At 36.0% G+C, this 72,089-nt stretch overlaps 1 protein-coding gene across 2 annotated transcripts; it reads left to right on the top strand.

Moving 5' to 3' along the window:
* The first annotated feature begins 12,951 nt into the window (after positions 1-12,951).
* NRIP1 (nuclear receptor interacting protein 1) lies at positions 12,952-58,678 on the top strand. Of its 2 annotated transcripts, XM_053667204.1 has the most exons (4): positions 12,952-13,040; positions 18,228-18,324; positions 51,499-51,693; positions 51,785-58,678. In XM_053667204.1, exon 4 carries the CDS (start codon positions 51,834-51,836, stop codon positions 55,278-55,280), a length of 3,447 nt encoding a protein of 1,148 aa, XP_053523179.1. In that variant the 5' UTR covers positions 12,952-13,040; positions 18,228-18,324; positions 51,499-51,693; positions 51,785-51,833; the 3' UTR covers positions 55,281-58,678. The 2 variants fall into 2 exon arrangements, with proteins under 2 accessions (XP_053523179.1, XP_036992295.2); XM_037136400.2 differs by lacking the exons at positions 12,952-13,040; positions 18,228-18,324 and adding an exon at positions 50,393-51,018 and having other exon boundaries at positions 51,499-58,678.
* The last annotated feature ends 13,411 nt before the right edge of the window (positions 58,679-72,089 follow it).

Raw genomic sequence — 72,089 nt, 5'->3', positions numbered from 1 at the left:
AAATTCATCTCCGGTTATGACCTCCTTGAGGAAATCTGGTTCATTGGTAGCTATCTGTATCAAGTATTAGCAACTGCAGCACGATGTTCCTTCAGCTCTGATAGCAGAGGCTGCAAAATAAATTTTGCCACAATGTTTCATGCCAAGATCCTGCATCAAAATCTAGAACACAGTATTTGGAATTGCCAGATCAGCTTCTAGTTCTCGCACTGTCCATTGCTGATCTTTGTTGATCAGCATTCAACATTCTCAGGTGTTCTGCTTGTGGCAGGCCTTCCAGAACATGGTTCACTTTCAACAGATTCTCAATTATCTCTGAAGCATTTGTGCCACACTTTTATTTGTGCTGCACTCATTGCATCATCTGCGAAAGCCTTCTGAATCATCCAAATAGTTTCTGTGAAAGAATATTCAAGCTTAATGCAGAATATGGTGCAGATTCATTGCTCTACTCGCTCAGTCATTTTGAATGTGACGGCCACACAGTACATGCAATACAATAATAACCCAGCTATCTACCAGTAGAATAAATAAATTTATACAGTGGAATACTACTCACAATGAAGTAGGTTAGCTATAACTACATATAATGATATAAATAAATGAAAAAACATTTATAAAGCAAGTCTCAGACTACTTACAGAATCTATAATTTTTGCAAACTTAAAATGTAAAATTAAACAGTATATTGCTTAAAGACACACATGATAAAATCTCAACAATCTGCTGCCCTCATTGACCAGTACAGAGAACACATATGCCTTCCAGTCCACTCTCCTTGGCTGCCAGGTTATATTGATGTCGCACAAACCATTCTTATTATATTAACAATGGCTGGACTTTTTCAAGACAAACCTTGACATAATGAGGATGAGTGGCTTTCCTCTTGAAAGGAATTAGTCCAAGGTACCTTTTAATCATATTATTGTACTTGTTTTCGTTTAACAAGAATACAACACATAGCTAAGATTTTCAGTGTGTAGATCACATAAAATGCTGGGAACACCTTATAAAGTACCTTTCATATTATAGGTACTCAGATATTTAGATTACAAATTTGATTTAGAACATCGTTAACATTTCTAACTTACTTTAGAATTTTTAAACTATTATCTCTCATGAAGTAGGTATTGCTTGATAATATGTGCCCTACTTATGCAAAGTTATTGAGGGAATTGAATTATAATTATCAGATAAAATAACTATTAAATATATGTAAAATTATTGGGCAAAGAAATTTTGCTTTTTAAAATGGATTAGGCTTTTCTCGTTACACTTTTGCAAGTCAGGGTAAATGTATGACTGATGGCCTATATCACCAATGATGGGTAACATTTTTATTTAGAGGAGAAATACTGTTTATTCAGAACATGAGTATATTGAGTCTCTTCAGTTTGCCTGTTTCTCGTGTTAAGTAATTTTTACAAAATGACCATCTCCCATGAGAGAGTTCTGTAAATTTGCAGTCATTAAGTAAGTATTCATGCTAGTTTTATTTGAGACCAGATTGATAGTAGATACGAATTAGCCTCGTTCTTTGATTGACCAAGCTGTAAGTCTTTATCTATAAGTCTGCTTCAGGTTCTTTGGGGTGTACTTCTCTGCTCCTTTGTTAGGAAAATCTGTTGCCTAGCAATTAGCATTTGTTCATGTGTGCAGATTACTCCTTAAACAATGTTATTGTCAAAGTAAAACTCTAGTTTTCTTCAATATAGCAGCTTATATTTTATTATATAAACAGGAATACATTTAAGTTATTGAAGCACAATGTTAAAATGATCTCCCAAGAACACACCAACCACCATGGAAGCAGAACTTTATGAAGACAGTGTGTGTGCCCTCCTTGCCTGTGCCTTTGCCCCTGCTGGCCCTCCCCGACCCCCTTACTCTTCAGTTTTGTGTTATTTACTTTCTTTTTAGTAATGCTAATCTTACCATGTGTGTCTTTAAATAATATACTGTTTAATTTTACATTTTAAGCTTGCAAAAGTTATAGATTCTGTAAGTAGTCTGAGACTTGCTCTTAAAAAATTTTTACATTTATTTATATCATATGTAATTGTAGTTAATCTATTTCACTGTGAGTAATATTCCACTGTATGAATGTATTTATTCTATTGGTAGCTGTATTATTATTGTATTGCTTGTTTTATTTCTTTTTGATATAGCTCTGTTGATGCATCAGTACAGAGATCTGTGTATGAGTGTGTGCATGTGTGTATAGCTACTTTATAACCAGGGTAGGACAAAAGTAACTAGGTGTGCAGTTGTTCACATGAAAAATAAAACAATAATTAACACACAAGAATACAAGACTAAACTCTGTGTTTCACATATTCACAACTATAAACCTACTTTTATCCCATTCTATAGTAAGCATTGCTAAGTTGGTGTCCTCTTATATGTGTCCTTTTACATGGTGCACGTGTGTAGGGCTCCAGGAAATATACCTGAGAGTGGAAGTGTAGAGAATGTTCAGTTGTATGAGATAATACCAAACTGTTTTCCAAAGTCATTATATACATTTATATTCTGCTAGTAATGTCTCAGAAGCTCACATTGAGCCATTATCATGGGTGAAACATGGAAGTGTCAGGCTTCGTAAGTTTTCTTGATATAGTTAGTGGCTACAAAATGATATCTTACAGTGGTTTTAATTTGCTTTTTCATGATAGTTAGTGAGGTTGAACATCTTTTCATGTGATTACTCACCAATGGTATTGTTCTTTCACAAAATACTTGTATTTGTCTGTTATGTGCCTAAAACTATGCATGAAATGAATTCATTTTTTATATTTTTAAGTTTTTAAATAATAGCACATAGAAAAGTTGCAAGCACAGTAAAGAGTAAGTTGCCCTTCAAAGATTTGATTTGATGCCCTATCACCCCTGAATAAACAAGTGTATATTTTCTGCAAACAAGGACATTGTCCTATAAACTACAATAAAAACATCAAAATAAGGAATTTAACATTGATGCATTACTACCATCTAATCTTCACACTCATTCAGTTTTCACGAGTCATCCCAGTAATGTTCTTTATAGAGAAAAGGTCCAGTTTAAAATCACCCCTTGCATTTACTTGCCAACATCTTTTCATTTGCCTTCTGTGTAGAACAGTTTTTCAGTCTTTGTTTGACTTTCAAGACATTGGCACTTTCAAGACTATGTAGGCCAATTATTTTGTAGAATGTCTCTTTCTTTTGGGGTGTCTGCTGTTTCCTAATGATTAAATGCAAGTTACAAATATTTATTTGGCACTAATATCACCAGTGTTGCAGTGTGCCTTCACTTCGTGTATTATCAGGTGGCACACAGTTTTCATTATGACACATTACTGTTTTCTGTTCACTTGGATTACTTGATTAAGATAATATCTGCCATGTTTCTCTACTGTGAAATTACTTATGTCTCTTCTGTGTTTTCTGTGGAGGTACTTTGAAATTATGTAAATATCCCTTTCCTGCTTAAACTGTCATTTCATGAATTTATTTGTACCAGTATGAGTTCATGATTCAGTATTTTACTCAGAGAACTGTAATCAGTTACTGTTGTTACTTGTTTTGATGCTCTTCTTCCCTTGGCTTAGCCACTGGGATTCCTTTCAAGTTGGCTTTTGTGTTCTTTTGACCTGTTATTCATCAATCAGATTGCTACCTCCATTTTCATTCCCACATTATAAAGTTAAATCACATTTTCTCCCTTTTTGTGGCTCTTCTCTAACTGTAGGGAACCAGGCCATCATTATCCTAATTGTTTATTTTATTTATTTGATTAGTCTCCCTGTATGTAATCAATCTGCCATCTCTATTATACCTCCTCCCCACCAAATTCTGTTGGAGCTTCAAAGACCCTTCATGTGGAAGCCCTCACCCTCGGATACCTACAGTGTACAGCATGGTGCATCTTTTTAGGGGCACCGTCTTCTCCCTGCTCAGGCTTTGACACCCGTTGTTGGACCACTGCTATGCACAGTTGTGCTCAACCCACCCACCCTTCCAGAGCTTGGACGGTGACTCCCACACCACACTGTTCCCTCCACTCCACCACACTCCCTGTCTCATTCTGCTTGGGTGCTAATGCCCCTTATCAGGGATAACCTCTGTCCATTTTACCCATTTTTACAGCATGGATGGAACTAGAAAGCATTATGCTAAACAAAATAAGCCAGGCGGTGAAAGACAAATACCATACCATTCATCTTTAATGGGAAGCTAAACAACAAAACAAACAAACAAGCAAAATAACCAAAGACACTGAAATAGAGAACAGGCTGACAGTGACCAGAGGGGAGAGGGAAGGGAATTTCAGGGGAAAAGGGGAAGGGTTTACAGGAACAAGTATAAAGGACACATGGACAACAACTAAGGGGGGTGGAAATGGGAGGGAAGTGGGGAGGGTTGGGGGGGTTGTCTGGGAAGGGAGTAAAAGACAGAAAACTGTACTTGAACAACAATAAAATAAAGTGAAATGAAATGAAATGAAAAAATATAAATGTTATAGGATACACACAAACAGCACACATTTCAGATACCAAATTTTTTTTGCTTTGTGATGTTACACTTCGTTTTTTCATTTTTCTTTGTTGTATTTGTTGATGAGTGGAAGTTTTTTATTAAAATATAATTGAATTTATTCATTGTATTTTTTATAGTTGGGCCTTCCCATGTGTTAAGAAAACTTTTTCTATTCTCAATTTACAACAGTACTCTGTTATATTTTACTTTAAAATTGTAAAGATTTACCTCTCTGCTTAAAACTTTAATCCCTTTGAAACTTATTTTATGTATTATACAATAGACATTGCATTTTTTGTCTTCAAATGAGTAACCAGTTGTTGCAGCACTGTAGGTCGACTCCTCCTTTTATTAGTGATCTGCAGTAAGCTATTGTCAGATACCACTTTTCATGTGTGTGAAGGTCTTTCTCTGGCCAGCAGTCTCTTTTTTTTTTTCAGGAGCACACCAACTTCGTTGGTGCAGCTTTGTAACAAGTCTCAGTCATTACAGGCCACGCTCCCTCATGTCTTCTGTTTTCTGGCTGCTTGATTTGTCTGCTAGGGGCTTTTTATTCCCTTATAACTTTTAGAATCAACTTATAAACCTTGTGGATTTTGACTGGCTTTGCATTAAGTACACTAGTTTAATTTGAGGAGAATTTTCATTTTATGGTATTCAGTCTTTCTGTCATGAACATAGTACGTCATCCCACTTATTTAGGTTGTACTTAGTGTCTTTCAGTATATCTTTTCTGTATAGAATTTGCAGTATTTGCAAGTTAGTTTTATTCTTTATGTATATTTTATTGGATAATTTTAAAATGTCATTTTCTGTTTGTTCCTGGTTTATAAAAATAGTTGCTTTTAAAGACATTGGGGGGATAAATGGTAAAGGAAAAAATACAATAAAAAATAAACTATTGAAAAAAAGAAATTGGAATTACATAGTGATTCTGTTACTAGTATAGAAAAAGATATCTGGATCAATAGAATACAGTCCAGACAAAGATAGCATTTTAGATTAGTAAAGAAAGAATGAGCCATTCAATAAAAGATATTAAAACAATTAAATCTTCATATAGGGGAAAAACAGTCAACCACATTTTTAAAAACAAGTTGAGTTTAAGTGATTTGTACTTAGCCACAATAATTGCATAAATATAAACCTATTCATATAAATGTGAGATATGCTCAAGAGCAGATAAATAAGATTAGAAGACCAGGTTTTTACCCTAAAATTACTTTGATGTTTTAATAAGTACAAGATAAAAAGTCATCTTTATTTTACAGCTTCATTCAGATAGAATTCACATACAATAAGATTCACCCATTTAAAAAGCATTATAGTCATGTAGGTATGCATCCATAACCATCTAATTTTGAACATTTTTTATGACCTAACAAAGAACTTCGTACCCATTAGCACTCAGTTCCCATCCCGTTCTTTCTGACTCATGGCCCTAGGCAGCCAACTTACTAAGTCTGCTTTCTGTCTCTGAACTCACCAGTTGTAGATATTTCACATATGGTAAATGGAATCATACAATACATGTGTTTGTGTGTGTGTGTGCAACTGGTTTCCTTCATTAAGCATAATAATTGTAAGGTTCATCTGAGTTGCAGCATGTATCAGTACTCATTCCTTTTTATGGCTAAATAATAATATTCCATTGTGTTGTATATGTCACATTTTGTTTATCCATTTACCAATGGGCACTTAGATTTTTGCAATTTTGGCCATTACGAGCATGCACCAGCATACATTTTCATGCGGATGTTAAGTTTCCATTTCCCTTCTCTTTATACCTAGGAGTAAGAATTTCTGGGTCAAATGGCAACTCAGCATTTAACTTTTTAAGGTACGGCCAAATTGTTTTCCTTAGTGGTTGTACCATTTTACATTTCCACCAGCAGCGTACGACAGGTGAATAGTCATCTTAAGTCTATTTTTGCATTCTCCAAAAATAATTGTTATGCAACTGGTTTATCTTAAATTATGATTATTTTAAATAGTGAGAGAAATGACAACTTATTTCACATCAGATTCATTTTAAAACAATTTATGATTCTCCATTGAGCATTTTTTATTCTTCACAGTCTTGTTGAGGTATAATTTATATACTGTACAAGTCACCCATTTTAAGTACTCAGCATGATGATTTTGATTCAGCTTATTCAGATGGGCAACCATCACCACAGTCCAGTGTTAGAACGTTTTCATCTTTCTAAAGAATTCTTTTATGCTCTTTGCACTCAGTTTCTGTTCCCTTCTCCTGTCCTTGGAGATGATCTGCTTTCCTTCCCTGCAATGTTGGCTTTTCTGGACATTTTATGTATAAATGGAATCAGACAAATAGAGTATTTGTGTCTAGCTCTGTCACTAAGATTCATTCTTTTTTCATGCATTTTTAGTTCATTACTTTTTTCTTAACCACGTTATGTTTATCCCTTTACCAACACTGATGGATATTTGGGTTGCTTCTGGTCTTTGGCTATTATGGTTGATGCCACTATTTGATCATTTGTTTTCATTTCTCTTGGTCAGGTACCCAGGAGTGGAATTGCTAGGTTATACAGCTAAGTGTACGTTTAACATGTTAAGAAACTGCCATACTGTTTTCCAAAGTGGAAAATATATGAGAGTTTCAGTTTCTCCCTGTCTTCCCCAACCTTTGAATTGTTTAATCTTTTAAAAAATGTTTACCTGTTTTAATGGTAGTGTAGTGAAATCTCATTGTGGTTTTATTTGTATTTCTGTTAGCAGGTAATGGCATCTTGTTATATGTTTGCTAAGCATTTACAAATCTTTGGTGAAATGTCTTAAAATCTTTTGCCCACTTTTAATAATTGTTTTTTTTTTTTCGAGTTCTAAATTTTTAGTATCCTGGGTACCTTTTCTTTATCATGTATGTGATTTGCAAGTCTTCCCTCTCATTTTTGGGCTTATCTTATTATTTAAATAATGTCTTTTGAAGAAGTCAATGAAGTCAAAAATTTTAAAATAATAAACTGCATTTTATTGATTTTATATTTAAGAAATATTTCCCAAACCTAAGGTCACAAGGTTTTGTTTTCTTTTCCTGTGCCTTCTTCTAGAAGTTTTGTAGTTTTACTTCTTACAACTCAAACCATTTTTAGTTCTTATTTTTCTGTACTGTGATAGAATGGTTTACATTTATTTATCTATTTACCTATTGATTTATTTTTTATGTGAATATACAATTATTCCAGGACTACTCACTGAAAACACTGTTCTTTAACCCACTGAATTGTCATGACATATTTGTCAAAAATCAAATAACCATGAATGTGAGGGTTTATTCTGGGTTCTCTGTGATGTTTCATTATCTATATGCCAGTATCATACTCTGTTAGTTATTATAGCTTTGTAGTAAGTTTTGGAATTAGGTAGTTTAAGTCCTGTAACTTTAATCTTCTTTTTCAAAACTGTTTTGGGTATTCCAAGGCTTTATACTTTTACATGTATCTTAGTTTTAGTTTCTACCCCCCCAAAAAAGCACAATGAAATTTTGATAGATCAGTATGGGAAGAATTGCTACCTTTATGATATCGAATCTTCTAGGCCATGAACATGGAATGTATCTTTATTTAGATCTTCTTTAATTTCTTTTAACAGCATTTTATAGATTTCAGTGTGGGTTTTACACTTTCCTTAAATTTAGTCTTAAGTCTTCTATTTTTTGTTACTATTATGAGTAAATTCTTTTAATTTTTATTTTTGCACTATTTTTAGTATATAGAAATTGTTAATTTTTATATATGGATTTTGTATTCTTCAATTCTTCTAAATTTTCTTTTTAATTTTTGTAGCTTTTTTGTAGATTCCTTAGAATTACCTACATTCAAGATAATATTGCCTACAAATAAAAACAGTTACACCTTCTTTTTTTATCACATTTATTTGGGGTGACATTTGTTTAATAAGATAATATAAGTTTCAAATGTACATTTCTATGATGCATGATCTGTATATTGCATTGTATGCCCACCACCTAAAGTCATATCATTTTCCATGACAATATATTTGGCCCCTTTACCCTTTACTAACCCTAGGAACCCACCTTCTCTCTGCTAACCAACAGACTGTTGTCTGTGTGTGAGTTTTTGTTTTTCTTGTTTGTTCATTTGTTGCTTTCAGTTTCATAGCACACATATGAGTGAAATCACATGGTTCTTTTTGTTTGATTTATTTCACTTAGCATGATATTCTCAGGGTCCACCCATGTTGTCACAAATGCATATTTTATCTTATGGCTGAATAGTATTGCATTATATGTATGTACCACATATTTTTTATCCAGTCATTTGTTGAAGGACACCAGTTGTTGCCATGTCTTGGCCACCGTGAATAATGCTGCAGTGAACGTGGAGGGCATATGTCTTTATGAATAAATGTTTTTAAATTTTTTGAAGTATATACCCAGAAGTACAGTGGGCCATATGCTAACTCTCTATTCATAATATTTTGAGGATCCTCCGTACTGTTTTCCATAGTGGCTGCACCAGTTTACATTCCCACCAGCAGTAGCAAATGAGGGTTTCTTTTTCTCCACAACCTCGCCAACACTTACTATTTGTATTGTTGATAACAGACATTCTAACAGGTGTGAAGTGGTATCTCATTGTGGTTCTGATTTGCATTTCGCTAATAGCTAGTGATGGTGAGCATCTTTTCATATATCTGTTGGCTGTTTGTTCAGGTCCTCTGCCCATTTTTTTATTGGATTGTTTGGTTTTGAGTTATATGAGTTCTTCATATACTTTGGATATTAACCTCTTGTGAGATTTGCTGTTTGCAAATATCTTCTCCCATAACTTATTTTCCAATATATATGTCTTTATATTTTTTGACTGACTGTGGCGAGTAGACTCTCTGGTACCGTGCTTTAATAGTACTACAGCTGGAGTAGACATCCTTGCTTTTTTTCCAGTGTTGGAAGGGAGACATTCAGTCTTTCACCATTAAGTATGGTGTTAGTCATAAGCACTTATCTCAGAAACGAAAAGTTCTTTCACACTGAAACAATCAATTAATGTAATATACCTTATTAATGAATAAAGAATAAGAACCACATGAGTATGTCAGTAGATGCAGATAAAGATATCAAGGACATAGAAGATGAACAAAATTAAGATGTAGAGAGGAATCTGCTTTACATAAAATGATGAGGAAAAGCATCTCTCAGGAAATGGCATTTAAGCTGACAACCGTGAGGCCTAGTCATTCAGCACTTGGGATTGTACTTTGCAATTCCAGCTTGCAAAGTTGGAATTCTGTTTACTTTGCAATTCCAACATCTAGCACAGTGCACAATCCCTAAAATTTGTTTAACAAGTGGATGGTTTAGTATCTTGCTTTTATTAACATAATTTTACCGTGTTTGTCATTATATAATATTTGAAAATTTATATTTTAATGATTGCCTAATATTCCACAGTGTAATTATATCAGAGTTATTAAAACATTCTCTTATTCATAGACATGCTTCTTTATTCATGATTCAAAACATATGACATATTCAATATCATTGACTTGGATTTAAGGCTAGTTTACTTATTAATATAAGACTTTGTAAATATTAATCTATGAGATTGTTTTATATTATCTTTTGCTAATTTTTATTTAAATTTTTATTTTTCATGTGATCATACATTATGTTCAAAAGCGTTAAAACTGCTTTAATGGACACCAATGATTAAAACAATTCTAGAATATGGCAAAAATAAGACACAAATTGTGGGCTCTGGGTATTTTTAACTCTTCACATGGAAAATGTAAGCTCAAACTTTATGAACCATTGCTAAGTGTTTTGCACTACCTGAACTGATAACTGTAGGTGGATAGAACTTGAAAAAAATCAGGGTTTGTGTTCCAGAGGACTGCCAAGGCCCCACCTTTATTTCCAGGAATATATGCCAGAATTTGAATTCTACTTTAAGCTCATACTAGTGTGATTTGGGATAACCAGAACTTGGTTTTCTCATCTATAAAATGGGGATGTAATAGCAGACATCCGACAGGGTTGTTTTAAATGTCGTGTACGTGAAGAAGGCCTTGGCAGAGTACCTGACAATGTGGCTAGTCTCTCGAAGTCCTGGCAGTGTTGGGGAGAGTGGTAGCTGTTAGTGTTCTTTATGCTTCACCGTCTCATCAGCAAATACTGACCAGTTCGATAATGATGTTCTTATGAAGCTGTTTACTTCTACTCTTGTCAAAAGTTGCTCATTTTCTTCACTGACTATAGCTTATTTGGATACTGAAAAGATTCAGCCCAGAAGGTAGTATTTTAAAGTGGTTACATTAGAGCTTTTGACATCAACTTGTAGGTCACTATTTTTTTCAGCATTCATAAATATAGTTATGGGTACTTTCTTTTCCCAGCTTTAAAGTAAAAGGTAATATCTTTATTTTTCCATTGCAATAGAATAAATGAACAATCAAATTCTACTTGAATTTCACTGGTTTAGTAGGTAATGTCAAGAGGCCAGATGGAGTTGCCTTCAGTATAACTTCTGAGATTGGGTACTGGGGGTTTAGAAAATTCCCTGTGTCCCTGGCACATTCTAATAGGAATGTTAATGCAAATATGGTTATTTGTAAGTTCACAGGTAAAGCACTGCCTTATAAATTATCAGGAAAAGTGACTGCTCCCCACTCCTCTTAGAATTCCTATCAGAATTTATAGTCAAGGCCTAAGTTGAGTCCAAGATCTATCAGTTGGGGCCATGACACTTAACTGGCCCTGCTCATTACCAGTTTCCCTTCCAGAAAATGGGGTAATGTGTTCTCTGCTCATTGCACTGAGTTATGAAGATCAAATTAGGTCATGTCCATGAAAGCACTTTGTAACTGGTCAAGCATGTAGCTTAGTAATTATTACTTCAGTTCACCCTGTCATACCTGCTCTGTTCTCACTACCGTGTGGTAGGCTGTTGATGTGGGGTGACGTGGTGGCCCCGAACTCTGATATTTACCACCTCTTAGGGGTGCTTCTTTTATACATACGTGCACTAAGGTATGAACAGTTGATAGACTATTGCTAATTTCATCCTTTATTTTGTTACATGTTTATTGTAAAGATACTAGAAAATAGAAGTCAGTAAAAAGGAAAAAGTAAAATTACCATTAAATGTAGAAATAATTGCTATAAATTCAGTTCTACTTGACATAATGTTCTTTTCCTGTTTTTATCACTTAATATGTAGTAAGTTAGATAGAATTATATACTATAATTATATATTTTAGTGGCCACATTAATATCCCACTATAATTTAGTTAACTAGTTCTAAACTTGTTATTTTGCCATTTAATGGCTGTTTTGAATTTTTTACATTAGAAATAATGTATATGATGATGTTCTTATGGCTAAGTATTTATACATATCCTCATTTTTTTCACTAGGATAAATCCCACTTTTGAAAATGCTACATAAAGGGGCATATAACATTTTAAGAAATGTGATTTTTTTAAAGCTTCATTGAGGTGTCATTGATATGTAATAAACTGCACTTATTTACGGGTTGATAAGTTTTGACACACGTATATGCACCTCTGAACCATCATAATTAAGATAATGCCCTTTCGTCCCCAACTCCCTTCCCTTCCCTTCTCACTTCTCCATCCTCGAACAACCTCTGTTCTGGTTTCTCTACCTGTAGATTGATTTGCATTTTCTAAATTTTATGCAAGTAGAGTCACTATTGTGTTTCTTTTTGTCTGGCTTCGTGCATTCAGGATAATTGCTTTTGAAATTCATCCATGTTGTTTATATCAATAGTGTATCCCTTTTTGTTTCTGAGTAGTAAATATTCCATTGTATGGACATACCATTATTGATTCACCTAGTGATAGTCATTTGAATTGTTTTTAATTTTTGGCAGTTAAAAATAAGGCTCCTTTGGACACTGTATATAAGTCTTTCTGTGGACATAAGGCATTTGATGTACATTATAAATTTTGTGCTGAAAAAGTTACATAAGTAGTATTTTCAAACAGAAAAAGCTTGATAGGAAAGAAACTTCAATTATTGCTTTTTCTCTTGTTTTTTGAATTATATTTTAGGGAGGATTTAGAATTTTTAGATTTAATTTAATTAATTTGACAGAAATTTGAAATTAACAAAGGTTAGTAAGTATAGTATATGTTAGCAACTATAAACCTTTTTTGTAATTTGTTTTATTGAACACCCATTGTTGTCAGGTTAATGTATTGGCTAGAAAGCAAAGATCTCTTCCTTTTAATGAACAGTTTATACTTCATAAACACTCTGTATTTTTCTGTCAAATGACTACTTCAAAAATGGCCTTGATCAACAAAAGGTACCAGGACTACTTTACAAAACATATTCCAGAATCTGGTTTGGAATAGATAACAAACTATCTTTTCTCCTCTTAAGATGTGCCCTAGACTGGAGGAGGAGCAGGAGTCTGAAGACCCCAGATGACATCAGAGTTACTGTTCAACAGTTGTCTCAGTTTGCTTTCTCTGAAAGCAGAGACTCAAACCTTGGGAGACAGACGGTGAGAATATTTTTCCTGAGTTCTTAAGGCTTAATCACTGTGATTTTAATATATTTTAGGCATTCTTAGAAAAGATTAGAAAGTTATAAATTAGTTTATACTCACCAGTTTTGTGTTTTCTGTTTTATCTGTGCAAATTGAGTGAGATATAATTCTATAGTTAAGGAGCTTACAAGGCAAGGATAAGTGTGGATAAATAAATTTAATAAAACAGTAGAAAGAGGTTAAATGCTAAAAATATTCTTGAGAATTCAAAGGCATATATTACTTTTGGAGAGAAGGGTTGGGAATCTTGAAATAAATAGTATTTGTGTTTGTGACTCTTAATTTGTTTTTACCAAAAACCAGAGAATAGTTAATGCAAAACCTGAAATAGCAATTTGATTTCAGATAAAAAGTTAATTATTGTTTTGAAGAAAAATACAATCATGTTTGGTTATTGTTGGTTTATTATAGTCTTAAGTCAATGATTACTTTTCGAATTATATAAAATGGTTACTTTCTTATAAGGCAAATAATATATTAGCATTGCTGAGAAATTTTTAAATAATCTGATTAACACAAGTAGGTGGGCAATGAATACAACACAGGACTGAGCGGTTAATTCTATTTGGATTAATACTCTTGTTTTCTAGTATAGCTACAGCCTACAATGCATTTGTCATATCTTAAGCTCTTGAACCTCAGGCTGCTTTTGGCAGGGCAGAAGCAATCCAAATACACTGGGAAAAGATGCAGTGATTGATTATTGTACTTACCATTAGTCGTGAAGAGTTTAATTTGGTAACTGAAAACTCTGGTCAGAAGAGAGATAGATAGCAGATAGAATCTCCTAAACTTCACAGTGTTTTAATGGACCATGATGTTTCAAAAGGAGAGTTGGTAGGTGGGGTTTTGTTTTGGTTTTTGTTTGTTTTTTACTGTAGCCACGTATGGTTGGCACAGTGGTAATACTTCTTTTTCTGTACTATTTTGATTGTATTCAATGCAAGTAGAATCCACCTAGCGGTAAAGTTTTTATTGTAATCATTATTCTTCTTTTAATATTTTAATCATTCTGATTATCCTTTCTTATAGTTTAGGCAAGAACATCTTTAAAAACATAATTATTAAATAAAGACAAACTTTGATTTTTTAATTATAAAATTACTTGGTTTCTAGTTATTCTTCATATATTCATATATTTATTTTCTAAATTGAGATTTTAAAATTAGTCATTTTATTTGCATATATTAATTATTCTTTCATTAATAGTTATGTGTTTATGACTGTTTGATAGACCCAAATCTGCTCTTATATTTGATGAAACAATTGATATTGAACCCGTTTTCAGCTTTTAATTTTGTTGAAATGAAAATTATAACCACACATACTTTTGTTACCTGCACAAATAATTAGTTTGTTGTGTTCTTAATTTGTCAATGCCTTTGTTTTACCAAGTAACTAATGACCATTTATGACAGTTGGATAAATAAATTACAGATAGCCAGCTGGTAAATATACATAGCATTAAGTTGTCCTTGAAAAATGAACAAATTTAGATCTTTCTACCAGATGGAAAAAAAGATAGAATATTGAGAATGTATAGTGAACAACTTTGAAAGCATGTAAAAATGAATTTTTAGTGATTATATTATTTACATATGTTTAAAGATATTTTAAGATTTTTAAAAGTGTATGTTTTCTAAAAATGCGTTTGGTTAAACAGTTTTTCCCCTTTGAATGAGGAACCCATGGTCACACAAGTTTGGAGAAGTTGAATCATGTAGTATAGCCTTCATTAGGCCTTTCATCAGCCAGGAGACCATCAGTCTCCAAAGAAATCTTGTCTGTGTATCTCAGGAGGCTACTATTCAATAGAATATGGTTCAAGACTCTAAACTAATGTATTTCATGAGGTTTTACTCTAGTTTGTCTGTCATACAACTAAGTACACTCCGAAAGTAGTCACATTATATATTTAAATACAGTCATGTTTATCTGAATGAGAGGCCAAAGAGGATGAGTAGGAAAAAAGGCAAGATTTAATGAAATGAATATTGCAAACCTAGAAAGCATGAAGTATCTGTAAAGCTTCTTAGAGTCTTCGGTCAGATTTTCCTTACTCACTTGTTAGCTCCCCCTTTTGAAGGAATAGTCATCCCTTGTAACTCACAAAATAAAATCGCTGTTCATTGTATTTTATAGGACCCCACGTACTTTCTGCATGTTTATCTCAGAGGGTGCATTCATTAGCTAATTTGGATAAATATTGATAATACAAAAACTGGTGAATAACTCAGGTGGAATTAGATAACTGACTGTAAATCAATTTAGCTTAAATACTTGAGTATACTAATTTTCTTACTAAGTGGAGTTTTTATTGTTCTAGCTCATGGTTTCTCACTGCAAAGAGTTCTTTTATTGTATATTTTTTCTAGTTCAATTAAATTGTTATGACTATTTCAACAGCTGTCTTAAGTGTGAAAACTTTTATGTCAGATATAGAAGTACATATATGAAAGACAAAACTGGCAGTGACTCAGCCGGTTCTAACAAATGGGTTTAGCAGGTTGGTGGAGGGAGGCTGTCTACATAGAATGCCTTTCCCAAACTTTATAAACATTCCTCAAAGTAATGTTTTTAATTTAAGAAATAAAACTTTGAAAACGTGTTTAAACAACACAGTTTTCAGTGAGAACCTTATGGTACTAAGTGAAACAGTCCAGTTCTATGAGAATCTTGGTAAATCTTTTTAGTTAGAGTTAATTGTTATGAAGTAACTTGTCTATTTCATTGATGTTCCTGGTTTCCTGGACAACATGGGCAAGAAACTTTGAATGCTTGGCTCAAATCATTGTTAATTTCTAGCATTGTTCCCAAGCACTCTTTAATTCTATGCCCCATAAGTGGCATCTTGGTTCAGCATTCGTTTCTAATCTGGAGTGTTTGTGCTGCTAAACCTCTTTACCGTGTCCTCACCCCACTCTCTCAGAGACACCAGATTTTCCTAAAACTCCAACTTGCTAGTATTACTTTTCTGATGAGAATAACTCAGCAATCTCAATAGCATAATGACCATCAAAAAGCAATAGGCCTTCCTTAATCAATCCTAATTTACTGTTATAGTGGGAAACATTAATGTAATTAACATTATTCTAAATTTGGTGTTTTTAAATAATTGATTTTTTTATAAGTCTTTTAATTAATACCTTAATCGATATAACTAATAGCATTTTGGTGGGAGAAGGGGAGAATTCCCCACTATATAAGCCTCCATATCAGATCAGGTATTTTCTCTCCATGAAAGGATTCAAATAAAATAATTCAAATAATTTAAAAATGTGTTGATGAAAGTGTCAGTTCACTTTCTCTTCTTACATAGACCCTTGTCTTTTTTAACTTAACGGTGCTACTTTGATATTCTCTTTGATAATCTGCTGCATTTGCCCTTCATGTGGCCTGTGGTTTGCTCAACAATTAGTGTGAACCTAACAGTAGAGCTTATTATGCATTTTATTTAAATAATTAGAATTTCCCTATTCTGGATTAGAGATATGCTAGTAAGTTTCAAATACCATTTATTTATTTATTTCTGCGTCCACATGTAGAAACATTGTTGATAATACAGTCTATACAAGCTTCTAGCTTAGAGCTTTTATCTCCTGCTGTTGCCACTCCTCCACCCCACCTTCTTGCTGCTGGTTCCCTGAGCTTCTCAAAGTATCAGTCATGAAGGACCAGTTTTTGTTTTTTTCATTTTATTTTTTAAATAAATTACTTTTATTGTATTCTTAAAAGCTCCTATCTACAACAGATTGAAAATTATGAAAAAGAAATATAAACTGTAAGTCCTAATCTTTTATCATTAAACTCAGCAGACATCAAATCGCTTTGTCAAATTCTATAGAAGTTTCTAATTACAATTTTTGGGGTGTTTTTAATTTTTTTGAGTAGATCACTTTACCCTTTCTGTGGTGTACGACTTACTGTGTGCTGCCATGCTTGCCTGCCGGGCCGATGCTGCTTCTACTAGTGAGGCAAGCCTGGCAGCCGCCTTTCCAGTGGGCAAAGCCTTGATTTGCTAAGGTCCATTTACATGTCACCTGTGAGGAGTGCCTTCACTAAGAAAAGTGTTCCCTGCCTTTTCACTTACCTTCTTCCCCAGAATTTGCCCTTCTATGCCTTTTTCACTTTGTTCATGCCTATTCTTACGGTATCTTACTGTGTTGATGATCGTATTTTTCCTGAGAGGATTCTGAGCTCACTAAAGGTTAGTGTATCACCTAGTGATCTTTCTATCTTCAGCTTTTAACACAAGGCGGCTTTTTTTCTTTTTTATTAAACTTATTGGAGTGATACTAGTTACTAAAGTTATATTTTTATAATTTTGGTTTCAGGTGTATAATACATGACCTGTATAAAGGCAGCTTTTTAAATAAATACTTGTGGGTTTGTTACTTCTGTGTGGTCAGTGTAGAGTAGCAGTGACTGTCCAGATATGGGAGGTATTTCATGTCCCCTATAGTCATAGTCTACTCATCTTTTTAAAAAGGTTTTTTTTTCCTTTTGCCTGGAGAGATATCTGCACAGAGGAGTGTATGTATCCGGCATAGTTACAGTTTGAATTTTCGACAGTTAAATAATGGAAATTTTGTTTGTTCCCAAAAATCAATACTGCATCTCTTGATGGTTTATTTCAACAGACAAACAGCAGTTTTCACTTTTTGGTCACAGAGATCTTTTCTTTTATATTCTTAAATTATGGAGGACCCAAGAGAGCTTTTGTTTATGGTGACCATATCATCTACTATTTACTATATCAGAACTTTTAAATGAAAAATATTGTAAACACAAGAATACACAGGAATGTGTTCCATTAGCCATCAGTACAGTGACATATACCATGTAGGCCCTGGACAACTTCACTCTACACTTATGAGAGAAAAGGACAAAAGAGGAGATGACAGGTTGGTATTGTGAAAATAGTCTTGACCTCATGTGCCCCCTGCATAGGTCACGGGGACTTCTTAGGTCCATGGACTGCACTTTGAGAACTACTACTTTACAGGAATTTACTCCTCTAATTACCAATAGAATATTAATAATGTTTTAACCCAGCTCTTGTGTTTGTAGATTAGTAAATTGTTAGGTTTTTAAAATATCTACGCAGCTTATCACATTACCTACTCTTCTATTAATGTCTAGACATAAAATGTGCTGGAACTTGTTGCCGTTGTTGGCTGGGCAGCTATGAGACGGAGATGCTTACTCAAGGAGAAGTCATTTTATTTGTGGATACTTGGTAAGGTCATTTCTCGTTGTGCCCTGTCAGTACCCTGGCTTTCAAGTGCTATCCCTTTTAACGACTTACGAGCCTCATAAATACTTCTCCTGTGATGATTCTTCTTACTCCAGGGGGCTTGGAGGTCTGCTCATTTTCTTAATGATTTTTCAGAGTGAAGTGTACTTTTTCTGGGGAGCAGGAGGTCTTCCCTTGGAAGTCTTTGCTGCTTGTCTCCTTTGTTTCACCTTCCCCTCCACTTACTTCAACCTGATCCCTGAGGCTGGCTCTCCTTTTCTGAGAGTACAGTCTGCTCTCTGGCAGATAGTTACTTGGCCCTAGTGACTCCTGTTCTTTTTCATTCCCACCCTCTTACCTTGGCTGATACTCTGTTAAATTCTTTCTGAGGTCTTAGCAGGACAGTCAGTCTCTAGAGTATTTGATGACTCTCTTCAAATTGCATGAGCACTGGGTCTTCCCACAGTTCTGGGAATGCATTGTAGACCTGTCAGTGGGAACACCAAGATGGCTGCTGGTTCAGACTCTTCATTCACTGACAGCTCAGCGTTAGTTTTACTTGTCATCTTTGTAGTGTGTGCTGGTGTCATGGTGTGAGTTGTAATTTAGGATCTTACATTGTGTATAATAAACTAGAAACCCAAAGCTGATCAAATCTTGTTTTTTTAAAAAAATTGTTAATTCTATGTTCTAACGTCGTATGTTCTAACGTAGTAGGCGCTCAACTAATGACTGAGTTTATCTTATTCTCATTAGTGTTTGTAGATGAAGATCTTAGCTCCAGCAACCACATTGTGGTTTAAGCCAGACCTCTCTCTCTTGCAGCCAAAGGAAAGTACGCCATCACACCATCCTGAAAAGGTGCATGTTGATGCCTTCCTAAGCAAAATCCTTACCTGGTACTTAATGGAAGTTATTACTTGAAATGTACAAAATTCAAATCTCTAACAGAATCTGATTCCGACTTTGTTAAATACCTCTATAGGAGTTCTTAGTTTTCTTGAAACTTTGTACATCATGTCAGTTGTTTTACAGTTTTGAGATATAATGATTATGTGTGTTATTTTTGATTTAATGCGTTTAGTATTAAAATACCTTATTTTATAGCACTATTTTTATTGTACAAACTGCTTTCTATATATTCAAACCAGTCTTTACTGTTTTTCAGTTGTCTTTGTCTTCAACTCTCCTGTCCTTACCTTATTTTGCCTTTTTTTCTTCTGTGCACTTAATTTAGTCTCAATTTCTTCTCTTCCAAAGTCATCAACTATTGTTTTTGTTTGTATTTTTAACATGCATTTAATCATACCATTGCTTATAAACCTTCAACCACATAAGCCTAGCTCCTTGGCATAGCCTCGATTCAAAGTCCTTGGTCCCACTTGCATTTCCAGCCTAATCTCTGGTCACATTGGCCCACCCCACCTTCCAGAACTGGACTCTCTCACCTGCCGGTGGGTACTACTTCTGCAGCCTAAAGGGGCTGCTGTTCTCGGCTGCCCTTTCTCATTGTTTGTAGCCATCACTGAGTGGTTAACCAGCCTCTCTAGGGCACGTACACATAGGTGCTGAAAACCTGGTTACCGCCCACTCTGCTCCTGGAGCACTTCTAACAGAGTCTTTTTGCATGGTGACTGAAGAGGAAATTCACATGTACTGTCACTCTCATGTGCTATCTACTTACTAGGTAGTCCTTTTAGTACTTTACTCTTTTCTTGTTCCATTCAGGAAAGCATATCTGAATTCAAGTGAATGTGAGAGTATGGTTATTAGCAGCATAATCTTGAATTTACTTATTTTTCTAAAAGGGCATAATGTGCAATCTACCAGCCTTTAATGAATTCTTATACCTTACACTAAATATCTGCTGATGACAAACTAACATGTAATAGGTGGAGATGCACTGATTATACAACATTAGCTCTCCCAGTTTATTTCTCAAGAGCGATAGCTACTAAATTAAACTTTGAGATCATTGCCAGGGAATACTCACACTCTGCTGGCATTAATACACCCTCTTTGGGCCCCTGCATTGGAAATAGTACAACACAGTAACAAAACGTCATGCTGATTTCTTGTAACAAGGCTGAGATCGTTTTATCTTGCTCTGCTTAATGTTCACTTTCACTATTCTGATTCTTTCCCCCACTTAACAGTATATTCATCAAGTTAGGAATAAGGCACTGACTAAACAAACATGAGGTATAATTTACCTGTTATAATTTTAGTGAACTGTGTAATATGTCTGAAGTTTGTTACTTAATAGGCTAAAAGCTATACTTTAAAAAATTCCAGAGATTGATGTTGATGGAAACATTTTTTATCTTAACCTATTACTGTCCTACAAACATAAAAGATAACATAAGAGCTTTAGGATTTACATTTCCTACACTAAAATATGGTCAAGAAAAGAGTCCACCTGATTTCTCTAATAAGTGCAATGGGAGGGTTTAGTTTTGAGGTCGAATAGCAGGCCCCATTTTCTGTGATTGCTTGTTTACATAATTTGTTAGGAAAGAATGCTTCTAGGTAAACTATCTCTCCAGAATGCTTGTGATTTGTTCTATTCTGCTTGGGAAGGGTTAAGAGGAGACAACATCCTGTCAAAGACCTTGTTTTTAATTTTGCTTCTCTCACTGGCACAGATCCTGCTAGGAGCAGCCCAGATTAGTTCAGAAAACCTTTGAAGAGATTTAAGATGTCCTTCAGCCAGTTTGAAGGTTTTTGTCTTGCAAATCCAGTACAAGGGCGCCTGCAGGCATCTCGACCCTTGCTGTGCTGCTGATGCAGCTCAAGGTCACACTAACCCGCCCTGTGACATTCAACAACAAAAAAAATTATGCGGTGAAACTGCTTCAGCATTCAGCCAACCAACAACTTCCCTTAGTGAGGAACTAGGAAGAAGACCCCCCCCCCCCGCCTTTTTTTCTTTTTCTGGGAACTCTGTGAATTTTTGCTGTAGGAAATAATCCTGGATTTCTGGTGTATGTGATGACAAGGTCATTTCTTAATTAGAACACATGTAAAGAACAAAGCTAAATGGCTTCAAAACAGCTTTGTAGTTGATGGAGAGGATTTAAATTATTTAAAGAGATAGTCACCCATGTATGATGGAAGCTGAATTCTGAAGGCATTAACTCCTTCATTTCTGTGTACTTCCTATTTCTTTCTTTGAATTCCTTATATATGACTTTAGAAGGTTGGCTTCTAAATTTAAGAAAACTTATAAAATGGGTATTTTTTAAAGGCTGAAACATTATTTATAAATCAGATTCTCAGATAAACTTTTTTTTTTAAAGATTTTATTTATTTATCTTTAGAGGGGAAGGGAAGGAGAGAGGGAGAGAAACGTCAATGTATGGTTGCCTTTCGTGCGTCCCCTGCTGGGAACTGGCCTGCAGGGAACCTGCCTGCAACCCTGGCATGTGCCCTGACTGGGAATCGAACCGCGATTGTCTGGTTCGCAGGCCCGTGCTCAATCCACTGAGCTACACCAGCCAGGGCTCAGATAAACTTTTAATAATGTTTTCTTCCCATAATATTTATCTCCTAGAAATTTTAACAGTTCGCTTGACTGGAAACTAGGAATTACAAACTTTTCCCTCTGGTAATTGTAATGTGTTGGAGGAAAATGAGTAAAGTGCTTCTTCCTCTTCTCCTCACTTTCATACTTTGCGGCTTAAAATTCTAGTTGAGCAATTTACCTGCACACGTCATTCAGGTTTCTCAACTATCAGAGGAATGGTATTGAAAACCACATGCTTTTTTTAAGGGAAAAATGTAAATGTATTTTAAAATGGACTTTAAGAAAGTTGCTTCTGAACATCTGTAACTTTGTTAAGGCACAAGGAAGCCATGTCTGTAAACACTGAACGGCCGTCCTGGGTTTTCCTCCTCTGTGGAGCAGGTTTCCCTAGTGTCTTCCTTCGCTGCCTGTGGTGCTGACCACCAAAGGCATTGGTTGGACGGAGTCCTAGTGAACTGGCTTTTCTACACTTGAGACAGTGCATATCACCTCTGTAGTATTAGCAGAATAATCTAAGAGAGTAATTTTATAGTTAATAGTTTATATATACAGGGTCTGGCACAAATAATGCCCCTCTTTATTACAAAGTCAAAAGCATGTAATTCTGTAACATATCACAGCCAAGCACACCATATAACATTTTAGGTGAAATATTCAAGTTAAAACTATAAATTATTACACCCATATTGTTGTCCTACCAGCCATACCCAGGCAGGGGTTACTTCTGCTGGACCCTGTGTATCAATACGAAAACACACACTGCAGTTACTTCTGTGCACACAGAGTCATGTGTAGATAATTATGGCATTAACAGTTTTCTCAGAATGCCTATGTAGTTGCTTTCTTTAAAAGATGTTTCCCTTAAGTGTGACTAAAGTAGAATCAGAGCAAGCACTCTGTGAGGTAGATATTTTCAATGTGAGTATTTGAACTTATATTTTGGATTTTTGCGGACACACATTTTGTGGGATTACAACATGGATTGCATAAGAACAATTTAGAAGTAACTAGACTTACTAGTCTGAAAGATTTTCCTTCTATCAAGGAACAACTTATTTGGGTTTCTGTGAAAAGTAAAAAGGTATGTACACTTTAGGTTGTGGGTATTTTAAAGGATTTTAGGTTTGCAAAATGAAAATGTTGGAGGGAAAATCTGTTTGCAAGGCACTGGCTGGTGTGATTCTGTCCGTCCCTGCCCTTGCCTGCAGTCTGGTGTGCCCTTATGTCGTGTGCGACCCAAGCTCACCTGCTAGTAATTTCTAATTTACTGTCCTAATTCATCGATTTGTTATCACTAATTGTTCTTCATTTACTTCTGTGTAGTTTCCAGTACCTAAAGGGTTGAAAGGTTGCTGTAATTGGCACCCACAGCTGCTCTTTCTTTTGACAGGGGATAATTTTGCAGCCTATGCTTTGTGTGACAGCTGCCTAATTGGGCATTCTCCCCTTGTAGCAAGCCTGCCTCCTCCAGCCTCCCTGCTGACAAATGGTGGTGGATTATAGATGAGGACACGCTGACCCATTCGACCTTGCTGAGACAGCGGGGAGGGGCCTCCTGCTACTTGAGGGAAGCTTTAGGTCATTTAAAGGACAAGGTCATGAGCCAGGTGGGGAAATGACATGATATCACATGACAGTAGCCTGATGACATGGTCAGTGTGTCAAGGACAAAAGCATCAGTATCGATTAAACATTATTGCAATACTTTAGTGAAGGCCCTAGTATTTCTTAATTGTTTCTGCTTTTTTTTAAAGAAAAAGTACAGAATAAGACATGTATTTTAGCAGTATTAAAGCATTTGTATACATAAAAATAGAGCTGGTTTACAAAACTTCCTCATAAGTTCCTCCTGTTATCTAGAATATTTTGTTCTTAATTATTGCTTAGTTTGTAGCCCCTTGACTGTCAGTGCTGTTCAAGAGTTATTTGAAAATTAAGACAGGCAAATTAAAATGAGGTAACAAGTGCTGTTAAAAATATTTAACAATGCCTGTCATCACTCTACTCAGTGATTGGCATACTTTTTCATATTTTGAATAAAAGAAAAATAAGCCAAGTGAAAATGCTTAATTGAAAGGAACCTCAAAACTCTGCACTTACACAGTCAAATATATCATTGTGCAGCTATAATTATAGAGTGTTAAAGGTGTTTTTAAAATAACTCTCAAAACCTGAAAATATTTTTAAATAGCTTGGGGTCATACAATTTAATGTAAAATCTTCAAGAGAAATGAAAATCTTTTGGACATTTTTTCATTATTGACAATGTACCTGCTTTTCTTGAAGAAGTAGACTTGAGCTGTTACAGTACCTTTTTAAGTGCAAAATCTCAAGAATCTTTGCTGAGGCTGTTAACCTTATTTTAACACTTGAAAGTATAAATCCATGTAAACTCTGTTGGGTAGTGTAATTTAGAAAAATGCCATGTTTTAAAAATAGTAAACAGTTTAATGCACAGAATGGTGATCATGATTCTGGTTTCTGGAAAACATATAATTGTTGTTGGGTACTGTTGGATCTAAGCCCACAGTTCAACAGGAGATAATTTTATGTCCCTGGGATTTAAAAAAACAAAAACAAAAAAAAAAACCTGTCAGTAAAGTGTAATGAATTAGTTCACTGAAGTAGACACATCTGTATTTTCATGAAACATGCATGGCGAGTGTGTGTATGTGTGTCTGTTTAATTTTGACCCTGCTGTGTATGTATTAGCTGCTCTCAAACCCTGCCTCAAGCTTGGTAGAGGTTTAATCCTATGCCCTTGTACACGTAGACTTGATTAGTAGTTGTGGTTATCTCAGCACAAGACATACCGCCCTCCTCCTTGTATTGGTCGGGACCTGGGCATTGGGGAGTCAAGCAAAGGAGAAAGAAAAGAGATTTTACATTAGTATTCCATGAAAGCCTTACTGTCTGCAGAACAAATTGATTGCTCCAGTGTACCTGTGATTGGCACCACTGCTGTGAAAGAAAGGTAGGGTTGTAATCTGTTTTATTGTATTACATATCGTGACACTCCAGGAATATTTAACATGTGCTCTTTCTATGACACGTGCTATAAGTAAAGAAAAAGGATATAAATGAATGGAAAGTATGCGAGAGCAGTGAGCTACGGCTTTATTTACTTCAGTCCATGAGAGTTCATTCTAATAAGATAATTTTGCTGAAAGCGTCACTGGGAACATAACCTGATTGAGAACGAAACCCCGTAAAGTGTTCTGAGGCACTAATCTGCATGACTGCTTGAAATGTGTCAGGCAGAGGTGAAATTCAAGCTAATTTTGTAAGATTTTAACCACAAGATGAATGGGAGAAGTCATAGAGGTGGAAATGGTTTAGTTTAGGAAATGGTTTATAATGATTTTTAATACATTTTATTGTTAAAGGTCCTATATAACATGATTCAGAGAACACGAAAGAGATTTTCATTAAAAAAAATGTAGAGGTAGCTACTACCTCACCTTAAACTATATTAAGGAAATTTTAAAATGTGTTATTTACTTTATATTTTACTAGTTTCATTTGTGTAATCATTGTGCTGATTCTGCTGGGGGAAAGGAAATTGCAATATTTTTTCTAGTTTTTTTTCTTTTTCTGTGAATTTTTTTTAGGTAGAAACGTGCTCAGTATGAATTGAATAAACATTTTAACATTTCACAAAGTGACTGAAATATCTGTGACTGGGATTTGCCCCCTTGCCATTTTCAGGCATTCTTGAAATGTTGTATAGCTGTACTTTTTAGGCTACATATCAATCTGTACCATGAGGGGAGAGGAGAAATTCCTCTTGTGCAAGCCTCTAGCCACATGTGAACCGCAAGTGCCCTTTGCCTCCTCCACCCCCATCCTGGTCCTTTGATTATAATCAGAGCACTTGACTTAGGAGACAGGAGGCAGAATAGCTCACTGATGAAACTGAAGTTTACTATTGTTTACTTTTATATTCTTGAAATTAGTACTATATAGCTTTACATTTTTTAGATTACATTTCACTTCCATTTAACTTGTGTGAATGATTGTTCTGCATATACTAATTACACATTATGAAAGCATCCTGATACAGCAGGTCAGCATAATCAGAGGCCATGGGCATTGGTTCAGACTTGCTTCCAGATAAATTTATAGAAAATGGATGAATGGGGACACATTTTAAAGCATTTTTAAAATAATAAATGCAGATACACCAAATTGTAACCTAGACATTCATTAAAATTAACTATTTGAGCTCATGTTTTTATAAAGGAAAGAAGGTGTTTTTAAAGAACTTTCTAACTTCGTGGCAAATTCAAGACTATTAAATATGTTTTCAGTTGAATATAGGCATCAAAATGATTAGCACTGTATTCTTACATATTTACTTGTGTAGGAGGTTTTCCTTACAGAATAAAAATATATAAATTGAGAAAACGTGGAGAAAAATGAACCATAGAGCTAAAAATCAGACTATTTAATTTTCCAAAATAAAATATTCTAAATTTTTTCTAGTTTTATTTTCAGTTTTTAATTTTATAATTACCTTACAAATTTGAAAGGTAAAAATCTTTCAACTTTTCTAATGAAGTCCCTGGTCTCACATATTTAATATTTAGCAAACTTAAAATGGGAGGATAAGTAGGGAATACCAAGTAAAGGAAATTGATCATTGTTTTCTTGTTGTTGTCCTTTTCTGTTGGTATGGAGGTTGTTTTTTGTTTATCAAAATATCCACAATGCTTATCACTGTTATCTGGCACATAGTAACTCCTCAATAAATATTAGTTGGTAAGATGAGTAATACAGAATACTCAACCTTGCCCTGGCTGGGTAGCTCAGTTGGTTAGAGCATCTTCCTGGTACGCCAAGGTTGCAGGTTCGACACACACAAAAATCAACCAATGAATACATAAATAAGTTAAAAACAAGTAAATGTTTCTCTCCTTCTCTCCCCATCTCTCCCACTGTCTCTCTAAAATCCATAAATTAAAAAAAATAAAGTACTCAACCAATCCTCTCATATACACACATATCTTGTTTTTTCTCTCGTGTTACTTTGCCATTTTAATTTGTGCTCAGCTCATGGTAGTAAGATTATACATCAGCTTCTCTTCTGAAAGTATTCTGTATTGCAGAAATAAGAATTTAGTCCACACTTTAAATTGTTTTTTCTCTGAACATGGACAAACATGCCTAGAGTTCTTCACCTGACATTGCCTCCATCTTTTTTCCTCATATGCTGACCTACTGTGATGTTGAATTTTTAAAGCTGTGCAGCCTATTTATTAGATTCATTTTGTGAATCTATGTACATTATATTAACCAATATCAACAAATTATTTTGAAAATCCACGAAAACTGCACACTAACTTTAATCAAAGAGATTTGGGTGTAGTAAATCTATGGAGAAGACCAACATGTTTGACATGTCATTATGACTATTAAGTCATGCAATGAAAGCCATCTATGAGGACAACTTTAAATATGTGGGCTGTACTTCTTTCTCATGGGTAATGGGTAGATGTTTTTATTATTTGGTTTCCAATATTAGTTAGGCTTGGACCAGAGTTTTTGAGCAGTAATATTCTTAGAAATTGGTAATGTAAAGAATACATTTAACAAATGAGGAAATCAGGCTTTAGAAGGTTGGTTACTTGCCCACTGTTATGAAACTATTTAGTAGCTGAACTGGGACTAAAACATAAATTGCCTAGCTTTATAAAAAGTGATCATTTTCCACATAATATCAACTCTTTTACCCAATTTTAATCTTCTAAACTAGTAATTGTTATGTTGATGCTAGCCAAATCTCATACAGCCATAGTAAAATTTAATATGTACCCAAATTGGATGTAAATTAAACTGATATTACATTTTTATACCAGAAAGAGTGGCAGAATATTGGGTATCACTGAGAAGGATAAAAACTAAGAAGAAACTTTATATAAAATTATAGTGTTTACAAAAGAAAAAAACAATAGTACAATCACAAGGAAATACTCTATAGTCAATTGATATTTAAGACATTTGGCAATGTTTTCTTTAATAGTGTAGACATGGCTGAGCATCGAAAGGCAGGCAGCCAACTGAGACTCTTGCTGGGTTGGGACCTCCATGGGGAGATACTAGTCAGCATGGCCTTCTTCAAGCATATTTAAATACTGAATTGCCAAATACAAGAAATACTCTAATTCAGATTGTTTGTGGAGAGATTAAACTCCAGGGGATGGAGTTGAGGTTTGCAGATAGGTCCCAGAAGTACATGTCATTGGGTATCTAAGGTAAGGATGGAGAAGTCCCATCCAGAAATCATTGCCTGATGAGACTAGACTTGCCTTCATCCAGCTGGGCTGGGTTCCATAACTAGGTTTTATTTCCAGCAGAGAAATGAACAAGAACTGGAAACATTGTTGGGAAACCAATTTGACCAAACATTTAGGCAGTGGAGAATCCAGTGGGCAAAAGTGTGGTGTAGGGACTTGGCTACTTCATGCTCAAAATTAAATTTTTTTTGAATAGTAAACTGTTTTTAAGCCTTTCCCTTCAATTAGTGAGGGAAAAAAATCTTCACACCTATCTCTTTGGTTCAAAAGTTGGGCAGAGCAAAGTTTGCACGCAGACTATTTAACTTCTCTAAGACTCAGTTTGCCCACCTTCAGAAATGGGATTATTGTAATATCTGCCTGTTTACATAATTTATAAAATTAAATAAAAAGACACATGTATATTACGTGGACCTTTACATATATCTGACAAACGTTTGTGGGTTTGTATATGTGAGGATAAGACAGTCATGCCCTATGCAGATGTGTTCTTTACACCACTACTGATGACAGAAGACTTGACTAGGTAACTGTAATGTACTGCAGTAGAGCTGTTTGGTGTTTCAAAATGAATGATAGAGTTTTTCCACTTCTTTATATGCAGTATGGTGAAGCTGTGCATAATTCTTATTCTTACTTTTTACCTGTCAGTTTAGTCTATTTCAGCCTAAAAAAAGGTCTGTAACTTTAATGATTCCCTCTCAAAAATACATACTCTTTGTCTTGATCGGTTATATGTTTTTATTTGTATTGAGTTTATTAAAATATGTATCAAGAACTCTGCATAATTTTCAATGACAACCTTTCCACCTAACAGTGTAAAATGCCTAAGTGAATCATTGATTTCACTTTATTTTTTAATTATATTTTATTGTTTATGCTATTTCAGTTGTCCCAAATATTCCCCTCTTGTCCCATCCACAGACACCCCCCACTCCCTCAAGCAATTCCCCACACCACTGTCCACGCCCCTGAGTCCTGCATATGTGTTCTTTGACTACTTTATTCCTTATGCTGTACTTCACACCCCCATTATTATTTTGCAATTACCAATTGTACTTCTTAATCCCTCACTTTTTTTACCTATCCTCTTGACCCCACCTCCCATATGGCTACCATCCAAACATTCTCTATTTATGATTCTATTTCTGTTCTGCTTGTTGGTTTCTTTTGTTTTTTAGATTTAATTGTTGATATGTATTTATTATTATTTTATTGTTTGTATTTTTCTTCTTCTTCTTCTTACAGAAGACCCTTTAACATTTCATGTAATACTTGTTTGGCGATGATGAGTTCCTTTAGCTTTTTCTTGTTTGGGAAGTTCTTTATCTGTCCTTTGATTCTAAATGATAGCTTTACTTGATACGAGTAATCTTAGTTGTAGGTCCTTGCTTTCATAACTTTGAATATTTCTTGCCAGTCCTTTCTAGCCTGCAAAGTTTCTTTTGAGAAATCAGCTGACAGTTTTAAGGGGGTAGCTCCCTTGTAGGTAACTAACAGCTTTTCTCTTGCTGCTTTTAAAATTCTCTCTTTGTATTTAACCTTTGGCATTTTAATTATGATGTGTCTTGGAGTGGGCTCCCCTGGGTCCATCTTGTTCGGGACCCTCTGTGCTTCCTGGACTTGGTGTCTATTTCTTTCACCAAGCTAGGCAATTTTTCTCTCATTATTTTGTCAAATAGATTTCCAATTTCTTGCTTTTTCTCTTCTCTGGTTCCTTCTTTCCTCCTCCTTCTCCTCCTATAATGTGAATATTGGTATGCTTGAAGTTTTCCCAGAGTATTCTTACACTATCCTCATTTTTTTGGATTCTTTTTTTTCTTCTTGCTATTCTGATTGTTTTTTTTTCACTTTAGAATTATAGCAAATAATTTGGAAATAATATAGTAAATAATTTGGAAAAAGCTAGAGCAGGTAAGTTAAATTTGTTTAAATCTTAGCCATAAAAATGAAGCATTCTTCAAGTACTACTCATAGTTTCCAGACTTTTCTCCCTTTAACTGTAAAGATTACTTAGCAATTATAGACTTCTGTAGATCTTCAGGAGATTGAGGTGATCTGAGTTTACAAATGTGAGTGCCAAATAAAGAGCAATTAGTTTTTTCTGTAAGGCACAGAAAAAAAAACAAGAGAAATGACTTATGATTTAACCTGAGTTTAAATAAAGTCTTACTTTTTTAGATAGTATTTGTAATTTTAAATGAAGTGATTATTTCTTTTAATCTTTATAATATCAGGAGTCCCTAAAGTTATACCTTATAAACATCTTTACTTGACTTACATGATAAACTTAAATAATTGTATCTATATCTTATGCTTCCTATTGCTTTTCAGTATTATGTATAGAATTAAGAACAAAGAAAAACTGAGACTACATATAGATATCCATTTATCAGCAAAAAGTATCTCAGTTATGCCTGTGGCAAGCAGAATAAAACTAATTCTTGTCCTTATGGAACAAAAATTACAGTGTAGTGGTGGAAAACAGGCAATAAACAAGTACAAAAATAAAAATTAAGTAAAAAAAAGATACAAGGAAAACCAAGCAAAAACAATTACAGGATGAAAGGAATCCTGAAACACCTGTGATCTCCTAGGAACTGTGCTAGGGGGGGAAATGGGGAGACCCATTGACAGTGGCCATTTACAAAGGCCATTGGGAGGTGACCTTTAGGCTGAGTTGGGAAAGGAGGCAGACACTGCCAAAAGAAGAGTCTTCCAGGCAGAGGGATCCGCACCTGCTGAGGCTGGCAGGCTGGGAGGAGCCTTGTGTTCTGCAGCCCTGTAAGTTGGTGTAGCTAGAGTGAGGCTGTCCGGAACAGCAGCCTTGGGCCACATGTGTTCTGTCCAAATTGATGTGTGCTCTGAGTATTAAATATTTACCTGTTCAGAAGACTTCGTGTGAGAAAAAGAATGCAAAATATCTTCCAAATTTTATATTGATACCATAGTATTCTGGATTAAGTATAGCGGGCTATATAAAATATATTCAAATTAATTTTTATTTTTTTTAAATATGGCTACTGTTTTTTTTACATTTGTAGTTCTTATTACATTTCTGTTGGACAGCACCTGAGTAATGTAATGAGCAAGGGACTAGTACAATAGAGACACAAGCATATACTTGAAACCAGCAGAAACAATCACAACAGTTGTCAGATAGTGTTCTATAAAAATCACCTCTCTAATCATCAGTGATTTTCTAAGTCTTATTTGATGGAATTTCTTAAGCTGCTTCAGGCATTGGTGTAGGTTTACATTTATAAAAATTCCTTTTCCTCCATGTTCATGGAGTATTAAATTTCTTACAAAATTAATATCTCTGTCAGCCTCTTAGAACACTGTAATGTGTAGAAATAGAAATGCATACTTTAAAATCATCTGTAGCTTTAATGACTTTCAAGATTTTAACAACCCTGTATCATTTCTTAATATTTGGAGGTTCAAATAATTATTTGATGACTTGATGGAATAAGATCATGCAGTCCCTACATGCAGGGATCATGCATCCCTGAACCACATTTAGGGATGTACATTGTGATTTCCTTTTATCTAATTGTTCCTTTTATGTAGTATGTATGTGTTTGCATGAATGTGAATTAGACTTGCTATTTTATTTGGCTCTGAAGCTATATCTGTAATGCCACTGTTTAATTTGTATAAAGTTGGAGTAATTCTTAATTTTTGGCTTTTTACTCTTACTAATACTGCTCTGGTTGGTTCAGGTTTTGGATTATTTTTCATAGTACTAAAAAAATACAAGACATATCAGTATACAGGGGGGCCTCAAATAATGTCATTCTGTTACAACATTGATGAGGAAAATAACTGATTACTATGCAGGGCCACTGTCTGAGTGGAGTTGACATGTTCTTCCCATGTCTGTGTGGGTTTTCTCTGGGCACTCTGGTGTCCTCTCAGATCCCGAAGGTTTGTTTGAGATCAGGGAGCGTGTCTGCACTGTCCTGCCTGACTGAGTGTGGGGGTGTGTAAGGGAGCCTGTGATGGAAGGGCTTCCTGTCCAGGTCCTGTGCCGCCTTGTGCCCTGAGCTGCTGGGAGAGGCTTTGACCGTCCACCACCCTGAACTGGAATAATTCTTTTGCTCATTTTTACTCACATTTGTTAAATGTCTGTATAGCTTATAGTTATTACAATATTTAATATAAAAAGTGTTTTGGATCTTTATTTAGAAGTTTGGTGATGTTTTTGTAGCCAGAAATATGCCTTTGGAACTTAACTCTTATTTGTATCACTTTGCCTATGGCAAAATTGGTTCCATTCTATTTCATTTTGCCTGAAGGCACAATTTCCAAGAACCTATTGACAGTGTTAAGTAAGTACTCATTGTAGTTTAGTGGGTTTTTTTTATTGTTTTTGCTTTAGAGGGAAAAATACAGCTTATTTGATATAGATCTGCTTCCACTGTGAGTACTTAGAGGATACCAACCACAATGCTATGTATTTGACATGTTTTATTTTATTAAATCTTTTCTATAGCCCTGTTAAATAGGTAATGTCATCTTCAGAATCTCAGAAAAGTTGTATTTGAACTAAGATGCAAAGCTTGAACTCTTAGCTTTCGTATATTATCTAGTCTTTATGTATTTTTAAAATAAATTGTCCTCACGGCATCCTTGTATGGAGCGTTCACACTGTCAACAGTATTTTTCATTGTAAAAAAGCAAAGGTCATTTGAAATTTGGTTTTTAAAATTTGAATTTTCAAGTTTTTTTAAAAAATCACATTTATTTAATGAAGTTAAAGTTGATCCCTATCTTATCATTAACAAGGCTGATACTTTTCAATAAACTGTTTTATTTCTTCTATTTAAATGAAAATAAGGAAACACAGGTAGTACTCAAGGAAACTCTCATCGTACAGCATAAAGATCCAGTACTTTGCTTCTAATGGGTATTCTTATCAACAGTGGGACAGTGGAACAGTGGAATCCAAACTGTTGTGACTGAGCAGTCACATGAAATATACTTAGACCAAGTGTAAGTTCCACATGGAACTTAGACCAAGTCATCATGAAATATATAATGTATAGTTCTACTTTAGATTTTAGCTTCTGTAAGTTAAGAATTGAAAATGCCACATACTTGGTTTGTGGTATTATTATATAAAAGGTAGTTTAAAATACTTGAGTATCCAAAACATTACAGTACAACTTTATTAGTTTTTGGTATACTTTCTGATTTGGGAAATGGTAGATTTTGCCTAATTAATATAAAATTATATTAAAACAATTATGTAAGTTACCGTCAATGTCTACAAGAGATATAAGCAGCACACAAAGGGGAAAAGTAAATTGACATTTGACTTGCTCTTGGATATTTTCTATATGTAATTCAATCTTCATAACTGTCCCATCAGGTAAGTGGTATCAGACATATTAAACTGAAGTTCAGGCAGATCTGCCCAGAGTTGCAGAGCTAGTGGGTGAGCCCCAGTGTTAGTGTTCTTAAGGGTCATGATCTCTTTTAGGAACGAAAACTGGAATGAATTTTTTAAAATTTTTATTTAGTTATTTTTCAAGTACAGTTTTCTATTTCTCCCATCCCAGCCCACCCCGCTGGAATGAATTTTTGATGATACAGTTTGTTGTAAGGTGTAAAAGGTGCTGTTTAGAAGTGAACTGTGGAAAATCTGACTCCTATATTTTCTTCATTTTAAATTGTTGAGAATGATAGTTAGTGGATCGGAGTGGTGTCTGGTCCTGTGAGTAGCCTGTACAGTGAAACAATTTATGAAGTCAGGTGTCTGGGTCCTGATTTTCGTTGTTACTGGTCTCAGTTTTAGCTGGTTACATCCATCAACCATCTTTTGTCCCCAGGCTCCTCACTGATCATACAAAGATGTAAAAATACTTAACACTGCAAAATGCAGAGATTACCCTCTGCAATTTTAGAAGTGTTTTTTCTATGTTGGCAATTTTTGAATAACTAAAAACTGGTAATTGAACAGATGTAAGGAAGTCTAATCATTTTTATCCCTTCTCAGCCATAAATTTATTAATAAGATTTGGCTAGTATCAGATGACCATTTTCCTTGATTGTATGTTAAAAGTTGAGGTGCAAGGCATAGGCTTACTTAGTTTTGTTTCATTATGCAGGGCTTAAAGTATAATTTTGTTCTTGCACTTTGTGTGTTACACGGAACTCCACTTAGCCCTCACTCGGTGTTGTGTCCCAGCCTGTTCTACTCTGTAATGTTGATGCTACTGAATAATGTTGAGAACAAAAATGTTGCCGCATCTGGGGGGGTTCTTAGTGCATTATAGATTTTTTAGTATATTGAAGTATATCCTCTCCTCTTTGTGCCATTCTTTCTGATAGTATTTCTGTAGTGTACATACATTTTGGGAGTGAGAGAGACGCATGGTAAATAACTTAGAAAATTATTTTGTAGCAAATCCGTGTTTACAATTAAGACTTGGGGGAAATACGGTTTTGGTTTTGAAAGTTTGAATGGTATTCTTTTATGTAAATGGAGTGTAGAAACTTAACACCATTTTTACTAATACATCATTAACCACAAAACTCACTCAAACTGAACTTGTAGGTTAAATTGTTTAAGTGATATTCTTGCCTCTGTAATTTATTTTAAAACCTGGCTGAGTTCCTTAGCTACTGTAACATTCAGAATAAAAGAGAAAACACTGGTGAGAGAAATGGGGGAAAAAAAGAAAAAATTCCTTAAAGGAAAAGCCATTTTTTAAATCCTGGAATAGGTTTTGTACAAACATCCCAGGTATAAATGGACGATATTTGTAGTCACGTTCTACTTTAGTACTGGTAGTAGTTCGTCAGATCTTTGTCACCTGTCTGGACTGTCAGAATGTTATGGAGAAAGCAAATGGAATAACAAGCACCATGTTTTCTCTAACTTTCTTTCTTTTTCATAGAAGAGTATATTAATTTTTTCTATTCAGTTTTTTAAAATCTTTTTTATGTTGGTACATTTATGTAGGTACAGTTGTTCCTGAAACAGCATGGTGGTTATGGGTGCTGACCCCCATGCATTTGGACATTTGAGTATAACTTTCAACTCCTCAGAAACTTAGTATACCCTTGGTGTCTGCAGGGGATTTGTTTCAGGGTATTCCCTCAAGTCCTGCAGACACCAAAATCTGTAGATGCTCAAGTCCCTCATATAAAATAGCATAGAACAAGGATAAAAAGTCTCCCTTTTGTGAGTAAGGAGGAAGATGAAAGAAGGCATTTTATTCTATCTAGAATGAGAATACATAATTATCTATATGTAATTTCTTAGTGCATTATAGATTCCTATTCATTCTCAAGGAAAGGAGCAACAGCTAAAAGATGGAAAAGAGAGAAAACAGAGTGATTAAGCTTAGCTGCCTGAAGAACATCCTTAAGAAGAACTTTAAAATAAGGAGCTAAAATTATTAGAGCCTGAGGAGAAACCATAGAATCCTGTTGAACCTTCTGCTTTTAAATGAGTAAAGTGAGGCACAAAGAGGTAATAATAACAACAATGGTCGCTTTTTTTCTCTCTTCCCTATTGCTCATAGACCAAGAGTTCCAGATGTTGGTCCACGGCTAGATTCATCGTCTCTCTTTTGTTGATGCCACCTAGGTCCTATTAATAAGAGGCGCTTTACATGATAACGTGGGAAGGAATTGAGTGAGAAGTAGTTGTGGCACTATAGCAGTGTAGCCTCCTATCTCTTTTTTCTTGTTTATTCCACCATGGAATAATTGTTATTTCTGACTCCTTCCTTTGGGCATTATTGTCAAAACATTTTGGGCCAAGGCTGTAATCTAGGATCAGAAGCTACTAAAGTTTATTTCAGAAGAATTGGGGACAGGTAGAAACCCAATAGTTTACAGCAGCAAAGGAAACAAGAGAAGCATTTGGAGCCCTTAGGTACAACCTGGCCTTACCTGACCCAGGGTAACCCTGCTTCCTGCTCGGCTTCACTAATGAACTTTGACTGCAGGCACTGTAACAGTGTGATGCTGCTCACTGCTGGATGCCATGCCCTGCCCAGGTCCCATCAGAAATGGGCCATATTTAGCTAGAGATGGTAGACTCAGTCAAGATCCTCTTATCTAACGTTGTGCTATCTAGCCCTACAAGAAAGAACCAGCTGGTCTTTATTTGCTTGTAAACTTCAGTATAACCCATTCACCAGCCCTTTGTGCTAAGAAATTCATATTCTGGAATCACTCACACATATAGCTTGAATATTAGTTTCTCCTTTAAGATTTCATTTCCTCTTTCTTGTCTGATTCCTGCTATAGTTCCCTTAATGAACCCTTACCCTCTTCAAATTAATGGTCTTAGTTACCTAGCTTGAATATTGGTTAAAAGTGTTCCTTTTTTTTAAAGATTTTATTTATTTATCTTTAGAGGGTAAGGGAAGGAGAGAGAGAGAGAAATATCAATGTATGGTTGCCTCTCGTGTGTACCCTACTAGGAACTGGCCTGCAGCCCAGGCATGTTCCCTGACTGGGAGTCAAACCACAATACTTTTGTTCGCAGGCCCACGCTCAATCCACTGAGCCACACCAGTCAGGGCTAAAAGTGTTCTTTCTAAGCTGGACTTTCTTCCATCCATCTATTCATTCTCAAGGTATTAAAACTTGCTCAAAGCTCGTCATCTAGGGCTTGGACAAGCCTAGTTTGACCCACAGTTGGACGTTAATTCTTGTATTATTAAGTATTAATAACCCACTCTGTCCCACCCGATACACAATTCCCAGCGTAGGAAATGTGGCCCAGTATCAGGAGACTCTGTAGTTCTGAATACCAGCAGCATTCATGAGTAACACAAGTAGAATCAGTGTAAGACTTAAGAATTGAAAGATGTAAAAAAAAAGAAGAGGAAAGAGTAAATAATTTGAGAGAAGGAAGTGGTGAAGCAAGGCAGGAAGAGAAAAGGAATGGGGGGGTACGTGTTGAACCCTAGTCTAATGGCAGGATTAGAGTCAGGATTTGAACCCACTCGATGGTTATGAATCTGACTCTGAGGTCTTAGGACAGGGGTGTCAAACTCACTTTCACTGGGGGCCACATCAGCTTTGTGGTTGCCTTCAAGGGGCCAAAATAGTTTTAGGACTGTATAAATGTAACTAGTTCTTAACTGTTAAGGAGTTGAAATTACATTTGGCCTTTTGAAGGCAACTGCAAGGCTGAAGTAGACCCTGGTGAAAATGAGTTTAACACCCCTGTCTTAGGAGGTTCTCTTGAATTTAATCTAGATTTGTTGTCATTTTAGCAAAATGATTAATATGGAAGAAATCAGGAATGGACAAGGAAATAGGCTGCTCATGGTTCCTTCTTTCACTGATTGAGAGGAAGACCAATATTTTGTTTTAATTTTCATGTTCATTAGTGAAGCTAAGAGAGTTATCCTGGGTCAGGTAAAGTCAGGTTGTACCTAAAAGCTCCAAATGCTTCATTTCTTTTCTAGTGGCCATGGTCTAAATGAATTGCCTTTTTTTAATAGAAGAAATTATATTTAACATTCGAAAATTTGTTTTCTCTGCCCATATACATACACAGTATATATATATATGTTCATGTAGCCAGTTCAGAATCAGTTAAACTGCTTGGCTAATATGAAAATAAAGATTTATCTAGTTTTAAATTTAATAGAGTAGAAAGAAATGATAAATTAAACTGTGAAGTTCTTCAACATCAGTAAGTTTCACACAGCTGCAGGGATAACTTGACGAAAGGACATGTTCATCCAGATGGCCTGTGCTGGCCTGCTTCCCATTCCTGCAAAAGATATGTTATTCGCTCCCAGGGTAGCTCAGGGAAAGAGCTGATTATGGAATTAAAACAACCAATGTCCAATTAACCCCTGTTTTGGTCAATGTTTTCTACACAGTTTGGATAATTGGCATACTTTAGTTCCATCAAGGGAGGCAGCTGGTTTATTGGTTAGTTCAAGCTCCTGGGAATAAGAAATCTGAAATTCTCTTACCAGCTCTGCTCCTAAAAACTCTAAGTATGACCTTGGACATCTTATTTACCTCTTTGTATCATTAGCTTTCCCCATCTGAAAATTGGAGATATATATTGCTCTTAGACCGTACATGAGGCAGAAATACTGTAGGAAAAGTAGTGTTGGTATTTGTAGAGGTCTTTAGGACCATGGATTAAAAGGTGCAGTTTGTCTTACATGGTATCACTACAATATCTTAGTAATAGGGATGCTGTGACTACACAGAAGCCCACTCAATAAAGCTTAAACTTGGGGGGTTTTATTAGAGATACACAGTAGGCTCTTCAGGAACCCAACTATAGAAGTGCATTGCACCTTCTCAAAACTGAAAAACTATTCAGCCAGTCCTTGCTTTCTTTTCTCTCTCCCTTTTGTCTTCATTTCTTCTTCTCTGTAGGCAACTGCTTTGTTCTTTCAGCGTACTGACACCTCTGCATACTTATCTGTGAGATGTGGCCTCATTAAAGCAATCCAAAAATGAAGAGTTTCGTTTCTTTGAATTTCAGACCCCAAGAGAGGAAATGAATTGGTCCATTTTAATCAGGTTCCTGAAGTTGGTCCATTTTCCTGTGGCTAGTGGACTGGGAATAGGTTCTTTAAGAAAAAGGTATAAGGGAGAGAGAAATGATAGACATTCTTTGTACACGAAATTATTCTTTGGTTTAAGTAAACATGTTTTATAAAATTATAAAATAAAAGAATTAATTAGCTAGGTTATTAAATTATTTTATTGATCCAAGTTATGTTTTAGTTTTTAGGATATATAGGGAATATGTTAAAGCATTCAACAGATAATTTTGAGTGAGTCTTAGCTATCAGGCATGGGGATACAAATGCAAAACACAGTCCTACATCTCAAAGGACTTTATGTGAGTGACTGGCAAGAAAAGGATTTGGGGGAAGTGGGGAAAAATCATTTGGTGTGGTGCTATATCCCTGAGTAATAGAATAGTTAACATTAAACAAGTACTTATAAAATGCCAGCTGTTACACTATTTTACATGCATATCACATGTAATACAACAGCTTTGCAAGCTACATGCTATTTGATACTATTTTATAGCTAAAGTGAGTTCCAGATGGATAGGTAACTGGACCAAAATCACCTACTGATGAATTGCAGAGTCAGGAATCCAGAGACTGTGTATTCTCATAACTATTGAGCTTTGTGGCCTTTCTAATAAAAAACAAGAGACTTAAAACAATAGAGACAAGGTTTCAGAAAATAGGAAAAGTAATCCAAAGTTTTCAAAGTGCTGCAAAAGCATTTGCCTTATCAAATGTTTCCAAATTCACTCTTGTCATAGTCTGTGGCAATATAATACAATAAGAAAGGCTAGAATTCACAAGACCCTAATATGGTTTTGATGAGCCTTTTACTGGCCAATTTAACCAATCATTCCATTGCTCTGACCTTTAATATTCTTGTTTGTTAAAATGTAAATGAAGATAATACAATATTCTGCCAACCTCATGAGGAGAAACGAATCAAATAGTAGTTTTGTATTTTGAGGAGGAAATAAGGCTTAAAGCACTTGGGAAAAAGCAGGGGTTTTTTAATGTACGGTGAACTCCACAGGAGTGAGCAGTCTGTGGGAGAGAGCTCCCAGGAGATTTATGCACATCTTTGGCCAGTCAAGAATTTGTAAAGAACTGCATCTTTGCATCACCTACCATAGACTGGTGACCAGGAATATTCCTCTTCTTTGTTTGCCCTTTGCTAGACTATTGTCAACAGTGGAGCTTAACTATCTTATCTAGACATTAACAGTGTCATAGACTTAGTGGAATATAGCAGCTATTTTCTAGTGTTTGAAGAATAACCGAAGGATTAGTTTTATTTTCTGTGTCCCCAAAAGGACCAGGGAGGGACAGGCTGACAGGAGACAGATTATAGTCCAGCTCAGGGAAGAATTTTATACTGTGGCAGTTGTGCAGATACGGAATGAGTTCTCTGAATAGTGGATAACGCTGCTGAGGACCTGATTGGTGTGTAGTCACTCTGCTGAGCATTATGTGAACATTGTCATATTAATTCTCGAGGCCCATGAAAGAGGATTGGTTTTTGTACATTTATGAACAAAACTTGCGAGAGCAGTTAACTTGCCCAAGGTCAAACAGTTGGTAACTGGAAGAGCCAGAAATTGAACCCAGAACCACATGATCCCAAAAGGTACCATATTGGAACATAGTCCAGGGTCAGTAGAGGTTTCCAGAAATAAACTATACAACTAGAGTTGGCAAATAGGTTATAAAGGATGACTGATTAGGCAGATGGCCTTTGAACTAAATTTTAACCTTAAATTCTGTGGTCCTACCGTGTTTGTAGAATCAGTTTGCAAGATGTACTATAGAATCACTACAGGAAAATAGGTTTCTTTTCATAAAAGGTAGCAGCTGCTCTGCAAGCTTCATACAAGTTCTATTAATTTTTGTTACCAATATTATGGTAATAAAGTGACAAAGTTTGTCACTTTAGTTTTTTAAAAAGTCATTAGTCCAAGTAACTAAAGTGTCTGCCCCCCAAAAATTGTAATGATAGACAAGGAAATTTCACTTGAATGGTCTAGTATCTTTACACAGATGCCTAAATAAATAGCTTTTATATATAATATGATTTGTTTTTAATATATATTTAACAGTATCTTGCTGTACATTTTAGAAAATTGGGTTTTGAAAATCTTATCCATCTATATCAAAGTTAGGTATTTCCTGGACTCACATGACTTCTCCGTCTTTTCGAACCTGAGAAACAGTATTTAGGGTTCATACCATGCGATGAAGCAACAGGAAATCGGAAGCTTACCCTCAGTGTAGGTCCAAAGAATGAATGCGGGCATGGTAAGAGTCGAAAGGCATGACAGTGACAGGTTGGCTCTTGTGCCACTTTTCAAGAGTTGCTTGGCTGATGTTTTTTTCTGTTGAGTTGGTTTTTAGTTCTTCAGGTTTAAAGTCTTTAAAAAGTAATTTTACATATTCTAATTGAGTCTCTTTATGGTAGGATAATGTTTTTATTTAGCCACACACAGTGAAAGCTCATACTTGAAACTCTCCAGTGAAACAGATCATTCAAAGAGAAGCTTTGACCAATTTGATTTGATCTATCGCACAATGTATAGGGTTCGGGCTCGCTAGCACGGCATGACTATTTACTTCAGTGACTGATTTTTTACAGTGGGGCCAGGGAAGCAGTTTGTTTATTGTGGCTGACACAGTACAGAGTTAATTCATAAAGGCTTTCTTTCCCCATTTTGTCATAACTGTTCTTTAGGCTGAGTTGTATTTATCTGGTTTTAGGGAATAAATATTTTGAGAAAATTTAACAAAATAATATGTTAATATAAAATAAGGTTTTTTCAACTTTTTTAGAGTGGGTTGTCTGAAAGGGAAAGATGTAGTTTGAAACATTTGCTCATTCTTGGTATAGACTGTGGCCATATTAGATCTTAGAAACCTTGACTGGGAGATGCCATTAAAAGAAGCTAAATGAATGTGATTATTTTTTCCAAACAGATAATAAAACAAAGATCCTCTTATAAAAACTTTAAAATCTTCTAAATATATATGTGTTTCTGAAATGTTTATATCTTGTGTTCTAACAGAATACTAGTCACATATTTTCCAAACCCGCAGAACTTCCTATGTGTGATAAAATACTTTATTACTCTTGAATTTTGTCATCTTTTTGTTAGTTTATATTCAAGGGGGCGGATATCTTGAATTTAAAACAAAACATTATACATAACATCATACCATTTTAAATTGTAAGGTACCTTAGAATTATGACAGCCCATCTCTCATTTCACAGACTCAGGAGGCTTCAGAGGTCGACTTGCTGCCTGTACTGCAAGGAGTGCTCTCTTTGCCAGGTGCTGGGACCTAAGGATGACAAATACGTAATTTTTGCCCATAAAGAGTTTACACTGTAAGGGCCAGGCATAAACCAAAAATTTTAATTTAATTTAATTTACTTATTTATTTTTAGAAACAGGGTAAGGGAAGGGGAAAGAGAGGGAAACATCAGTGTGTGATGGCCTGTCATGCACCCCCTACTGGGGACCTGGCCTGCAGCCCAGACATGTGCCCTGACTGGAAGTCAAAGCTAGTGGTTCACAGGCAGCACTCAGTCCACTGAGCCACACCAGCCAGGGCAGCAAATTTTTTTTTAAAAATTAATGCGGCTATAGAAAGATCCACCAAGTCCTGTGGAGTCCTAGAGATGAAAAACTACCCTCAGCCTGTGGAGTTCAGGGAAGGCTGTCCAAGTAGGTGTGAGTGCTCAGCTGAAACTCAGAATAAAAAAGATATTTTTAGCTTCATTATAGGCAAATAAGGTTTATTCTGTGATTAAAAATGCATTATATGATGCATTTTTAAGTTTGATGTATTTCATGAAATGATGATAGTAGGAATTATAGGGGGGAGTGGGGGGCACTAAGCAAAAGGTTTACTTTATTCTGTACCACATTATTTCTCCCACTGTTAAATCTTTTATTGTGTATAATGACAAGAATATAAAACAAATTATTTATTTTATATAAATGCTACAACTGAAAGCACAGTAAGGAACAAAACAAGAAAACAATATAGCAACAGTAGGAAATACTGATGTAAAATGTCAAGTAATTGATACTAGGGCCGAACAAATTATGAAACAGAGAAGTGAGAAGCACAGTATTTGTGTGTCATTTCACATATCATTCTATCTCCAGAAAAAAACACAAAAAATAAGGGAAAATGTACATAATAAAAATTGATATTCTTGTAAAGCATTTAATTTTTTAAAGGATGCTAATAGTAGATAGTAGTAGTTGTTTTTAATGATTTCTAACTGCTAATGTTTTTTTTTAATAAGTTAGAAAAAGCCTGGCCTTGTTCCCTAGACTGTGGTTCTTGTTTCTTCCATAGTTCATAGTAGTCTCTTCTAAAGCCTCCTCACTACCACCCCCCTCTTCAGTCTACATCTGTGTCGAAGCATCAGGTGCCCTGGTGTGTCTCATGTGCAGGTGGTCCCCCTGTTCGGACTGAACGTCTCTGAGGCCTGGACGGCAGCAAAGCTGGGCTGCAGTTGGGTGGTTACTGGTTGAGGTTGCTGATATGATTACTGCACACAGTTGCTTATGTGTAGAGATGGGCAAAAGAAAGGCCCAGGGGAAAGTATGGTGGTAATTTCTTCGTTAAAAACAAAAACATTTAAAGTAAATAGTCTACCAATGGTGTTCCAATAGCTTTGTTTCCCTATTTGAAGAATGCATTTTAAAGTTACTTGTGACTGTTGGAAGATAGAGATTGAATCCAGGTACATTGTGAATATTCTTATTTTTCTGTTTATTAGTCCTCTTTCTAGTTTGTTGAATTCATATTGACAGATATCATCAGTCTCTCTGTCCATGGATGGAGTTGGTAGGGATATTTCTCTGTCACAATCTGACCAAAATCTTTGATCTAGAAAACTTTGTGTTTCAGGACATTATAGGGAAGAGTGATGTCAAAATTCATGTTTCATTCACGAAAAGGCAGCATTTCCCCCCAGGCAGCATATAAATAAGACACTTATTAATTGATAAGTACTTCCTCTAAATAGACCTTTAAAGAATTGTTTAGAAATAGACCTAAAAAAGAATTCTATTAAAAAAATAAGTCAACAGACTTTGTGATCAAAGCTTGATATATAAAATTAGTATCTGTTACTAGTAATTTTGATATGCCCACATTTGGCTGTTCCTGGTAAAGCAAATTCCATTTTCAGTGGTATTTAATTTGAAAACTTGATATAAATGTATTTTCTTTTGACTTTGTTATTGAGAATCACCAGCAGTATTTCTATGATATATCAGTTCTGTTTTTTTTATTCAAACCTACTTAATTCATGAAAAGATATTTTTACAAAATGGAAAACTGATCATTGAGAACATTTACAGAACATGTATCATAATTATGCAAATTATATCAAGAAAGCTGTTAAAGATGATAATGTGAGTTATCAAGGAAAGCTGTTATATTATAAATTTACTTCAAAAGCATTATATATACTTAAGATGATTTTTTGATTGGACTACTTAAGTAATAAAATTTGTCTCATAATTCTTAGTTTCTTAAATTTAAGGCAAATTTAATATCTCATTTGACTAGCTGAAGCAATTTATGGTTTAATTAGATAATTGCATTGTTTAGTAATATATCCATTAAGAATCACCTTTATTGCTGTTGTTGATAACCAGAATTTTCACTTATATGTATATTTTGGAAAGTCTCATGGAAGATTATGGATATATTATAAAACTTCTGATTGAACAAGTTTTTAGCAGTTAAACCTATGTATTTGGGAAGAAGTGGCCCAAGATATTGAGGAATATACAATTAATTTCCATTTTAGCTAATATAAAAGTGTGGAGGTGGGGGGGGGCTTGGTTAATTCCAGGATCTGCAAGTTAAATTAATTTCAAAATTGTCACATGGTAGTGATTGGTTCTAACATACAAAACATGAAATAAGTATGCAGACATATATACACACATGAGTAAAATTCATGATTCTAAAACATGGAAAATGCTTTATAACAAAAAGCACATGAAGATCTTGTCTTCAAAGATGGAGAACATTTTTAAAACAGACTGTACCCTGTGAGTAAATGCAGAGTGTCTGGTAAGTGTACTAAAAGCCCAGGAGCTTTGATCAAATGCCAGCTGTTACATCAGTTCTGTTGGTAATTTTTCTTCCTGATCTGTGACCTTGACCTTGTGCTGTGCCTGTATGTCAAATTTACTTTAGGGATGGGAGGACCATAGTTGACTTCAATAGGACTTAGGCCCCAATCTTAAAGAATCTGTGTGTATGTATTTAAATTCTAGAAAGTACCAAAACACCATTTTCCATTATAGCTCATATTTTACTGGAAATTGGAAACTGTTAAGCTTTTAAAAACTGATAGGAAGCATTGATCACTTTAAAGAGCTATTGGAAGAACTATACCCACTGTTTGTTTTATATTTAAATGTTTTTGTCACACTATGTGCTACCAAAATAATGTGTTAATCATAATTTTATGTTTCTTCAGGGATATTGTTTCTCTGAGAACAGTAGAAGGCAGTGAACAGACATGAATATTAATGCTAAATAAATATCATATGTATTTTTATCATGTAATAATTCTCTCACTGTATTTTTAGAACTATAGTTAGAGTTAATTTTATTTAGCAATTTCTAGGTTGCTGTGTGTCTTAAGACATTGCAACACAGCATCCAGAAAAGTACTGCATTTTTGGAATAGAAATTGTTTGGTAGTTAGGTTCTTTCTCTAGCTCCTTTGATTCTGTCAGCCTTTTTAACTTAAAATTTCCAAATTTCTCATTTTAATTTTGATTTAAAATTAATTTTTAAATAAATTGTAGAGACAGAGGTAAATAGATGGTGGATTTTATTGAGTTTGATTCATATACCTAAGTCTTCTGATGATAATTCAGAACAAAGAAGCTCTTATTAATTCTCTGTATCAGCCATAAGGGATATTTGTGTCTGTTGCCAGGAAATTATTTCACCTCTCCTGAATTTATCTGTTATTAGGGATCCTAAATCTTTACTATTGCATTTTACTTAGTACACAGCTATTGTGAGATAAGCAAAAGATCCAGTTTAGATATAAGCTCATATTTAGTTATAAATAAATATCTTTTTGAAATTTGATGACTCCATTGCATTGAAGAAAGTAGTATAGATAAATAACTTTCGGAGATTGCATGGGTAAAGAGTATGGCTATTTCAAAATCACTTCATTCCCCTAGAATTCACTAAAAAGGTTATAAAGCATATTGGTCATGTCTGTTTCTACAACTTTTTGACAACATATCATCTTTTTGGTTAAAATGCATGTCATTTTTATCAACTAAAATTTGAAAAGTCAATTGGAATCATAGAAATGAAATTTTTAATTTGAAGAGGTCTTGGATAGACCTCTATCCAGGGATACATATGTTCTTGTTTTGAACACAGTGAAGCACTCGTGTGTCCTAGTGAGTCTCTTTTAATAGGAATGTGAATGACAGTATTTCAGTCCTGTGGAAGCAGCTGACAGCAAGTTAAAGCTGATGGACCTGGAAGTTAGAAGCAAATTTGGCCTTGGGCAAAAATGTGTAAATCTCTCAGGTTGCAGTAGAGAGTCTGGGCCTCTGTTTTACTGCCATGTCAGTAGTTTCTGTCACCAGTCTCTGAAGACCATTTTCGTCTAAAATGCGAGCCCCTGGAAGAGGGCAAGAAGCTCTTTAAGGTCTAATTGCAAATGTTGAGGCCCTCGCTTGAACAGAATGTGTTAAAATAAATTTATTTTATTGGCACCCATCAAATTGTACAACCACATGTCTATCTTTTGATAAAGATAATACTACCAAGAAAGTTATTTTCAAAGGGCATACAATGATTTTGATAACTTTTTTTTCAAGAATATAAATATTATCTGATACACGAAATTTCAGGCCTACCTTTTTACTATGCACTTATTTCCTGCTGTGAAATGGCAACAATTGAGTGTTTCTTTTATTCTTTTTCTTTTTTTCAAAAACATGTAATTTATGGTGAGGATTGACTGCAGTCTCTGGTTTTCGGTGAAGCCCTAGAACCCTTATCTGAAGTGTTATTTTTCTTTTCTTATTCTGTGAAATTAAGTATTGGGATTTATTAACTGTTCATTGGTCCTTGGAAAGTTAATCTTACCTATTTGGATAAAATTGTTGTTATATCTTCTCAATAAATTGTTTTTGGGTTTTTGTTTGCTGTTCAACTTTTAAAACTAACTTTCAAAGTCTCACCATAGAGAACATTGAGAGTTCTCTCAATGATTTCTCTGGATTTGAATTGCTTAAATAAAAGGGATCAATAATTAGAACTTTGAACTAAAATATTTCTTCTAATCTTTCATAAAACAGCTTAATGTTTTTCTTTTCTATCAAAAGCATCTCCTAAATAATCCATAGTGGGATTTAGATAATATTGTTTGATAGGAATTATTATTGAATACCACAATTAAAAGCCTTTCAATTACTTCTTCATTTTGAGGAACCAGAGCTGAGAATCCAAAGAATCATTAACACAATATTACAGAAATACCTTGAAACTCAATACTTATATTGGTATTACTTGATAATGCAGAAGAAATTGGAGTAGATTTCATGGAAGTAATCACAAAACATGAGATATTCATTAGACATAATTTAAATAGCATACTAAGTGACTTTGTACAGTGTGCTTTAGTGGAGAATTTGATTGCAAGTAAGATACTGAATCTTTTTTTTTTAAACAGCTGGAGAAAAACCTTTCTCATTATTGGTCAACCAAAAGTAGTCTCACATATAAGAATCCTACTAGAGGCATTCTTCATTTACCCAAGTAAAATTTTATTACTCAGAGTTATTTTTAAAAGTGTTTTAAAATGTAGCAAACTTTTCCTTTGCTGAATAAAGCATTTTCATATACATGGCAATGGAAACAGTTTAACTGCTTGAGAGAATCAATATAACATTTGCTTGGAAACTATTCATTTGTGAAATATTTATAACTGTCTTATTGATTAAAGCTCTGAAGAAAGTTTCAGCTTCAATATAATTTCATGTTTTTTAGGTATTTAAAAAATGTAGCTTTTTAAAAAACTTCTCTGTGAATTCAAGCATTTGACTAGATATTCCATTAAACTAGTCTTTGTGTTGCAATTTGGATCTTTCCTAAAATCTGTCAGCATATATGGTCAAGATACCATAGAATTCTTTCATAGTTTAGTTTGATTTTATTAATTTAAAACTAATTCTGCCTGGCCATTAGAGTAATTTTTTTTTACTACATGCTAGTGGACCAGTACAATCTCAATGATTTAAAATCTAAGAAGTATTTTTATGTTCATAAACAGTTTTAAATTAATAAAAGGAAGATCAGTTTATAACTTTAACACTGTAAAAGTAGTTGAGCATGAATTTTATTAAATTGTCATGGAATACATTAACCTTCAATATATAGTAGTTTTTTTTAGTTTTTCTTTTTTAAAATATTTTTAACGAGTAGAAGGACTATATATATTACATGGTTTATATTCTTTCTTTAAGTTTTAATAGAAAAAATATTGTATCTTGCTATTAGCATATATTTTAAACCTTTTATAAACCAAAAATACATTATGAAATCTTAGCGATCATACTATTCCTCTATCTTTAAGCATTTTGTCATTTAATCTTGGGAATTAATTTATTTCCAGCTGTGTCAAATAAAGACTAAAATAGTAAGTCAACAGAAAAATTTGGAAGTGCCTCGAAGGATGATGCGGTATATGAAATAAGTTATCATTACTGGTTTTCTTATTGTGTAGCCTATTAATACTGTATCATCTTTTAAGAAACAAATTTTTAATGTTCAGTAAAGAAATTTACCTTTACTTTGTCTGTCATACCACCAACCTAATGTTTGAAGACAAGATATTAATATAATTTATTTTAGTTTCTAAATGAAATATTTTCTTCTAAAATCCCATGAGTTGTAAAATTGATAAGGTGTTCATTGGAATTTTTTACTTTTTTTCCTGCCCCATCCTTGCTTTTACTCTCTTTAATGACACTTACCCTCCATAAACCAAATGTTTTGAATAGTTCTGTTCCCTTTACACAGAAGTAATTTAGCAGGTGTATGCCATACAAGTAGAGTCTACGAAGAAAATGAAGAGAATGTTGAGCATCTTTAAATAGACAAGTACATGAACTCTAGTAAAGTTCTTGTTGAAGTCAGGGAGAAGCCGTGGGTCCACTGAGAGGCCAGTGAATCACATTAGTTTATAAATATCCTAGATATAAATATATTCCTTGCAAATGTAAAGTTGCATGGTTCTTTTATTTTTTTATTTGATGTTAACTTTGACATGTTGTGTTTTGTGTAATATGATTGCTACTGAAGCAACATTGAGCACATTACATCATTGTAGTACAATATTGTCTGAATTCATTATACGGTGCAATAGGTCTCTATGGCTTCTTTACTACTGGTTACAAGTTTGTACCCTTAAACACCATCAGTCATGTCTCCTCATCCCTTATCCCCTTGTAACCTCATTTTATTCTCAGTTATTTTTTTTACAGGTTGACTTTTTTAGATTCTGCAAGTCATACTGTATAGTACTTACGTGTCTCTCACTTGCCTCACTTAGCATAATATGCTCAGGCGTTATCTGCGTTTCCCATTTCCCGTAGCTGAATAATAATCCCATTACATATTACATCTTTTTTATCTCTTTACCCGTGGATGGTCATTTGGGTTGTTTCTGTATCCTGACTGTTGTCAGTAATGCTGCAGTTAATACGGGTGTGCATTTTAGATTGGGTATAGAAGAAGCCAAGTCCTTAACTGTGTTAACATTTGGATATTTTTAACTGAATATACTCAAGTAGTGTTAAAAACATCTGGTGACATTATGAAGTAACATGTTTATAAAATCAAGCAAGTGAACTGTATGTTGATGATTGAAGATAATGTGGTTGTCTTTTTACTGAAAGAAAATGAGCCAGGCTAATCCTAACTTAAAAGTAAACGATTTTAATATTAAGTATATTTAATAGGCAGTAGTAATATTTTGCATTCTTAATACCCTAATATCTGTAGGTCCCAATGCACTGTATGTATCCAAGTATTATACCTCTTTTTTTTCTGAATTTCTCAATTAAAGTCTGTACTATCAAAAGGAAAAGGCAACACTTAGAAAATGTGTACGGATTGTTATGATTTCTTACACTCTCATTGTTTAAAAGATAGAAAGGGAAGTTATCTAAAGAAATTGGGCTCAGTTTCCTGAAGTTTTCGATTGTGTTGGGGCTTGGATTTTTCCTAGGGGTCTGAGTAAATTTAGGCCTAAACTTAGTCTCAGAGTTACTGCTTTCTTAGGCGCTGCGTTTTCTGCCGGATTGGTGGCAGGGGTTGCTGCTGAGTAGCACCTGGAGCAGTCAGTCTCTCCGGAGAGAGACTCCTGAGAGTTTAGTTTACAGACTTGCCTGTTAAAAAAACAGGTTTCTAGGGGAAGCTCTTTTTCACTCTGCTACATGTGTTGGTGCTGTTTATAGAATTTCTTTCAAAGAAATCAATGAAAAATAACCACCTTGACTTAGACAAAATTTTGTGGAAGCAATTATTCATCTTCCCTTCAACTCTATTCTGAATTGTTTCTTGCCACTTTTCCACAGGATGATGTGCTAGCTGTGTGTAGAGTCATAGTTATATGTGTATGCATTATAGTCACCATATTCTCTAAACTAAAAATGTAGTGCAAGTACCCTAAAACATTTTTTAAATTGCTTTTTATTTAAAGATTTTCAAAATCACAGATAATATTTTGATTTATAATGCTTATTGATACAGACTCACAAAAAAAGAAATGGCGTGGGTGGGGAAAAGAGTATTTTATATCAGAAACATCTTACAGAATGAGGGTTACTACCTGTCTCCTTGCGTCTGGCAGGAATGGACCTCACATTAAAATTTCTACATAGAGCACATAAGATTTAAAAATTGACACATTAAAAAACCTTTGATAGATCTGAATGTTTACATAAATAATGATTCTCTGCTGTTTTTAATGTCATGGTAAAAAGTGGGCTAAAGTTGTGATTATATATACATGTTTATGAATGTGACTAAGACTGTCAACACAGCAAAGACCTACAAAATAATCTTATACTTGTTAGCGATTTTTGTTTCTTTGAAAACAGAAATTCTAAAAATTACTTAATGGAATATCTGATGTTTGGAGGATGATATTAGAAGTGAGTCGGTTTTGGAGGCCTCAGCCCCACATCAGACTCATCAGATGGGTCCCTGCCATGGGCATCTCTTTCCCTGGACCTGCACCTCTGCCTTTGTTCCTTCCTAAGCTCAGGTAATGGAAGGAAGCTAAACCCAGCTCCCTTACAGAGCTGTATTGCTATAAAGTAGACTTAGTATTCGCATTACTTTGCAGAAGTGTGCTTATGAAAAGTCAAAAACTTGGTGGCCTTTGAAGACAGTTATGTAATATTAAAGTATTTAATTAATTTGATCATTTTTATAATATGATTTAATTTATAGCATTTCCAGCAGAGATTTCTTTTTTTAATATACTTTATTGATTATGCCAATACAGTTGTTCTATTCCTCTCCTTCATTCCCCTCCACCCTGCATACCCCCTCCTCCACCGTTCCCCCCCTGAGGTTTCTAATTTAATAGGAGTGGCAGTAATTATGAAAGAAGTGACAAATGCATTTATATATATTCTACATATATGTATACATAAAAATACAAGTACAATTTTTTGCTTATAGATATCATAGCACAATTCTAATTCTATACCTCCTTAACTTTTTTGTTTTTATTTTTTAGAACACTGATATTTGCATTTACTGAGGAACAGAAGATGAAAAAGAATCAGGATATTCACTGAGGATTAAATCTGCTTGATGCTGCACACCTGTGTGTTAAGGACTTCTGCTGCTTCTTGCTTAGAAGTTGATTATCTCTGTGGTCAAACAGCATTGGAGTTCGCCTCTTATCTTGTCATTGCCAGAAGAAATCCTGGTCAGAATGGAACAGTACATGACTTTTTAATTACTATGGAAGATGATAAACTGACACTCATTTATTAAAGTTATCTCTCTCTCACCCACAGAAAACCATTCTTTAAAGTGAATAGAAACCTAGCCCTTGTGAACACTTCTATGAACATGACTCATGGAGAAGAGCTTGGCTCTGATGTGCACCAGGATTCTATTGTTTTAACTTACCTAGAAGGATTACTAATGCATCAGGCAGCAGAAGGGTCAGGTACTGCCGTCGACAAAAAGTCTGCTGAGCGCAATGAAGAAGATCAGAACTTTAACATTGCTGGTAATGCATATCCTGCCTGTCACAGCAATGGTCCAGTTCTCAATACACATACATATCAGGGATCTAGCATGCTGCATCTCAAAAAAGCCCGACTGTTGCAGTCTTCTGAGGACTGGAATGCAGCAAAGCGGAAAAGGCTGTCTGATTCCATTGTAAATTTAAACGTAAAGAAGGAAGCTTTGCTAGCTGGCATGGTCGACAATGTACCTAAAGGCAAACAGGATAGCACATTACTAGCCTCTTTGCTTCAGTCATTCAGCTCTAGGCTGCAGACTGTTGCTCTGTCACAACAAATTAGGCAGAGCCTCAAGGAGCAGGGATATGCCCTCAGTCATGATTCTTTAAAAGTAGAGAAAGATTTAAGGTGCTATGGTGTTGCATCAAGTCACTTAAAAACTTTGTTGAAGAAAAGTAAAGCTAAAGATCAAAAGCCCGATACCAATCTCCCTGACGTAACTAAAAGCCTCATCAGAGACAGGTTTGTGGAGTCACCTCATCATGTTGGACAAAGTGGAGCAAAGGTCATGAGTGAACCCTTATCCTGTGCTGCAAGATTACAGGCTGTTGCAAGCATGGTGGAAAAAAGGGCTAGTCCTGCCACTTCACCCAAACCTAGTGTTGCTTGTAGTCAGTTAGCATTACTCCTTTCAAGCGAAGCCCATTTACAGCAGTATTCTCGGGAACATGCTTTAAAAACACAAAATGCAAATCAAGTGGCAAGTGAAAGACTTGCTGCTATGGCCAGGTTACAAGAAAATGGCCAGAAGGATGTCAGCAGTTTGCAGTTCTCAAAAGGAATGTCAGGCCATCTTAATGGTCAAGCAAGAACATCATCAAACAAACTAATGGCTAGCAAAAGTACATTTCAAAATCCAATGGGTACTGTTCCTTCTTCCCCCAAAAATGCAAGCTATAAGAACTCACAGGAAAGAAACAACATAAAACAAGCTGCTAGCAATAGCTTGCTTTTACATCTTCTTAAAAGCCAGACCATACCCAAGCCAGTGAATGGACACAGTCACAGTGAGAGAGGAAGCATATTTGAGGATAGTAGTACACCTACAACTATGGATGAATATTCGGATAACAACCCTAGTTTCACAGATGATAGCAGTGGCGATGAAAGTTCTTATTCCAACTGTGTTCCCATAGACTTGTCTTGCAAACACAGAATTGAAAAACCAGAACCTGACCAGCCTGTTTCTCTGGATAACTTAACTCAGTCCTTGCTGAACACTTGGGACCCAAAAGTCCCGGACATAGATATCAAAGAAGATCAAGATACCTCAAAGAATTCTAAGCTAAATTCACACCAGAAAGTAACACTTCTTCAATTGCTACTTGGCCATAAGAATGAAGAAAATGTAGAAAGAAACAGCAGCCCTCAGGAAGTACAGAGTGATGTGACAAAGTTCAGTAAACAGGCTTATGCGAGGACGTCTGTAATAGAAAGCCCCAGTACACATAGGACTACTCCAGTGAGCACTCCTCCATTACTTGCACCCACCAAAGCAGAGTCTCCCATCAATCTTTCCCAGCACTCTCTGGTCATCAAATGGAATTCCTCACCCTATGCCTGCAGCACTCAGTCCGAAAAGCCAACAAATACCGCATCTAACCACTTGATGGACCTCACAAAAAGCAAAGAATCACAAGAAGAGAAACCAGTCCAAAATGAAAGTGCACAAAACTCGGCGACTTTCAGTGCAAGTAAACTGTTACAGAATTTAGCGCAGTGCGGGATGCAGTCTTCCACGTCAGGGGAAGAGCAGAGACCTAGTAAACAGCTCAGCGTGAATACAGATAAACCCACTGCTATGATTGATAGATTCAGTAGCCCTCTGCTCTCAAATAAAACAAATGCAGTTGAAGAAAATAAAGCCTTCAGTTGTCAAGCAACAGGTTCTGAACCAAGACTTTCTGGTTCTGAAATAGAAAACCTTCTTGAAAGGCGCACTGTTCTTCAGTTGCTCCTGGGAAACCCCAACAAGGGGAAGGGTGAAAAAAAAGAGAAAACTCCTTTAAGAGATGAAAGTGCTCAGGAACATGCAGACAGAGCTTTAAGTGAACAAATATTGATGGTAAAGATAAAATCTGAGCCTTGCGATGACTTACATGTTCATAATACAAATGTGCACTTGAGCCATGATGCTAAGGGTGCCCCATTCTTAGGCATGGCTCCTCCCATGCAGAGAAGCACAGCTGCCTTACCAGCTTCCGAGGACTTTAAATCGGAGCCCATTTCACCTCAGGATTTTTCTTTCTCAAAGAATGGTCTGTTAAGTCGATTGCTGAGACAAAATCAAGAGAGTTACCCAGCAGATGATCTGGACAGTGGTCACAGGAACAGTGAGCTGACACTTTTAGAATCTAAGAATCTTTGCATGGTCCCCAAAAAAAGGAAGCTTTACACTGAGCCATTAGAAAACTCATTTAAAAAGATGAAAAATAACAGTGGCCCAGAGGTACTGTATGGGTCCTTGGTTAGCCAGCAAGAGCTGAAATTTAGCAGAAATGATCTAGAATTTAAATACCCTGCCAGTCATGGTTCAGCCAGTGAGAATGAACATAGGAGTTGGGCTAGAGAGAGCAAAAGCTTCAATGTTCTGAAACAGCTGCTTCTCTCCGAAAATTGTGTTAGAGATTTGTCCCAGCACCGGAGTAACTCTGTCATCGAGAATAAAAAGAAAGGACACAAAAACAATGTGACCAATAGCAAACCTGACTTGAACATTTCTCCTGTAAATGGACTGATGTACAGTTCTGCTCAGCCCAACTGTTGCGTGGATAACAGGACATTTCCATACCCAGGAGTAGTAAAAACTCCCATGAGTCCTCCTTTTCCTGAGCACTTGGGCTGTGCAGCGTCTAGACCGGAGTCCGGGCTTTTGAATGGGTGTTCCGTGCCCAGTGACAAGGGACCCATTAAGTGGGTTATTGCAGATGTGGATAAGAGTGAGTATGAAAAAGACTCTCCGAGACTAACCAAAACTAACCCAATACTGTATTACATGCTCCAGAAAGGAGGCAATTCTATTACCAGTCGAGAGACACAGGACAGAGACATTTGGAGGGAGCCTTCGTCTGTTGAAAGTGTCCCACAGGTTACAGTCAAAGAAGAGTTACTTCCTACTGCAGAAACTAAAGCTTCTTTCTTCAATTTAAGAAGCCCTTATAATAGCCATATGGGAAATAATGCCTCTTGCCCACACAGCACAAATGGAGAAGTTTATGGACTTCTGGGAAGTATGCTAACAATAAAAAAAGAATCAGAATAAAATTTACCTGATATCAGCTTTGGATTTTTAAAAACTAAGTAGTATGAACTTGAGATCTGTATAAATAAGAGCATGATTTGAGAAAAGCATGGTATAACAAACTTTTTTCATTTTGAAAAGTATTGGTTACTGGTGATGTTTAAATTTGCATACTGCTTTTTGCTTTATGTTAGATGTCATGAGGAAACAACTGAACTAGCAATTGGTTGTTTAACACTTCTGTATGCATCAGATGACAACTGTGAGTAGCCTATCAATGAAATTCTTTAAAATCACAGACAATAGACATAAATTAAAATGTAAATTTCCATCCATAGTGGATAAATTTATTTTGCTGCCTGTATGAGGGTACTTTATTTTGCTTTCAGAAGTCAGGCTACATAACATTTTCTTTTCAGCCCAAACTGTTAAATAACTCTTTAAAGGATAATTATTGAATAAAAAACCTAGTGCTGATTCACTTGTCATTATCAATTCAAAAGTAAATTAGAAAAAAATATGCTTACATTTTTCACTTTTGCTAAAAACAGACAAACAAAAATTTATTTTTAACTCTTGGAAAGGATTTTGTGGTTCCCAGTGTGTCTTCCCCACCCCGGTTCTTTGCAATATATATTTCTTTAAACCTTGTACTACTTGTACTACTTAGTAAAAATAACAATTGATTGAAGTTTGATAGATCCTTCAAAAAAGGGGGGCAGATTTTCATTTTTGTATTTTAACTACTTTATTAAATTAATATTCCTCCTTTTACAGAATTTGGAAAGTTAACATTTATCTTCAGGTGGTTTCCTGAATAGCTGAAAATTTAAGAAGTTGTTTTTAACAGAAGCAAAATGGCTTTTCTTTGGGCAGTTTCACCATCTCTGGTCCCTGTGAGTCTTATGGCCAGAGTTTCTTAAAGCTAGACTCAGGCCACCTGTATGAGAACCATCTGGAGTCTTTATTTTAAAATGCGCATTCCTAGGCAGCACCTCAGTGCTACAGAACAAGAATCTCTGCTAAGTGAACCTGCGAGTCTTCCATCTGCATCTGAACGCATTTAGGAAGAAACCCTCTAGGTGTTTCTTCTACACACTGAAGTTTGACAACCATTGCTTACAACTTTTCACAGAACACAGGACTATAAAAAAAGAAAAGAAAACCATTTGATGCCTGTATTTTCCCCAGTACAGTCACACATTAACTAAATATTTGCAATATTGTAGTTTGTATATTATCGTTATATCTTTGGAAATCGGGTTCAGAGCACTTTTTATGACAAAAAAAAATGGGTAGAGGGGAAACTTTCATATCTGGCTCAACAACTCAGGAAAATCTGTGATTTATGTGTTCTAACGAGTAACATCTACTTAATTAGCCTTAGGGAATGGAATAACAGGGCCACTTACCAAACTCAGGTGATTTTAGGATGGTTTAGAAACTTCTCCTGAATACATCCTTAACTTCTATTAAAATCATTATCCTAAGAACAGTGTTGACAAACATGGAAACATTTATTTCAAACCCAAGAAAGGCACTAAACTCAGATCAACTAAAAAGAAAAGTGCAAAGGGCACATATACATGACAGAACAGAATTCTACACAGTCACCGCACTGATGTGCTTTACAGTAGTGGTTAAGAGTAAGCATTGATGTTGTCTTGGAAGAATGTAATACATTATTGAGCCACGTGGGGTTTCGATCTTGAAACAAGTCCGTGTTTTTAAGTTCAGTTTCCACAATCCACAGTTCTTTCACCAGATGTTTTTGTTTTAATTGTGAACAGGTTAACAACTGACCTATCCAAAATTTTGTTATATAATCAACTCTTAATTAGAAGGAATCCTCTTTGAAGTTGTTCTACTTGAAGTTGTTTCTAAGATTTTTATATTAAAACTAGGTGGTATTTCCTAATGTGATCTAAAACCCTAAATGATTATTTTTTTCTCAAAATGATTTGTAAATAGTTACTGAACATATTATGAAATAATAGGAGTGAATATTACGCTACATCATGGGGAGAGGAAGTCATGCTTATTTTGAAATGAAAATCCCACCGGCCAGTGCGCTGTTCTGCTTCATCCCATACTGACGCCGTGGCAATCATTGTCTACACTGTTTCAATAAGCTTTTAAACAAGTCCTTTTTTTCTGCCATTGTGAAATCTGGAGCCTTGGAGGTACGCTAGGGGAAAAAATGGGCTTTTAAAAGAGCATGAAATTTAGGTCAGGGAAAAGAACATCAAGGGCCAGCATTGCTGTTATTTTGTGTGTGTGTTTCTTTGGTTGGTTAGTTGTTTCTGTTGTTAACAGTTAAAGGAATGAGGATATTTAATACATGAACACGACCACACAGAGTGCTGTTCTAATTTATTGGAGAATGTCCCCAATTTGAGTTGAGGATAATTTTAAAGAAGAGCAGTGGGAAAAGGCATATACCCATAAATTCACTTTGTTTATGCCTATGTAGGTACAGGGGTACACATATACACATTTTCAAGGACTATTTTAGATACCTAGACAATTTCCTGATGAAGTCATTTGTGAAAGGTACTACAGCTCTCATTGACATCAGTAAGGTAGCATTACCTGTTTATTCTCTGCTGCATCCTACAGAGGAGTAAACTGGTGAGAGTATATATTTTATATATATATATATAACATGTATATATATATTGACTTGTTACATGAAGATGTTAAAATCGGTTTTTAAAGGTGATGTAAATAGTGATTTCCTTAATGAGAAATACGTATTTTGTATTGTTCTAATGCAACTGAAAAGACTTTTAATCTCTTTGCTTTCTGTATATTCCATGTATAAGTGTAAATATAATCAGACAGGTTTAAAATTTGTGCATGTATGTATACAGTTGCAAGTCTGGACAAATGTATAGAATAAACCTTTTATTTAAGTTGTGATTACCTGCTGCATGAAAAGTGCATGGGGGACCCTGTGCATCTGTGCATTTGGCAAAATGTCTTCAGTCAAATCAGATGTTCATCCCAACATGGCAGTATTCCATTTCTGGACATGACTTCTGTGGTTTAAATTTGTGAAAGAATGTGCTTTGAATCCAAGGGTCTTAAAACTTTTTAAAATCAAGTCAACCACTTTTCAACATAAAGAGTTCACACAACTACTTTCATGAATTTTTTAATCCCATTGGAGCATTATACCAGGAGTGTTCCAGTGCTGGAATACAGGCTCATTACCATTCATGGTATGAATTCTGGGGTTTACACAACCAATTTTGATGCGCTCTCAGTATATAATTTGTCATTTTTATTAGAAACTTAATTTCTTCATGTGATGTCATGAAACTGTACATACTGCAGTGTGAATTTTTTGTTTTGTTTTTTAATCTTTTAGTGTTTACCTCCTGCAGTGAATTTGAATAAATGAGAAAAATGCATTATCTCTGGTTTGAAATGACTTATTTTGTGGGTTTTCTCTGAATTTGGATTTTTCATAAACATAAAAGTCTGTGGTTATGAAAATAGCAGTAAGTCTTCCAGGATTCTTTGCCTTTCCCAGAAAAATAGGGGAATAAAAGAGGAAGGTGGCCAGCGAGTTAGTGTAGCTAGAGATAGGGCAGTTGGTGCTCATAGCCAAAAAGACAACCAGCCTATAGTCTGTCCGACCTGGCCTTAATTCTGTTATTCATTATGTAACCAGAATGATCACTGTAGAGTTTTATTATGGGAGTTTGAACACTGTCCGAGGTAAATTTAATTTGATACATACTTGTTTTAAGATCTTATTAGAAGATTTTAATCCAAGTTTCAGTGGGTATTAAATTTATTTTAAATAAGAGAAAGTTTTCAGTCATTTCTCATTAAAGAGTGTTTGCACATGTAAAAATACTGTGTATCAAGAATGAGTACTTGAAAATAATGAGCAATATGCATACACAATAAATAACTGAGAACAATTCATTATTTAAAAAATTTTGTGAACCGACGGCCTGGGGGTTTTATTACAAATACATTATCAGTGATAATTTAGTGTATGAGAAAGGCATTTTCCCAAAGATGAGTTCCTATTTTCTGGAATGAAAATGGGCCTATTATTATCTAACAGTGAACATTTTGCAGTCTCCTAACAGGTTTATAAATAGTTTCTAAAAAATACCCAGTAATAGAAGTATGTCCAACTTTTCTACATTATTAAAATGTTGAAATGTTACACCTTGGTGTATGTGTAAACACCAGAATCAGTTCTACAACCATGTTTTATTTGTTGATTTGGTAAAAAAGCATGACAAATACATCAAGTAATATATTGTCCAAGAGGGATTTTTAAGAGAACCACCAGTTAGTGATCCCTGACTCTAAGGTTGTGCCAATGGCTTTAATATGAAGGGTCTTCAATATCAAATGAGAATAGATCACCCATGCTGTGCAAAGTCAATACAGGCTTACTAATGTGGAAATCTCAACAAAGAAATACTGCTGAAAGTTTTGTTCTACCACTGATACCACTAAGTTGTGACCTGTTTGGTTACAGAAAGTAGGTTTTAAATGTTATTAGCCATGCCGTTTTTAGTGTATTCCATAAAACTTAAGGAAGGATCTAACACTAGCTTCTTGTAAGGGTTGTTTGGTAGAGGCATCTGCATTGCTTAGCATTAATGTATTGCTTTTTTTTCTCTAAATGGTTGGTACAGTAGTATTTATAGTTTTAAAGATGCCATCTTCATAGGTAAGTTAAGTACCCCTGCTCTGAAGAAGGGGGGGGGTGGTGAATGAATGTTCTCTTCAGCTGGTAGAGAATAATCGAAACTATTCAAATCCCATTAAATCCCATTAGTTCTGAGGAAATGTTACTGCACTTACAATGCACTCTTTTTAAGGGCCTAGAAGTAAATATACAAGCCTTTTCAACAATAACCCAGAATTTTAAATAGTGTATTTCTGCAGTCAGAAGAAGGTACTTGAGCCATTCTTGTCTTTTTACAGCTTTTTGATTGACACAAAGACTTGGAGAAGCTTCTTTTTTTCCCAGCCTGCTTTGTCCTCGGTACCTGCTCTCCTCATTCCTCCACAGTCCTCCTCCACAGTCCTTTTGGACTGTCCATGTTCACATTCGCCTCTGGGATCACACCTGGAAAAGAACATGACCTAACATAGTAGGAGTGTTAATATGTGTTTTTTGAAACCTGTACCAACAGGACCACAGAGTAGAGCCACAGTGCAGGCATTTTCTAAGATTGTATTTCCCCTTAGCTAATTGACAGGAAATGACCATTTAAGGGTAGAGCAGTGAGACAATTTCTTATGATTGAGGCTAATCTTTTCATAAGCAAGTCTTGTAAGACTTTAGCACCCCATGGGGTGGGCCAGCTGGCCTTGCCACCCACCCTTTGTAGTATGTCCTTTGATGTCCAACCTTGTCACATCTTCAGCTGATTTTCCCACCATCAAATACCTTACTGCCAATTGTCACCCATCATCTCAGTTTTCCAGCCTCCCCTTCACTGTTTCCTGAACATGTCTACCATCTTGGTCTTGGAATCAGTGCCTTCAGTCACGTAACATTGTGTACCTAAGATACCTCCCTCCTTTGCTCTCTCTTCCATGTAGACATCTTGGTCTTTTAAAAATTAACAAAGATCACCTCCATAAAGTAACCCTCCCTGTGTGATTTTTCTAGGCAAAGTTGTTCAGCCCTCTGCAAACACATAATGCTTTATGTAGACCTCCCTCATTGTACTACTTAAGAGTGGTTAACCTACCTTGTATCTCTAACAGCATGTAGTATGTCTTCTTAACCTTACATTCAGTACCGAATCCAAATCCTGATACATAGAAGTTAATAAATGGATGCCCAGTCAGAGACAGAAGGAGATCTCTTGCCACACACACAAAAATGAAAGGCTGCCTTTTCCTTCCTGGTTTCCCAAGCCAACAAAGTGATTTATAAGATAGGAACACATCCATTTCCCTGAAACGATGCTTGCCCTAGTGTTCATGAACTGTGGGGCCAACCCAGATACTCTTCCTCTGTCTTCTCTAATCTGCATAAATGTTATTTGCCAGAAGTTCCTGACAAGAGTTGATTATTAAAAAGAGAATGGGAACTTTAAGGGGGTTGTCAATATAAGGCTAATTACCTGTTGTACAGTATCTTCCTACAAACAGCAGGAAGCATCTTAGAAGCTTTGCCTGTAGCAGGGGAGCTCTCACCGTTTCCCAACACAACTGTGCTGATAATCCTGAGAAAAATGCATGGCATCTCCCACCAATCGTGTTCATACTACATTCTTCCGAACCATAGGGAATCAATCCCAGGCAGAAAGTACTCTCTCCGTGAGTGTGGTACAACTAACTCCTTGATAAGAACCTCACCAGGGTAGAAGCAGGCATTATTAGCGTTAGGCTATTTCAGACCCTCAAGAAAATCTGCATCTTTTTGGTATGGAAATGCTAGAAACCAGTGCAACACATAAACTACTGGCATGAATATTCAGTGAGTAGAGGGCTTTGACGATGACAACTTAGCCATCAGAACAAATCAGGTTTAAAGAGTAAAAAAGTAATACATATGTTCCACTGAATAAAAGCCATCAGTAGGTCCTTAAAGGTGTGTTAAACTGATGTGAAAAACGCTCATCTCTCATATATGTGGAATTGAGGTAGTCCATGTAATATCCTTTTATTCTGATAAAAATAACGTAATAAACATTTTTAACTATTTTGTCTAGAAAAACCATACTTCCTGTTCCTGAGCCACAAGAGAAGAAATAAGGTCTTGGATGAAGTCATGCTTGTTATCGGTATGGAATCCAAATATAGAGCATATTCAGGAGGAGATTGGTTTGCAGTGAGAATGGAATAGTTCCCTTTCTCTCACCAAGTAGAACTGATAAACATGACTCTTGATTTCTGCCCAATATAAGACTGCGGGGAAGAAACAGATGGTAACCTTCGGCTTCAAGAGTGTCCATCTCAAATAAAGGGGAGATTTTCACAACTGTGTCTGTGTAACTAGACCTTCGAACCGGATGTATTTACAGGAAGGGTGGAGAAAGTTGAAGCACAGTGTCCCTAATTTTGCTAAGGAAGGGGGGGTCCTTCCTAATCTGTACTCTTCCTACAAATTCTTTCTAGTTTGAGCAAATTAAGCGGGCTACTAATCTTAACTATTTTAATATGGTATAATCAGACTCAAACTTGCATCAAAGAAAAGGAGCTTCTAGTGAGAGCAGACATTTAAAATCACATTTTTCCTAGCATCTCTTCATCTTTTCTCCTTTAACTATTTATTTTTAGAGAGAGAGAATGGGAGAAAAACACCAATATGCGAGAGAAACATAGGCCAGTTGCCTCTCATTCATGCCTCAACGGGACCAAACCTGCAACCTAGGCAGGTGCCTTGACCAGGAATCGAATGGGCAACCTTTCACTTTGTGGGATGATGCCCAGTCCACTGAGCGACTGGTCAGGGCTCTTCATCTTAGGTAAGATTGTAGACCTGTACAACTGGGGTGTGATGTATTAAGGGAGAGGTAACTACACTAAAGTTGTACTCCAGGACTCTCTTTGCTTCAAACTGTAACTGAAAGTATTGTGAGGAAGGTTTCCAGAAGCCAAGGGTCTCTGAGTTGCCAAAGCGCATTTCATAAGGTAACAGTGACCTTGATGCCACTAGATGAATGGGACCATATAATAGTGCTACCCCGATACTTGTCCTTACTTTATTCCAGAACTCGTGACAAGTGTCAAAACTAGCTAGCACCAAATGATGAAGCATTTTCTCTTGCAGGGTGGCATCATGACTCACACAAATTCTAGCACGTGTGACAAGTCCCAAAGAAGTGCCAAGTGCCGAAACATTTTTTTCTTGTCAAAATGTGATGAGTTCAGAGTTTGATGAGTTCTGAGACCAACCAGTACCGAGGTCTGACTGTATGGCATTTGGAGGCTACTTCTGAACATCACCAAGTGAAATTTTACTCAGGCAGAAACAGGCCAGAGCATCCTACTTACTGGAGTGCTTCCTCCTCCCCCCCACTCCTCTTTCTCTCTCCTGCCCTCCATGTAATTAATTTGAGGAGATATAATAGATATATTGTATAATTCACTCATTTGAAGTATATTACATGATTTTTAATTATTCACAAAGTTACTATAATCAATTTAGGAACATTTTTCTCACTCCAGAAAGAAATTCCATTTCTTCCCATTGTCTTAGATAATCACTAATTTAGTTTCTGTCTCTGTAGATTTATGTATTCTAGATGCTTCATATAAATGGAATCATAATGTATGATCTTTTGTGAACCGCTCCTTTCACTTTTAACTTAAAGTTTTCAAGGTTTATCCATATTTTGGCATGTATCAGTTCTTCATTCTGTTGAGATAAATTAGTAAGACAAGTGGAATAGAGAGATTGAGATAGATAGGTAAATGACCAAGCAGTTCATGGCCATCTAGTAAAGTCAAAAAATCCTTTCTTCCCTAACCAAGAGCACTTAAGAGTAAATGGTTTACACTTCTCTCCAACCAGAGGGTAAATAGCTTAAATCGCCTTACCCAGGGTGACAGCAGAAATCCAGTGAGTGCCTTTTGTGCCAGCCACACCCAAGGAAGGGTGTGGTAGGGAATAAATCTCATGATGGCACAGCTGTATAAAGCAGGTAAATATTCTGTTGAGATTCTATCCTAAGATACCCCCTAAAATTCCTACCTTTAGAAAATGAGAACCCGCAAGACAAAGACCCAGCTCAGGCTCTCTCTGGAGCACAACCACACCTTTCTTCCCTCTCAGGTGTGCATCTTTACTTTTATCTCCTGACCTCTAAGGATTCCCACCAGACTTGCAACCAAGAGAGTAGCAGGTGGCAGCAGCTCATTCCAGGCTAACCCCCATAAACCTCTTTCCAAAGGCCCCTTTTCTCTGACTTTTCAGTGAGCCCACAGCAGCCCTACCTTGGCTCACTCCTTTCCTATGACGCATCTAGAGAGACAAAGCGCAGCACCATCTAGATTCTCTCCTGTTGCTTCTTCTACCCTAAGCCCTTTCTTTGTTTTGCTGTCCCCAGCTTCCATAAACGTACTCTCAAAATCACCTGGACTCATGTTGTGAAATCTTTTCTGCACAAAGTCAAGCACCCACATACTACTGGCCTGCCGGAGGCAGACCTGCTTTCGGCCCAGTCCCTTTCTGGTGACACCCTGCTGCTGAATGACTTCCCCGTATGTGTATATGCCATATTCTACTTATCCATTTATCACTTGATAGATATTTGGGTTATTTACATTTTTAGCTATTATAAATCATGGTGCTAAGGACTTTGTTGTTGTAGTCATGATACCAAGAAATCTGATCCAACCACTGGGGAGAAGTAGGGAGGGTCTGTAGGAGGGTTTTGCCTGAAGCAATGGTAAACAACCTAAGACAAGATTGGCTGAGAAGCTGAATGCCTCCAGAGCACAAGGAATTATGGGCAAGAAGATTTGGAATAAAAGAAGTGCTCTCGAGCTCTTGGATGGGTGCTGACAGACGGTATTTTGAATGGGAAGGAACTGTGGGCACAGTCTAGGATGGGGCTGGCCTGGCAGACGGTGGCAGGGTTATTCTTTGAGTGTTCTAGAACGGAAGATCTCTGAGGCAGAACTCTGGCATTCTTCCAAAATTGTGTAACTTCTGTTTCTTATGTTGTTTTAGTTTGTAAACTAAACTTATAGAACAAGATAAAACTAATGGGGGTAGGGGGAGAATGCTAGGAGAACTCAGGTGTTAGAGTTTAGCTTTAATTAATAGGTTTAAGTGACTAATGCATTGGAAAGCTGTTATTCCAAAATTATGAAGCTTTTGAGTAAAGACTCCTTTCCTTTATCACCAAAGCTTTGCTTCCGGAATTTTGCCTAGAGGGTGGCCGAGGGCAGCAGGACCCCAATTGCTGGCCAGTAACAGTCACTTTTCAAAAAAGCTGGATGGACAACTTACCAAAATTTGGTTTGGTTATTGCCACACATGCCCCATGAAAATATAATTTTAATTGTAAATATGAAGGTCTATTTCTGGACTCTCTATTTTGTTCCACTGATTATATAAACATGCTATACCAATACCACACCATTTTGGTGACAGTAGCTTTGTAGTCATTTTTGAGACCAGGAAGTGTGAGTACTCCAAATTGGTTTGGTTTTTTCAAGATTATTGTTTGCTATTGCTGGTTTTGTAAATTTATGTATGAATTTTAGAATAAGATTGACCATTTCTGCAAAAATGAGAGCTAGGATTCTGCTGGGGATTGTGTTGAATCTGTAGATGAGTTCAGGGAATGCCATCATTTTAATCAAATCTTCCAATCCATGAACACAGGGTGCCTTTCCAAATATTTAGTTTTTCTTTCATTTCCATCAGCACATCACCAGATTTGGGGAGGGCTATCTTGGACACTCCCTTACTCTGATCTCTGTATTAAACTGTCTGCCCCGTTTGGTGTTACATCCAGCTGTTAGGCTCCACTAATTGTTTATTGTTCTATTGTTTTGGCCAATGCCTAGGGACATAAATATCTGCATTGTTTGATCCAATTAAAGTTGGGCCTTTTTTTTGTGACTTTAGGGTAGAAGAAGCAATATTAGAAAGACTGGCTCTTCAGAAACATTGTAGGGAAAAAGTGAGCCTGAGCAGGGCTGCTGTCAGCTCACTGGAGCATCGGGGAAAAGGGACCCTTAGGGACAGGTTCAGGGGGTTGGCCCAAGAAGAACTGCTGCCGCTCGCTGCTCCCCTGGTTGCAAGTCTCACGGGTCTCCTAGAGTTCAGGAGTCCACGCCTCTGGGGAAAGGAGAGGGAGTAGGGATGGACACCGTTTTGCTTTCACGAGGGAGAGCGTGCACTGGGCCCTTTTTCAAGAGTAGTGTTGGAGGCCAGTCTTTGGGATTTGTTCTGTTTCTAGTAGGAGTCTTCTTACCCATCTCTTTCCCTGGTTCTCTCTGGTAAACTAGCTTGTCTATAGTTTAACTTGTTCTTATGAAGCTATCAGCCTCTTTCACTTGCTTACCATCAAGATCTTTATTGTTTTTGAGAACTCTTTAAGCCCGAACCTCCTCACACTCTTTCCTTAGGGAAAGGAGGAGCTTTGGAGCTCTATCTATATTGCCTGCTTCCATCTCCTGGGCAAAATTCCTGAGCTGCTGCTCCATTTCTGTGGTAAAGATAATGGCCTGCTCTTTCAGAGTAACACTCCTGCTTTTTATAATCAGGGTGCTGGGTGGGGATAGTCACCTCTAGTTACTGTCACTGAACCCCAATAATTAAGTCTGTGTGCCTGCACACTCTAACCAACAAGTGCATGACCAGGGGTTTGCAGTAAAAAAAAAAAGAATTAGTTTATTAGAATTGGCCAGTCCTGAGATGGGCAAGCTTATGCTCTGAAAGATCCAGCAGATTATACACAGCAAAATTATAAGACGCTGTGTGTTAGGGGCTTAGGGTAGTGTTAGGAGCTAATTGGTCAGAAGTCAAATAAGGATAATAAATCCTTTCTCCACATTTTGAGGACAACTCCAAGGTCAGCTCTAGAGTTCAGAACTGGTTTCAAGGAAAGGTAGCCAAGGGGTCACCCCACTTTAGGGCCCAGGAGCTAAAACATAATTTAGGTTAAGATCTTATCTTTAGCCTGCCAGGGGCTTCAATCTTACGAGCACAAGTCAGAACCAGGCTATTGTCCTCTGCTGCCCCAGGGGTCTATGATCATCAAGGTGAGAGACTAAGATCGGGTTAGCGAAGTGTGCTGAGAGAGAAGGGAAAATTTGTTTTAAACCTATAGTTCGAATCAAGTCCGAATCATGAGGACCTTTGTTTCAGTACCATTCCTGATGGGGAACCTCTACCCTGTGACCCACCTGGAGGTAGAGGAATCAAAGACAAGTGTTCTTGGCCTGCCACACTTAGGGCAGACTTTCTGCCCTTAGAGTAGAGGTTGGGTAGAGGAAAACACCCTCAACCTTCAGCAGCACTTACCTGGAATTCAGCCTCTATAACACGGAGCTTTGCCCAGGGGTGAGAAATACTGACTACCTTGGCTCTTCCAAGGAGATATTGACACATTTAGCTGGGAGCTGGAGAGGGAGATCCTCATCTTCCTAACTACAAGGGTGGACAAAAAAGAGGGGAAAGTAAGAAAAGTAACTTCACAGGGTGGTTGGGTCGTAAATTACTAGCTGAGTAGGTCATGGTGGGTAGAGTGCCCCACGAATTTAACTTCTTTAGAAAAAGTCTCATATCTTTGCCTGGAGCCAGCCCTGTCCATTGTTTCTGTGCACCTAGTTTACCTGGCCCTTGAAGTAACAGAAGCAATACCTCTTGGAGCCCTCAAGAAAGCATATATTCTTATGAACTACCCAGTAATCCAATCCCTACTCGCTTTCTCCCACCTCCAAATGCACGAAAGAAACTGCATAACTGTTATTGTCCAGAGCATTTGAGATCTTGCTCCCTAGTGTTTGTCATCAGTTTGGCTCAAATAAACTCATTTAAAAAAAGCCCTCTGCAGGTTTGGATGTATCTTATGTTGACACACCCAACTTGAGTTGAGCTTTCATCATCCTGAACTGAGACAGGGGAGTATGAGCAGGTCATGGCTCAAATGCCACAGACTTTCATTGCCTTTACCAAGATTTAATAGACATGTTCTTGTATAAATGTTTCTTTTTCTCTTTAAAAAAGATTTTAATTAATTTATTTTTACAGCGGAGGAAAGGAGGGAGAGAGGGAAGGAAACAGTGATGTGAGAGACAAATCAATCGGTTGCCTCTTCCACAGCCCCAGCTGGGGACCTCGTGGGCAACCCAGGCATGGGAATCAAACCAGCAACCTTTCAGTTCACAGGCTGGTGCTCAATCCACTGAGCCACACCAGCCAGGGCTAAATGTTTCTTATTTGCTGTGAGCACTTAGGAAAAATTTCAAGGTATTTTTCAAAAATGATTTTCATCTGTTATATTGTTTTGCTAGGGAGTTGGTTTGCAGCACTCCCTGTTCTCCCATTCACAAAGTAGATCCTTCCTATTTATTTCTGATCATCAAGTAAATGTGCACAAAGCCACATTCCCCCAGAGGCATCTTCTCAAGCAACATCATGCTGCAGCATTATTTCTTTTGATAGGATGGCATGTTTCTGGCCCTGAAAATTAAATCACTACCATTTTGAAAGTCTCTCTTACTCCCTCCCATTAATCATAATATACCTAAATGTATTCTCTGCTCCCCAAGGATTTCATTTTATTGTTTCATGTTTTGCTGAGATAATATTCAGATTCATAACTTTTCATGCCCATCAAATGTTCCACAGTTGAACCTACTGGATCTACCTCAGTACAACAACCTGCTATCACGTACACATGAATTCAACATGTGATTGATTCCTTCACGTGTTTTGTAGCTTGATAGCTCATTTCTCCTTTCTTTAAAATTTCTCCTTATCTCTGAATAATATTCCACTTAATGTATCACAATTTGTCTAGTCACATATTGATGGACATCTCAGTTGCTTCCAGAGTTTTGACAATTATGACTAACGCTGCTAAAAAAAAATAGCGTGAAGGTTTTGTGTTGATACAAGTTTTTTGTTTGTTTTTGATATGTGTTTTTAGAAGGTTGAGCTTACCTTTCAGTAATTCAGGGTTTTTTTTATCACTCCTCTACTCAAAAAAATATTTTTTAATGGTTTCATCAAAAGAAATGGATGATTATGTCAATTCCAAGTCCATTGATTTTGTTGGGTGTATCAACCTGGATAGTCTAAGTTATGTTTGCAGTATCACACAGCCTGAACTCTGAGTGACTGAAAACCACAGAGGTTTGTTTCATATTCTTGCTACATGTCCAACTTGAGTTGGCAGGGTGCTCTGTTCTGGTCATCCTCACTCGGGGCCCCAAGGTGGTGGAGACTCCACTATGAGCAAATGACACTGGATGTCACAGCAAAGGGAAAAGAGCAGTGAATTGGGCATTGATTTACTTTGAAAACACCTAACACCTCCTCACATTACACAAAACAAAACTTTGATCTACCTAACTTAGAGGAGGAAGACATGTAGTTATATACCTACATGAAGAAGAATCACAAATATTGATGAGTGTTTAGTAATATCTACTTCTATTCATTAATTTGCCTGAGGATAGAACAAGGATATTTGGATCACTAAACTTAATTTATATTTTATTTTTTTCATTTTAAATTGTATTGAATTTATCGAGGTGATATTACTTACCAAAATTATATAGGTTTCAGGTATACAATTCTATAATACATCATCTGTATATCATATTATGTTCACCACACCAAGTCAAGCCTCTTTCCTTTATTCGAATGTTTGCCTTCCCTCTTCAGACTATAGATGGTAGACTAGAAGTTAAAGTTGACTAGTGGTAAGGGCTCAGACAGTACTTACTAAAACAAAGAAAGAGGCTTAGGTTGTAACACGGGCTCTATAGGCTAATTGTAAAGAAGATAGCAGAAGTCTGAGCATGAGACCTACTACTGATAACTGGTAGAGATGGTGGTACTGACACTGTAGAACTCAAAACGAATGGGAGGAGTGCTTTCATCTAGGCTCAGGATAACAATGTTCTCTCATGGTGTCACATAACTGTATGTTCCTATATATTTATTAAGTGTATTTAAATGTGTTTATATTATTAATTTTTTTTCCAAAATAGAATATTCCATTTGAACTTAAACACATCTTGAAACAAATTTTAACTCAGAGGACAATTTTGGTTTAGGTCAAACTTGTTCAATTAATTGCCCTTGATTTCTTTTTTTTTAAAAATATTTTATTATTTATTTATCTTTAGAGGGGAAGGGGGGGAAGGAGAGAGGGAGAGAAACATCAATGTATGGTTGCCTTTTGTGCATCCTCTGCTGGGAACTGGCCTGCAGGGAACCGGCCTGCAACTGAGGCATGTGCCCTGACTGGGAATCAACCGCGATCGTGTTGTTCGCAGGCCCGCGCTCAATCCACTGAGCTACACCAGCCAGGGCTTCCCTTGAATTCTTAAGCTAAATAGATGCTTTTCTTTTTCTAACTTGCTGAAGAATATTTTTATTGTTGACTGCTTTTCTTTTTTTTATAAAATTTTTTACTTTATTATATTTTCCCATTACCATTTAATCCCCTTATACCCCCACCCTGCTCCAATCATCACACTTATTCATGACGACTTTTTTTTTCAAGGTTTCTTGGTGATTTGTGACTTACCAGCATTCACCTTATGAAAATTTATTTAAGATCAGCTCCTAGAACTAGGAACTTGCTTCTTTACTAGTCCACTTCCAGAAACTTCCCTTTCTTACAGAAACTTCGGAGCTTGGGAAGATCATCCCTGCTACCGTTCTCCTCATCTATTCTCAGCATCGCCGTGGGTCAAGATGGAGACTGCCCCTGCCCCTACCTGTGCTATTTGAGCCTTAGTGAACAGGTACCCAAATCATCTCTATAACTCCTCTCCACTGGAACAGAATTCTCCCAAGTCCCCATCCCGAACTTCTGCATTCACCATTTTTCCCCCTGAACCTTATCAGAAACTTCTCCAAGGTGTTTTTTTTTTTTCCTTCTTCCCAACACCTATCTCTGGAGCAAAACTGAAGGCATAGAGTGGGAGCAGAAAGCATGTTTCTATCACTGTGACAATAAGAAGAAAGAAGATGGCAGAGAGATTCTCCCCTTGGGGTAATAAGTATATCGGCTGCAATTTCCAACTCATTTTTGAGGAGACACCACAGGAACTAAGGTACAATGGAAAACAAACCTTTGGAATCAAAAGTCTGGACTTTGAATCTAGACCAACCACAAATTAGCCATGAACCCATCTTATTCTCAGATTCTTGGCCTGAACATGAGTTTAGCACCTCTTGCCCACTGGATTATTTCTAGGATCATATGGTATATTACATATGAAAATGTTTAAAGTGCTGTTCATAAATTTCCTTCCCCAAAAAGATATTTATATTTTTAATCATAACAATTATATATAATTATAAAATTTATGGGAGACTCATAAAAGTACACAAAGAAGAAATTAAAAATTACAAGTCTACCGTAAGTTATTAGTTATCTCTATTAAGATAAAATGTTTTACTTAATTCTCTTTTAATCTGCTAGTAATTAAATATGTGTATTTGTAACATTGTTAGGATTAGGCTCTGTATAAATCTTGTGTCCTTGTGTAGCAGACTGTATTTTCCAAAATGGGCCACAAAACATTTTTTGGTGCCAGAACTTTACTTCCCCATTAAGAGGTGGGGTCTGGTTTTCCCTCCATATGTAACTGCCTGGGGCTTGCAGCTGCCTTGATGAAGAGAATGTGTGGAAAGTGATGTTGCATTGCCAGGGTCATGGAAGGTGATACAGCTCTTGTCTGGCTCTTATTTTTAAGATACTGACTCTTGAAGCCCATCCTTGAAGCCCAGGTTGTGAGGAAGCCTAGGTCCCATGGAGAACCTACATATAAGTTCTCCTGGCCAACAACATCAATCCCTGGACATATGAGCTAGGGACCCTTCAGATGACGCCAGCCTTTGGAGCAGCTGGAGCAAAGCTGTCCCCAGTGAGCCCGACCCAAATAACAGATTCACAAACAGAACAAATGTTGTCAGCATTTATTTCACTTAAGTTGCAGATACACATTTTCTAATGTCTTTAACAGTTTTTACATCAATTCAAGATGGCCAAATATTATTTCATTATGTGGATATTCTATAATTTATATTAAACTTCCCTCATTGTTTATTACTTAAAATTCTCTCTCCCATCATTTTTTTAAAAAATTGATTGAGTTGAAAGAGAGAACACCAATTTGTTGTTCCAC

The sequence above is a fragment of the Artibeus jamaicensis genome, unplaced genomic scaffold, assembly GCF_021234435.1.
Source record: "Artibeus jamaicensis isolate MK-2021 breed Jamaican fruit bat unplaced genomic scaffold, CSHL_Jam_final contig_466, whole genome shotgun sequence".
Classification (NCBI taxonomy): domain Eukaryota; kingdom Metazoa; phylum Chordata; class Mammalia; order Chiroptera; family Phyllostomidae; genus Artibeus; species Artibeus jamaicensis.
The sequence above is the reverse complement of the archived record's forward strand: the minus strand, read 5'-3'. Positions and strand labels throughout refer to the sequence as shown.

What these genes read in the sequence shown, in the direction of transcription:
- NRIP1 (XM_053667204.1), top strand. Translation starts at nt 51,834, where the DNA reads ATGAACATGACTCATGGAGAAGAGCTTGGCTCTGATGTGCACCAGGAT.